Here is a 72,089-nt window from a genome sequence, read left to right as displayed (position 1 = left end):
AAACAGAGAATTCATGACAGAGGAATATTGAATGGCTGAGAAACACTTTTTAAAATGCTCAACGTCCTTAGTCATCAGAGAAATGTAAATCAAAACAACTCTGAGATTCCATCTTACACCCATCAGAATGGCTAAGATCAAAAACTCAAATGACAGCACATGCTGGTGAGGATGTGGAGAAAAGGAAACACTCCTTCATTGCTGGTGGGAATGCAAACTTGTACAACCACTTTGGAAATCAATTTCTTTCTCAGAAAATTGGGAATAGGGCTACCTCAAAACCCAGGTATTCCACTCCCTGAAACATACCCAAAAGTTGCTCCATCATACAACAAGGACATTTGCTCTATTATCATCATAGAAGCCTTATTCATAATAGCCAGAATCTGGAAACAGCCTCGATGTCCCTCAGCTGAAGAATGGATAAGGAAACAATGATACATTTACACTATGGAATACTACTCAGCTATTAAAAAACAAGGAAATCTTGAAATCTGCAGGCAAATGGATGGAACTAGAAATGATCATCCTGAGTGAGTTAACCTACACCCAGAAAGACACACATGGTATATACTCACTTATAATTGGATACTAGCCCAACATGGATGCCCTCTGAGAGCCTTCATCAGCGAGGGATCAGGACAGATGCTGGGACTCACTATTGGGGCTCCACGTGAGAGTAATATGAAAGAATGGGGAGAGAGAAGAACCCAGAAGGTCCGGGAACCCTATCAAGAAGGTCATCAAGGCTGGCAGATCTGGGCCCAGGGAGGCTTGCACAAACTGCTGTACCAACCAAGAACAATGCATGCAGTAAACCTAGAACCCCTATTCATATTTAGCCGATGAACAGCGCGTTTTCCGTGGTTGTGTGGAGAGCGGGGACTGCCTCTGACATAAACTCTAGTGGCCCCTATTTGACCACTCCCCTTTGGTGGGGAGGCCTGGTAGGACTCAGAGGAAGGGGAAGCAGGATATTTGGATGAGACCTGATAGGGTGTCATCATATGTTGGGGGAGGAGGGCCCCTTCTGATACAGGCCTAGGGGAGGGGACTAGGGAAGAGGGAGGGGGGAATGGGAAGATACAAGTGAGGGGATAACAATCCAGATATAATCTGAACAAATTATTTAAAGAAAAAAAAGGAGAAAAAAAAAGAAAGCTGTAACTGCATGGAGCATGAGAGTTAAGTCACCCATAGCAGAGACTGCTGCAAAGAAACAAAAACAAATTCCAATCTAACTGGAAGTGTAATAGTGAAAGAGAAAGACCATGGAGTAAAATAAATGGACACATTTGAATTTGTTCGCTTTGTATTTTCTCTTGGTGGTGGTGGTGGGGATGATACTTCATTATCTCCCCCAAATTAATTTACCTCACACTTGTAAAATGGAGATGCATTACCACCACCACCCTTTGCAGTTAATCACCTCGAAATGTCTCTGTCTTGTCTGAATTATTTCTTCTTGGAACCAGTTGCCTGTGTGCAAATGTAGAGATAAAGATGGAAAAATACAGGTTTCTCTTCTTTCATATACAAAATAAGAGTGAGTGGAAACTTCGAATTTATGAGCTGGGAGATTCAATGATCCAGCAGGCTTATTTGGCAGGGCTGTAATTATGGTGCATTAAGGGACAAAAAAGCCTTAGGCCTGGGTAAGTACCAGAAACCTCTCTTGTCTTTTTTATTATCTAGGTTTCCAAGGTGATGGGAGTGTAGGAAGAATTAGGAAGAGACTGGAAGAGGAAAATACAACGCTGTGGTTAATCATCTTTATAAAACTTTTTCAAGACATCTGACTTTTTCAGTGTCAGGGATTTCCCAGGCTTGACTGACGTGTTTCGTAAGTTATGCTAACGCTTTAGAAAATTGGAAAATCTGAAGCAGCTATGGAGGGAAGATCTGGAATCTTTTGTAAACTATAATAAAATAGTCTAATAATAGACTCCTTTAGAGGTACAGGTTTAAAAGGTTTCTATCTCAAATTCCAGCACTGGCTGTGGCACATGAGAGGGAAGGTAATATAAACTATTATTACCAAATGGATGGAAATAATCATAAGGCAAGCGTGTAATTGTTTTGTATGTATGTTTATATTTTATGCATTTGAGACCATAGCTTACTATATTTCCTTACTAGCCCACAACTTGTTATATGGGCCAGACTAGCCTGACGTTTTTAGAATTCATCTTCCCTGTGCCTCTTGGATTTGGGGATTATAGATATATACCACCATGGCCAAGCAAGGGTTTTTTTAAAAATGCATATAAACAGGTAAGTTTCCTTCTTTGTAATTCCAAAGCTAGCATTTTTTTTCTGTTTTCATCAACAACCAGGAAATATTATCAATCCCTCCAAATGAAATTTTTAAAAAAAGAGAAAGGAAGATGAAAACTGATGAGCTACAGAAGATGAGAGGAAGGAAAACCAAGAACCCGAGTTTGTTAAATATGGCTAAATGCACAGAGTGCCCATTAGAAGCAGTTAAATCTTTGAAAGTACATCCTCCTTAAAACCTCTACCACTTGGGACCGGAGACATGGCTCAGTGCTTGAAAGCTGTGAGTTCAGTTCCCAGCACCAGCATCAAGTGGCTCACACCCATAGCCCCAGCTCTGGCATGTCTCATGCCCTTTTCTGGTGTGTAATTACTCAAATGCAGACTCATGTATGAAAACAAAAATCAATCTTTTAAAAAAATCCTGAGACTTAAGTATTTGCAGAGAGCAATCAATCAATCCTAGAGTCAATGTTTATTTGAGAAACTTCACATGCATTTAGTATTCTGTTTATTTTCACCTCTACTTCTTTTTTTTTTTACTCCCTCCTACTCTTCTCATCCTTACTTCTTCTCTATGGGTACTGTATTTTATAATACAAAAAAATTGTGAGTCTCTTAGCAAAAGAAAGTAATAGGGAAAGAGTAATTCTCCACCCCCAGTTAGTATGCAGAGTCAATACTGCAACCATAAAGAAGGAAGTGTGGCTGACTCTGAATTCTATGCTGCACACTTAGTTGTGTGACTATGTCCCTATATATATGCAGAAGCCTATCCAGAGTTCTTTTGAGAACGCATTCACTGTTGCTTCCATCACTGAGAGTTTATTTTTATTAAGTTAAAACATTGTTCATCGAGGAGAACACAAACTCTATGGACCCAAGTAAAACTATCAGGAAGCATTCTCTTGCTCAGACTGTCAGGAAGAAGGTACAGCATTTGATTCTTTAAAATGCCCTAGAGCCATAGAGACACCGTGACAACCAGTGAGCTAAAATCCAGACACAGTATCTATGGAAACCCTGATGTGTGGTCCAAGCCAAAACTTCCTGAGCAGTCATGCCATTCACGGGGTATGAAATGGTGTATGGGCTGCAGTGTGATGGTGTCACATACCCGTGTGTAACAGTCATTTTGTCTGTCCTGTCTGGCTAGGGCGTGCTTCTGAGATCAGATGGGAAAGCAGGGCCAAATGCAATTCTCTACGCTTTAAGTCATATGTTGAGAAGGAATTTCCTGTGTTTCCATCCATCAGATTAGTCCCATCTCAAAGCAAATTCTGGGGCAAGTTGTATGACTAAAGTTTATTCTGAGTGGCTGTTTGTTGGAAAATATGTTGGGTACAACTGAGATTCCATCAAGACTCACTTTGTACTTCAAAAGTCATGGGTGTAGAGGAAAATTAATTATGTACAGATATGAAACAGATGTGCCAGTTTTTTTATTCATTGCCATGTGTTTTATGTAGGAAGAAGACTTCGTGACCTTGAATAACGTTCTTGCCTAAATGAGCAGTAAAGCCAGACAGTGCCAACTACTGAAAATGGAATGTTATTGTTGTTCCCGTGCTTAGGTCCAACCATCCGAGCCGGCACCATTTGTGCCTTACGTTTACTTCTCGGATGCCTAAACAAGAGTGACAGGTCTAATTTTATTATCCCTATCCTAGCAAAATGCCCACTGTCATCTGTAAGGACAATATGATCAAGTCTCTTGGCTTAAGAATGCATTTCCTCAGCTGCAGTGTCCCCAAGGCTTCTAAATAAAATGGAAATTCAAACTTTACTTTTAGAAAAAAAATCACTATGTTGCATTTCTAAAAATAAGTTTTGTTCAGAAAAAGCTTTCTGTAATGCTAGAAGGGGACATTCTAGCTGCTGCTCACAGGCAGTGCCAATGGCCTGTCTTAATTGAGGCAGTCAACAGCTTGGCACTACAGTCTAGTCATGGGTACAATAAAGATACAGGACAGATGATGTGCAGCCCGGTGTGGATGACAGAGCCACTGTTACCAAAGGTCCCTAGAGTCACAGTGATAATCAAATACCTTCAGGACCTACATTAGCCAGGCACATGTGTAAGGCAGCAAAATAAGATGGGGAGTTTTGGGGGCATGCTACCATATTAAATACACATATCTAGAGTGCGCATTATCCTCACCAGTCTATGATTCTCTGCTTAAATTCCAAAGGAGAGACAAAGGGTCTCACTGATAGTATGATCTCCCCAAAAAACTGAGAGCTGGAAAAACTTGGTGACCTACTAAGCACCAACCCTGCAGTTGACTAAGGAAGAAGCCCTGACAGACCTCAGATCTGTCCCTGTCGACCAATCTCATGTTGCCTCTTTTCTGGATCTCTTCTGGACACCACCCCCCTTCTCTCTCCCTCTCACTCTCTCCCTCTCTTCCTCCTCCCACACCCTCCCTCCTCCTCCCCCTCTCTTTTACATAATATACACATGTAGACACACCACACACATTACATATATACACACACATACAGCACATACACCCAACACACTTCACAAATACACACACACACAGCACACTATGCATATACATATGGCACACAAATACAATCACGCCAAACGCATAACACATGCACACACCACACAACTGCATATACTACAAACCACACACACAAACACATAGAGACATATACAGATACAGACATATATATTCCTCTCTCTCCCTCTCTGTCTCAATCTCTCTCTCTCTCTCTCTCTCTCTCTCTCTCTCTCTCTCTCTCTCTCTCTCTCCACACACACACACACACACACACACACACACACACACACACACACACAGGAAACACATTCCTTGGGAAGAGTATTTCTACATAACCTTGGGAGAGTTGCTTCTTCTAACTGAACCTGCTTTTGTTTTGTTCTTCTTAGTAAAACAGGAACAGTGATAGCCTACAGGACCACTCTAACAAGATACATGCAAAGACGTCATTGTTACATGAAAAAAAAACTGGCAGCAAGAATCATTATTTTGCTTATAAATAAGAAAAATACAAAGATGATTTCTTAAAATTAAGTAAATTTTAATTTTAATCAACCTCTTCTTTAACTAGTATTTGGTTTAACATTATCTCCCTTTGTGATTCAACAAACACCATGTAACTGTGTTTCCAAAGTACATCCAAAAGGCTAGCAAGATGGTTGGTTGGTAAAGGTCCTTGTAAGAAGACTGGTGACAGAATTCCTGGGACTCACATGACGGAAGGAGATAATTGGCTCTCTCTTTTTGACCTTCACAACCATGCCACAGTGTGCACACACATGCCCCCTCACACACCTCGAAATACACGTATGTACACACACAACAAACAAACAAATGTAATTCAAAATTTTAAAGAGTCGGCATACCTAAGAAGATACATGTAAAAGCCAAAACTTATTTTTAGTCTAAGAATTCCTCCAGTTCATGGACAGTTACAGAAGTAAGGGGTTGTGCTCTGCTGTGATCTCTGAGTTGAGACTGGCAAAGGGTGAGATGTACCAAAGTCATCTATCAGAACAAAAGAACCGTGCTGTTCTTTGCCTAGAGAAATCATGTAAAAATGTTCTGGCAAAATGCTTTTATTTTTGAAGACAGTGTGTCTCTACGTAGCCTTGGCTATCCTCCACCTACTGGTGTCAACCATGTTGCCTCAAACTTGTAGTTGTCCTCCTGCCTCTGAATCCCAAATGCTGGGATTACAGGAATGCACCACTACTCTTGGCTCCTGGCCAAATACATACATACATATATACATACACACATACATACATACGTACATACATACATACACACACATACATACATACATACACACACACATGAGCTAATATGTACACATATATGAGGAATTCAATCTTAACTAACCAGAAATCATATTTCATAAACTATAAAGTCCTAATTGAAAGACCATTTCAGAGAGAAAGAAAATAGCAGCGTGGAAGGATGTACACAATCTTCCGCTTTAAATCCATCAAAAATAGGATTTTTGTGTCGTTGACAGAATGCTTCCATCATGTCACCGAGAGAATGGCTACTGTGGAGGGAATAAGGCCACTCTGTCCTAATTGAGACATTTGAAAACAATGTCCCTTTTAGCCTCCTGCAACTCTGATAGCTGAGCTCCTCAGTGGAAATCATTTCTCCTTGCATTAGGGCCAAGAGAGGAAAGTTCTTTGTGATGTTTTACTTTCTGTATGGCTCCAGTCACAAGGCACATATGAATCGGGTTTGCTTATACCGTGTCTTGGGAAAACTTTAGAAGAATGCCACACACACACAGCCTAACAAGTGATTTGAAAATTAAGGCTCATTTTGTAGCGGCTGTGCTATCTAATGCCAGGGCCCCAAAATGTCTGTAATTATAACTTTATTTGCATAATTAATAAATGTATATTAAGCATCTACTATGTGTAAAAACTAGCACTGTATCGGAAACTATCCCTCTACCCTCTTGGGACTTTCAACCTAGTAAAACAAACAAAAGGACATTAGCAGGTATTTAGCCTAATAGGTGGTGATGGGTGCTACCCAGGCACCATGATGCAGCAGCTGAGGAGCTGGTTCAGAATGCTGATGAGTGTAGGCAGAAAAGGCCTCTATTTTTTGTTTTGGTTTGTTTGTTTGTTTTAGATTTGTTTCCATTCCTCCCTCCAAATTTTTCCATAGAACTCTTCCTACTCTCCTTCACATTCATGGTCTTTTCCCTGTGTGTGTGTGTGTGTGTGTGTGTGTGTGTGTGTGTACATATATATTCCTAAATGTAACCTGTTCAGTCTGTATAATGTTAGTTGTATGTATGTTTTCAGGGCTGACCATTTGCTACTGGATAACCAATTGGTGTGTCCCTCCCTGGTGAGGACCACCCCTCCCCAGTTTTTCTGCTCCCAGTTTTCAGTTGCCAGTAGTTCTTTGTGTGGGGTTGAGGCCTTGTGGGCTTTTTCCCTTCCACTTTGGCATGACCATCGGTGTTGTCCTTATTAAGTTCATGTTTGGGCAATGATGGTGCTGAGATTTTCTGAGTGTAGCTTCTGATGTTCCTAGGAGACAGAAAGTCACAGTGCACTCCCTGATCCTCTGCCTCTTTCAGCCTTGCTGTCCCCTCTTCTGCAACATTCTCTGAGCTTTAGCTATGGGAGCATTTTGAGAGATCTAAGCTCTGCAACTCCATGTTTTGATTGGTTGTTGCTTTTCTGTAGCTGTCTACATCTACTGCAAAGAAAATGTTCTTTTTTAAAATATATTTTATTAATTTATTCATATTACATCTCAATTGTTAGGCCATCCCTTGTATCCTCCCATTCCTCCCTCCCTCCCATTTTCCCCTTACTCCCCTCCCCTATGACTCTGACTGAGGCGGACCTCCTCCCCCTGTATATGCTCATAGGGTATTAAGTCTCAAGAAAATGTTCTTAATAAGACGTGAAGACTTATCTGTGAGTATAAGGACAAATATTTGTTGATTTTTGTCTGATATTTGCTGCTTTAATAAGTTAGTGGTTGTAGATTCTCCATTGACCTTCACTAACACTGAGTGGTTAGCGAGGTGTTCAGTATCAGGCATGCTTTCCCTCTTTTTGAACATGTCTCAAGTCCAGTTAGAGAGATTATGGTTACTGCTAAGGTATCTGTGCCACCACTGCATCCTCAGGGATATCTGCCATGCTGGTTGCTCCTGTAGCTTACAGGCATCATAGCTGGGTAGGACTTTTGGTTTCCTCTGACTTTTGGAAGTTTGCATGCTTCCTTCAGGTACTATAAGAGATCATCCTGTGGAATGGGGTCATTCAGGTCAGTCCCAGATTATAGGTCTCTGAACTTTGTTTCTGAAGTTCATGGTGTCATCAGCAATAGGCTGGATGCTTTGTGCATCTTTTGGGCAGCCCAGAACAGCATCTCCAAGGTCATTTTTAATGGATCAGTTGTTTCTTTGACTCTTTCATGGGTTCTTTGTACATTCTGGATATTAAGTGCCTGTCAGATAGACCTGGCAAAACTTCTCTCTTGTTCTTTGTGTTCCCCTCTTCACTGAGATGATTATTTCATTAGCTGTGCAGAAGCTTTTTAGTTTCACAAAATCCTATTTGTCAAATATTGGCCTTAAGTTTTTGGCAAATGGAACCCTATTTAGGCAGTGATTTCCTACACTTATATTACGCATTTTTTGCCTATGTTTTCTTTTAGCAGTTTTAGTGTTTCAGGTTTCAGGTTTAGGTCTTTGGCCCATTTGGAGGTACTTTTTGTCTTCATCTGTCTCTTTCTTTAGATATTTAAATGTTTCATTATAGGGGTCCTCTGCCACCTTGTTTAGGTTTACTCCTAGATATTTCACTTTTTTGAGGCTATTGTAAATAGGAGTGTGTCCATGATCTCCTGGAGAAGACCTTTCTTGTAAGACAACATTGAAATTGAATTGGAATAAGTGGAGGAGCCACTCAGAAGAGTGTTTTGGGCAAAAGAAATAGTAATTCATGTTATTAAATCTCAGGAGATAGAAGTGATCATTCTGTGATTGATGAAAACAGAAGGCCACTGTAAACAAAGAAATGGTGACAGACTTTGTTGCATTGGGTTGGTCTTGTAGTCACTCCAAAGTTAAAATGGTAACTATATCTTAATACAAGATGAGTAAAAGCTACTACAGCATCCTCTTTATTTTTTACTTACTGTGTGAGTGTGATGTCCATGCCTACATTTCTGTGTGTGTGTGTGTGTGGGTGCACACGTGTGCATGGAGGTCACAGCAGAGCATAAGCTGTCATCCTCTATCACCTTCCATCTTGGTCACTTGAGGCAGAGCCTCTGTCTAAACCCATTACTTGCAGTTTTGGCTAGGTTGGCAGCCAGAAAACCTCAGCAATCCTCCTGCCTCTGCTCCCCACTAGAATACAGATGTGTATGAGGCCACATTTGTATTGCAGTAGGATTAAAACTCAGGGCTTTATGCTTGTGCAGCAAATACTCTTTGCTACGAAGCCATTTCCTCACCCCAAGTACCACAGCATTTAAATGAGAAGACTCCTATGACTTTGTTCCTAGTTGGAAATCAACACCTTAGAAGTCATGTGTGAAGTAAACCATAGGAGTGTGAGCAGCCAGGTGAGATAACAGGTTCTTTCTGGTAAGAAAAGATGGCAGTTGAATGAGTTAGGCTGGAAAGATGGAAGGGCAACAGGAAGGCCAAGCTGTGAAGCTTTACTGATGCTTAGAGCTACAAAGGGTACAGAGATGGGATACAGGCAAAATGGGTGCTAATCCTGAATTGGAGTAATTCTGAATTCTAAATTTCAAGTACTAACTTTGATAAGCCTTCTGCACATGTGAATTTTGAGTAGACAGTTAAATATAGAACCTCGCAGGGCTGGCCACTAGGTTTTGAGGCGGATGCTTCATTCAGGATTTTGATGAAAGCACTTTGAAGGAAGAGGTAAGAAAATGACTCACTGGAGTAGAATCTATAGACTATTACCCCCACCATAAAATAAATCACAGCAACAAAAAGCCAAAACAAACAGACAAAACAAGACTCAGGTGTAACAATCGCATTTAAACAAGCAAAGGAGCAAAACAACAGAAGCAGACAACAGGCAGGTGACAGCAGTTTTTAAGGCATTAAATTTGAGTGAAGAATATAATCTCCAAGAAAATGCAAACAAGCAGATGAGCACTACAGACCTGCAGCAGCACAGAGACAGTAAAACCAGGCAGATCCTGCGGGGAAGGTAATCTCCTTACGCTTGTTTGCCTAGAGCTGTCCAGGCTTAAAAGCAAGGGTCCTGCGTCCCACAGTCCCTAAATCCTCACATAGTGGAATAAGGAGACAGATGGTCTTTGTATCTGAAGAACTTGGAGTGGAAGCGTCTTACCACTCAGCTACCATCCACAGCAGAGATTAGGGAACAAAGGCACAAAGACCTTGAGAGACCCTGAGGAAGGTGCTGTGGTCTCTGCATCTGAGTGTGGATTAGAGTGTGCGTGTGCAGAATAGTGAGTGTGAGGCTGGGAAAGGAGCAATTGAAACAAACACCAGAAGGGAATGTTTCCGGAGGGCCAGCAGCCCTGCAGGACCCTAGTCGGGCTAGGGACACGCTGTCCTTGTGCTTGTGGGTCTCTGGAAGTGCCTTGCCTCAGTAGCGAGGAATATTTGATCCTACAAGTCCTAAAAGGAGGACCTGGAAAGACCAGTAAATGCCAACTGTATCCCAGAATAAAACTAAACATTTAGGACAATGGAAATACAAAAGTGCCCAATGAAATGAAATCCAAAGTAGATGCCCTCCAATCAAAATGTACCATACATGAAAAACCAGCATAGAAGTGAAACCTATTAGGAGAAAATGGCGAAATACATTCAGGGTTGATACAAGTACTGGAATTAGCAACCGAGAATGTTAGACAGGTGCAATAACTGCACTCTAAGTGCTCAAACAAGTTAAGAAGGCGCACGGAAGGCGCGCAAAGGTGCATCTTAAACAGACACATGGAAATAATACTGGATATGAGGGGGAAAGACATTAAAAGAGTTCACAGAAGGGAAGATCAGTGACAGACCAGAATGAGCTATCAGATAGCAAATACAGAAGGAGAACAGGAATTTGAAATCTTAAAAAGGGATTATTCCAGGGCCTGAGATGGCTCAGCAGTGAGGACCCTTGTTGCCAAGCTGATGACCCGAGTTCAGTCCCTGAGTGCACGCAGTGAAAAGAAAGAACCAACGCCTGCAAGTTGTACATACACACACACACACACACACACACACACACACACACACACGTCTTGTCACACATAAACAAACAAATATATGTTTTAAAAAAAGAGATTTCCATTTTCTACTTAAACTATTTTAGCTCTGATATGGATTTCTGACATCCATAGTAGAGAGAAGGGCACTTATTCATCTTGAGCGACAGGACAGGCAGGTTCCAGTGAAGAAGAGTCACATATTTGCTTGGTAGGCTCATATTCGTGAGACCAAGTCCTAGATTAGAGGTTAAAATGAATGGAAGCCCTAAATAAACGTGGGCAGTTCATTTTTAGGAACTGCAAAGAGCAACTTTCTATTTTACTTTTGCACTTCATTATTTATTTAGATGTCTGAGCCCTCCCACTGGGCTTTTATAGGCTGGAGGACACTGACAAATGCTCAGGCAGAATAAGTAAGTTGTTGAACTAGCATCAGTGTGCATCACATTTTGTTAGTTTATGAAATGAAACAGATAGCATTACATACCCCAAAAGGCATATAAAATATTAAGTGTTCATTATTAGCAGAAACAAAGGAAAATATCATTTCAAAATGTGTATAGTTGATAAAGAGCAGCCATAGAAAAGTGACAATATTTTCAATACTGACTAAAAATTATTTTAGGGATAAGCTATGTTCACATTTTAAAAAATTCATTGTGGAATCGAAGGGCACACTTCACATGGTTTGTACAAAATAAAGGCAAGATTTTATTTAAAATATTTACTGACCCCTCTCATTTTTTTCAGTTAAGCCTTATAAAGCTGTATCCCAAAGTGCCCATTTTAAATGAGTTGTGTGGATTTTTTTGCTATTAAGTTGTGGAGGTTTATTTTATATTTTAATATGAGCCCCTCATTAGCAACTCAGTTTGGAAACAAAGTTTAATGGTGCATATTTATGAAGATCCTACATAAATGCATTGCTTTTTATTCTAATTTAAAATGTTTATTTTTGAATTAAAAAATAAAAATGACAATTTCTCCATTTAATCCACTACCTTTGTATTCACTTGCTTGCTTTCTTTGCAATATGGTTTTATGAATCCCTCCCCAAAATCACTTACATGTACTTTTGCTTTTATCCGCTGTGTGTCACATCCAAGAAATCATTGTCAAGACCCATCTCAAGATGGTAAGACCTGAAGCTATGAGGCTGCTAGAAGGAAGTATCGAGAATGGGTCCGCTCAGCTTTGGGACAGGGGCAGATATGCTGGCTGTGAGCCCATCATAGAGATTACAGTCATGTGAAGCATTTCATGTCATGAAACTGTCTCTCAAGACTCTTGTAGACACTTCTGGCCATATTAGACAAATTCTGCTGTGTCTCAACCTCCACCTCCAAGGTAAATAGTATCAAGCTCCATCTCACTGACCACAGTATTTTTTCCTAGGGCCACTAGCATCCTGAAAGTGCAGCTGCACTTTAAACTGACACCTCTCCAGATAGAAAAGGTGTTAGTCATTTCATTTTATGAACTGCACTGCACCTCCATATTTCATCCTATCTTCACTTAATGCTGTAACCGTCATTGATGCTCTACAAAGACCGACAATGTGACAGCAGCAAAACAACCAGGTTCTCCATAAAACATATTTTTTTTCCAGAGCAGCATCAATCTTATTGAATGGGAGGTGACCATGATCCAAGAGGCTACCGTACCAGGACAGTACCTCAACTTCTTCATACGTTTTCCCAGCATGGTCACTCTGTGCTTCTTATACTCCTCTGTAGTTATACTGAGGGCACAGGAAAGTAGATCTCCTTCAAACCAGTTACTCTAGAACAAGAGAAAGGAAGCAGGCCAAGGACCCCTCTCTATGTTGGAGCTCTTGTGAAGTGGTCTGCAAATTTCAATAATACCATCCAGATTGGCCACACTTGTATGAGTGTCTCATGGCTCACTTACAGATTTCAGTGGTTCTTTGCAGTCAAAGCCTGGTGAATGCTATGCCTGGCAGGTATCTCCAGTGCTGCTCCAAAACTCTGGAAAGGTAGCCAAGACCAGCCCAGACAGCAATATTCAATTACTCACTGACAACCATGGTCTAATGTCACAGCTGATCCCTGTCAACCAAGAACAGAGGCAGTAAAGGCCTCCAGACTCTGCAGTGAGCAATACTGCACATCGTAAGAATCAACTTGCGTGTTGAAGTTCAAAGCTGTTTTCAGGAGAATAGATTTAGGTAGTGGTAAGTGGCTGTGTGCTTCGCAATGATATGTGTAAGGATGCTCATTGTGTTGGATGGCCGTGTCTTATTACAGGTCTTTCAGGTTTACCATAATATCTGTATCTGTAAGCAAAAGACCTGAACATCCTGTCTAAAAGGTCATCACATGAACTCTGGTGCCCCATATTTGGCCATGTCCCTGGATGGGGGGGCCTGGTGAAACTCAGAGCAAGGATAGCAGGTTACCAAGAAGAGACTTGATACCCTATGAGCATATACAGAGGGAGGAGGTCCCCCTCAGTCAGAGTCATAGGGGAGGGGAGTAAGGGGAAAATGGGAGGGTGGGAGGAATGGGAGGATGCAAGGGATGGTCTAACAATTGAGATGTAATATAAATAAATTAATAAAATATATTTAAAAAATAATGTGTTATCATGGCATACATGGTCTAGTTTCTGCACATCCACATCATCATCTGTCACACATTCTAGCCTCATTTCCTTTGTGCATTTGCAATTCTCGTTCCTTAGTATGATTCCCAGGTGTAGAATTCTCCACCTCTGACCCTTTAATATAAGGGGTTGGTAAGATATACAACCTGTGTTCTTACTCTGATTCTAGCTTTTCCCAACATATGCAGATTCCCTCTTGTGAATGGGAATATGCTTATGTTTCATAGCTTGTTTTCAAGGCCATCCTGATTGTAAAACACACACACACACACACACACACACACACACACACACACCAACACCACCACCACCACCACCACCATCATCATCACCACTGGAAATAAAGTCAGCATTTGCCTTTACCTTTGGAGCCATCTGCCCCACTTAAGAGACTCCCAAAAGAGGAAGTCAGCATGCTTGTGTCATTGTGTGGCCTTTCCATTCATGGGTTATCGAGCTCTTGCTGGGGACTTCTGTTCCAAAGACTGTCTGTCAGCAACGTTGAGGGCTCTAGTCGATGGAAACTTTATTTTTAGAAACACTGCATTTTTCTCCGTTCTAAAAATAGTCCCCAACAGTTCCATCCTCTATAAGCATCTTGGTTAAACTCACACAGGTGTGTATCTTTGCATTACAGGCTGTAACTAAGAAAATTTGCCAGAGCTGTGCAATCCATCCCAGTGATGGAAAACAAACGACACACCAGGTCTGATATTTTGATATCTGTGGTCTAAACATTCATGCATGCCCAAAGCCTAGTAGGATAATATTTTTTAAAGTGAAGAAAATGAAAATTGGGGCCGTAAAGACTATCCATCCAGTAGAAATGCACACCCACACAATAGTAGCACAAGTAATAACAATTTTCCTATCAATGGACCTGTGACAAAAGGAGTTAAGATGTCAGTTGGCTCTATAGCATGAGGAACAGAGTTAAATCTGAAAAAGCCACATAAATGCCTTGAAGATGTGATGTCTGCAGTGACAGGGGATCCCCAAAGAAGCTAGCTAGTGAGACCAGCTGTAGTCGTGAACTTTGGGTTCAAATTGAGAGACACAACTCAATGAACAAAATGGAGAGTCATTGTAAATTTCCTAATATCAACTCAGGCCTCCACATGCATATGTATGCTCCTGCAGTCACATACACACCCACACACACTAGCCAACATGAGTTCATGTATGCCTGTAGAAAGAAGGGCTTTGTAGTTCTGAAAAGACAGAAAAGCATGTCTTTTTTCTCTGTATGCTAAGGGAGTAGTAGTTTTGTAAGCCAGGAAGGTTGTGAAAAGGTTGAAGGGACCCCTTTTCTGTGGCAAACCCACCTTATTCTTCCTTCCTCTTTGATCTTCATCATCTTCATTAAGATAACATTTAGATTCACTGCCTATAGTGGACTGGCTGGGGACCCTGAGCCTACAGTGGCAGGAAGCAACAAATTTGCTTTCTTTTACTATTTTTTTTTTAATTTGAGAGATTATTTACATGATAATAACAAAAAGGAAGAGAAAGACAGAAAAATGCTGACTAGATAGGATTTTTAATTTACTTTTTATTTTACTTTTTACTTTTTGGTGTTTTTGAGACAGGATTTCTCCACGTAGTCTTGGTTGTCCTGGACCAGAATGGCCTTCAATTTACAGAGATCTGCCTGTCTCTGTCTCCCAGAGTGCTGGGATTACAAACGTGCACCACCATGCTTGGTGATGTAACCTTTTTTAAATGCTTGAAGTTGGTAGCAGATGACTTTGTGGGTTTAGACATGGGTGGGAACATCCTATCAAGCAAGTACCCAAACCAGTTTTTCACCTTTGTTTCTTTAGCCATGGACCAGCCAACGCCTTATGATGCTGATCCCTGTTCACAGTCAGGCAAATCATTGCTCCAAACTCAGGGTTCAGGCATAATTACATCTACTGAGGAAATACAAGGCTGATATGCATCTGAAAGTCAATTTGGCTCAAGAAGCATTCTCTCTCTCTCTCTCTCTCTCTCTCTCTCTCTCTCTCTCTCTCTCTCTCTCTCTTCTTTGTAAGTTTAAAAATATAGTTACTAGAATAAAAGGTTTCGTAAGAACTGTATTGGAAAGGCCTTGATTGGTCTCCACGTTGAGCTGATTTTTGACTCCAGCACCTACGACTGCTTTTGGGACTCCCCCTGGGACTTCAGAGTGAACATCTACTCCTTACCAACATTTGCCTTCCTCACCATCCGCATCCTTCTCCCTGCACACCTGCGATTCAGGTGTTCTGTTTCAGGATTCACTCTTTAGACCAGAAGAGGAAGAAGAGCTTGGTAACTACACTACACGAAGTCAGAAGGTCAAGCTCCGTTTCTGGCCTCTTATTGTCGTTCTTTCTTTCACAGCTGCTTCTTTAACTCTACTCCAAATATTCTGTTTGTTTTGCAACAGACAAAGAAGGAGGAGAGCAATCTGGAAATAACCCTTTTTCGACACGACTTCACACCTAACAACTGCCATACCCACGGTCGTTGACCTCTCACCCCTGGTTGTACCTCACACTATTGCCCTTGACACTTTCAAGTCTCATCCGGTAGCTTGCCTTCACAGGCTTGTCTACAATAGAGCCTATTTTTCCTCATGGAAATGGGCCAACAGCATCTGATAGAAACTGTTGAATGAGTATACTACATTATATTGACCAGAAGGGCTCCACTTGCTTCCAAGAAGAGAATGTGGCTAGCTCCCAACCCCAACTTTCTCTTCTAGTCTAAGAATCCATTTGGTATCTGTCTGTTTTTCTGTGGAGGAGTAGGTATATTGACAAGGCATTATTTGGCATTACTGAAAATTTGGAGGCTCTGGTTTTCAAATATGACAACTAAACTTTACTATTAGTCCAGTTCCTTTAATACCTCCATGCCCTAAACTTTTATCCTTCTTAAAAAGTTAGCTTTACACAACCTACTTCTGAAAGCCTGTTCCTCACTTTCCAGGGTGTCAGGTCTGGTGTTCTTGAAATTCAGGACACTTCTATTGGGATCTTGCTTGTAAATATTTTACAATATTTTTCACCATAAACTTGTAAGTTTCAGTCTCTGAGAACTTGAAACCTTGGAGCCACACATTAACATTTTCAAATGAGGAACTCAGAAAGGATTTCACCAAATGTTTGCACAAGGAAGAATGTGATTACAAATCTTGTGTTTTGCCTATTTCTACAGAAAATATGGAAAGAACTTAGAGCATTACCTTGAAAAAAAAGTAGAGAGAAAGCCCACTAGATTTCTAATAAGATAAATATGAAAACATGAACCGAATTTTCTAATTTATAACCTAGTTAAAATATTACAGATTAATTGATGTTCCCTTAATCAAATTGTCATGATTTTGTTTTAGTGAGCAATAAATAGTAGGAAAAATCTTATTTTATTCAAGCCAGTTCTGGTTGTTTCTTACCATGTGATAAATCACTGCTATATTTGGTGGCTTAAAACATCACTAATCACACTGCAGCAGCTGATTATTTGAGCGAGGGGACATTTGAAGAGGACCAGAGTGAGCTGTATTGACTTAGGGCCTTTCATGACATGACTATCAGACAATGTTTGGTTTTTTTATAGTGGAAATTTGAAATATCTAGGGGCTAGCCAAATAAGCCTGTCTCTCCCATCCCCTCTCCACCTTCATATACCCCTTCCTCTCTCATCATATAGTCCCAAAAGAGCTCCACTTTCTCCAAGTACATAAATTAATGCGGTCTTTCTCTGAACTATAGTGACCTCAGAATAGCACCATTGATTAATGTCAGCTCAGAGTTCCAGCATGAGTGTACGGTGAAGAGGGTCGAGGCTTTTCCAGAACTAACACAGGTGGTCACATGGTTTCCAGTGTGTTAGGGAAGAGGATGTGGACGCCGCCGCTCACCCGGGGTTGAGGGGCCAGTGGTTTGGTGCTGTGTGTAAAAGCCTGTGCATTACAGAAGTTATTTGAGTTATTCCCACATTCAAAATGCAGCTACTCTTCTCTAATAGGCACCACAAGTTTGAGCTCATTACTTTATCAGGATCAAGCCTGAGACTCAGGATCTCATTAGAGGTGTGCACAAAGTTCCCCAGCTTGGTTTCCTTGGATACATCTCCTTAGGTACAGTTATGCTCCATTTTAAGATGTGAGAATCAGACTAAAGAATTTTTACCTCCTCATGTCATGCCACTTTACAGTATATACATGGCTCCAAACATCACATTTTATATATATTTTCTCTTCAATTAAAAAAAGTGTTTAAAGTTATTGTGATACACACCACAGACAAGACTCTAAAATGGGAGACGTGGGAGAGTCAAGGGTTTCTGAAACAAGGTAACTTTGAACCATAGCTGGACAGTTTGTTAGAAGACACTGTTCCTGGGCTGGTACCCCAGGGTCCTTAGCTCCACCTGCAGCATCCTGGGTTTATTATTTTACACAAATGTATTGTTCCCCACAGCAGCAAGAATATTGTGTGATCATCTGGGTCACTTATTGTCTGTTTTATCCCTATAGAAAATTGAGAGTGGATGTGGTTTTGCATTTTATATACTCTTTGTCCCCATTTGTTCACACTGGTGTGATTATTTTTTTAAAAATGTGTGGCTTATGGTGGCAAGGATGTGGAGAGAGAGGAACACTCCTTCATTGCTGGTGGGAATGCAAACTAGTTCAGCCACTTTGGAAATCTATCTGGTGCTATCTCAGAAAACTGGGAATAGGGTTTCCTCAAGACCCAGCTATTCCACCCCTTGGAATATACCCAGAAGATGCTCCAGCACACATATGCTCAACCATGTTCATAGCGGCCTTATTCATAATAGCCAGAACATGGAAACAGCCTAAGTGTCCCTCAGTAGAAGAATAGATAAAGAAACTGTGGTACATTTACACTATGGAATAATACTCAGTTATTAAAAACAAGGAATTTTCAAAATGTGTAGACAAATGGATTGAACTAGAAATGATCAAAATGAGTGCATTAACCCAGAAGCAGAAAGACTCAAATGGTATATACTCACTTATATCTGGACACTAGCCCAAGAGGCATGTCCCATGAAAGTCTTCACTTACCAGGAAAGTGGGACAGAGGGGAGGACACCTATTGGGCTCTAGGTGAGATAAGCATGGGAGAATGGGGGAAATAGAAGGATCTAGAGGGTCCTAGAAACCTACAAGAAGAACAGTATGATGGGCATATCTGGGCCCAGGGGTCCTGCTCAAACCTATACCCAGATCTAGCCAACAGACAGGACATTCTCCATCGCTGAGTGGAGAGTGGGGTCTGTCTTTTACACGAACTCTGGTGCCCCATATTTGACCACGTCCCCTGGATGGGGAGGCCTGGTGGCACTCAGTGGAAGGATAGCAGGCTACCAAGAAGAGACTTGATACCTTATGAGCATATACAGGGGGAGGAAGTCCCCCTCAGTCACAGTCATAGGGGAGAGGAGTAAGGGGAAAATGGGAGGGAGGGAGGAATGGGAGGATACAAGGGATGTGATAACAATTGAGATGTAATATGAATAAATTAATAAAGTATATTTTAAAATGTGTGGCTTTTATATTCCCATTTATTTATCCCATCAGACAGGGACAAAATGCACAAATATGTTCGAGATAAATAATTTTTTTTTTTGGGGATCCACTCACATGAGTTTCATAGATCCCATTCTTCAGTAGGGAAAGACTTACCATTTTCCAATAGGAAAGGCATGTTGTTAATCTTTATTTCAAAGGATCAACATGATATATTAAATGCATTTTTTTGAGAAAAATGAAATTTACAGGACCACTCTGGATTTGTTCTTTCCCCTAAAACCATTTCTTAATTTGAGCAATATCCCTTATAATTTGTGTCATCTAGGGAAACAAGGGATGAGTTCAAAAATTCAGTCACAAGACCCTTTACTGTTCTTCAAATTTTGCTTAAAATCTTAATAGTTCTTTTTATATTTTTCATCTAGTCATGTCAGTATCTTCAATGTACAGATGCAAAACTTTAGCTAGAGATACCAGTTCCCGAGATGCGCTTTCTATTTTCAATACTGCCACAAGAGCTTTGTGAAGCTGTTTGCCAACATTCGAAATGTGTCGTCTTTCCTTCAACTTCCAAGTTTTTTTTTTCCTCTACCTTCCTTAAGTTGGTATGAGGAGTACCCATTTCCTCCATGGCGATCCATCATCCAATGATAGTGGCCTCAGGGCCACACCTCTGCTTACCCTGGAACCTTGGCTAACACCAACGGTCTTAAGTGTGTAATTATAGACACACTCCACTTCCCATCATGAAATTTTGCTCTGATTGTCTGTTATTACACAGACACACACACACACACACACACACACACACACACACACACACACACTTGGCACTTAGTGAATAATGTAAGGTTGAATTTTTATTATGGCATAAAATTTATGTGGTTCAGTAACTTCTGAAGGACACAGCTGTATTTATACACATACGTGCTTGCAAATATTATTGAAAACAATTAAGGAAGATAGTAGAGAGAGAGAGAGAGATGTGTCGGGGTGTGTATGTTTTGCAAGCTCCTTTAATCTTTTTAAATCAATACTTGCTCTGTAAGCTAACCTCATTCAAGGTTTAACTTATGAAATTTAAAAACAGCCTTGTCTCCCAGATTTTCTCTAGAATTTTCTAGAAAACAAACAATAACCAAAGTTTGTCTGATCTCTCATTAGTCCCAAAAGAAAGAAGTCAAATAGTTGTGCTTTTTAAGTGTAGGTACTTTCCACATGGCACCTGATTTTCTATTAGTTTGAATGATGAATGAAAAAATGAATGAAATTATGGGCTCAAGATAGGAATTGCTCCTAACTTTGTGGAGGAACAGAGTAACTATCAACCATCTGCTAGACTCCTTATTTTCCAAACAGAAACTTTCTTTCTTTTCACATATTTGTTTTAGTGTGCCTACTGTGCACTTTGGGTACAGACTAGAAACAACTGAGTAAATGGGTGTTCTGGCTAACAACGGCAGGCTGGAAGAAGATAGTAATAGCAATGTGTTTTTTAACTTCTGTGTAAATAAACTAGGATGATTCACAGGGCTATTTACACTACTATATGGTCAGAGGCCAGACTATATGGCACTGTGAGCTGGAGCTGTGTGAGCTGGGGAAGGTGGGAAGTAGGGCCGAAGACTTCATTTTACATGCAGATAATCTTTTGATAAGTATATTTCAAAATCTAGTTCCTATGACTGAGAGTTTTCATATTTAAAAACATTGAAGAGAAGGGCCATGGAAGATACCAGTGACCCCTGAAAGCCAGAGTGTCCATGCATCTGTTTGTCATCACCCACATTAGGCTATCAACAGGAAATTGAATATGTGTTCATTAAGAGAAGTCAAGACAAGAGTCATTTAAGCCCATGCTCTGTGAGCCCACTGAGGTGTCACAGGTGCTCACGATGAGCAATGGCCAGTGAAATTAGCTGCAGTGTTCATGCAACCCAAATGCTGTCTGCAGTAGAGTGCTATATAAAGACCCACCTTAAGAAAGAAGCAGTATTTTAAGTACTTCACATATTTGTTTTACATAAAAGCCTGAAATTTTCAGGGGCTTTTAAAATAAAAATGAGGAGAACATAAAATAAAAATGTGTCCTTGATAGTCTACTGTCACAAATGTTTGTATTGGGGTGCTGATTGGAGGCATTTCCTTAGGCCAAAATAAAGATTATGAAAAAGTCTATATTCATCAAAATTGCATTTACTGTCCATTAATATTAAGTAGCCACAGTTTCTCCTTTGATCTGATATAATGAACACATATTCCAATGAGATATTTGTGTCCAGTGATATAAGAAAATGTCTTGAATTTCAGGTCCTTTATGAGGACAAAAATCCAATTGGGTAATAGAAGAAGTCTGGAGAGCAGAAGGTCAGAATTGCCTATTTAAGTCATAACGTTTAGTGTAATTGACCTTAAATAGCTCGTGTTTTTAATAGGTAATAGTCATAAATGAGGATAATCCAGAGATAAGATTTCATATGTAAGTAAATTGCATCATTAAGGTCTGTTCCAAACTTTTGCAAGAAAGCAGAGAGGCCAAGATCCACTAGTGTCATCTGATAAGGCTACCGACATCATTACTGTAGCTCTTTGTTCATGCAAGGTAAGAATTGAATATATACATGCCAATTTATAAAATTTGCAGAATTCCACAGAGGCTCTTGGTTACAAAATAAAGACTTTATTAAGATATAATGGTTCAAATAAGACAACGTTGTAGAGGCAACTTGAACACACCACTTAAAGGTAGGTAAGTAGGTTTTAGGTTTTATACCTCCTCCCCTTGTATTTGATTTGATGCAAATCTACATGACTTCTAGAGTAGGGCCATAAAAGGAAATAAAGCCAGCCCTTTGTCCACTCTGGACCATTATATAAGATTCCTAAGGTTGCCATACTTGGAGGAATACCTAACTATCTAGTGTAAAAGGTTTATATAGACAAGCCCAGAATCTCCGTGTAAAGAGAAGCCTCAAAAGCCATCCATCAGTTGCTTCATGTGAAACTTTATTAAAGACAGCAGGAAAAACAGTGCAGCCATGCCTTCTTAAAATTACTGAGCCACACAAACTCCCTAAGGAATTTGTTTTGAAACATTAAAATTAACTTGTGAAATTATGTATACTTCCAGATAAAGACAGGTTAGCTTTCTGTGGTTGTGAGAAATAATCAGAGATAAACAAGTTGGAGTAAGAAAGGGGTTTCATTTTTGCATTATCATGTGTGGTTTTTGTTCTGTTGTGGCTCACCTTCGGGTGCAAGCCGAGAAGCAGAGAGGGAGGAAAACGGGAGGTTGAGCCAGCACTGGAAAGGAAGAGTGTAACAGAGAGACCCATGCACACAAAAACAAGGGCCCAAGACAAAGTATACCCTTCAAGGGCACAGTCCACAGGGGTCTACTTCCTCCAAATATTTCATACACCCTGTCATTCCTGGCATCTCCCTAGATAGTCTATAATATAATCAATCCATCAGACCCCCAATGAGCAATCCTTTCCTTAAAACTCACCAACATTCAATCAAGCCTTTGGCATATGGCCTTAAGGAGGACAGTTTGGAACCACATCATAACAAAAGGCAGGCTCATTAATATACAGTAATTATATGCAAAAAATCTATACACAGATGTCGGTTCATAAATACAGAAATTCAATCTTTCATGTATATTTTACATATTTTTCAAATCTTTCAGCATAAGACTTATTTCTAGACCTCAGAAACAAATTAGTAAAAATATAAAGTGTGTACCCTTATTTTGGAAACTGAGAACTCTTAAATTTACTCAGTTAGAAAGCATATAATCAGCCAGGCATCATGACATATGCCTGTAGTCCCAGCAATCGGGGAGGAAGAGACAGGTGGATCTCTGTGAGTTTGAGGTGAGCCTGGTCTACAAAGCAAGTCCAGGACCCAAGGCTACACAGAGAAATCTTGTCTCAAAAACAAAAAACAAAACAAAACACAAAACAAAACAAGAAAAATCAACCAAAACAAAACAGAAAAAAGGAAAAGGAAAGAAAGCATATAATCCAGGTAATAACATGGAAGTAGAAATGCTACAAGTGATGAAGAATACTTTTTATAGGAGTTGGATCTTGATGTGACTTTAAAAGCTATTAGAAAGTTGTGTAAGCTGTTCCTTCCAGATGTGTTATTTGACCTGACACATCAGCCAGGTCACAGGTTGGAAGGAAAAACTAGATGAACATGAACATCATGAATAACAAGCAGCTACACAGACACCTGAAGATTCACGGAGCACCTGGACCCTATAGATCAAACTGTAGATTTATCTGGCTCTTAACACATCCAGCCTCAATGTCATAATCACTGTGCTTAGCTGTTCTAGGCTTCCCAAGAGAGATGATGCTTTACCCTGCAGTTGAATATGAAACTATACATAGCTAAATTGTATGGTGCCTGTACCAACCATCACTACTGCTTAATTCCCATTTTCTAAATCCTATACAAAACATCTTCCATGGCCTATGAAAATAAAAAACCTTACAATGAAAAATGTTATTAAAATGCAATTTACTTTGAATGACTTAATAAAGAGCCAGCAAAAACTATTAGGCAGAGGTTCTCAATCTGTGTGTCATGACTCCTTTTGGAAGGGGGTCATATATCACATATCCTGTATATCAGATATTTACATTATAATTAATAACAGTAGAAAATTACAGTTATGAAGTAGAAAAAATAATTTTATGGTCATCCAAACATGAGTAACTGTATTAAAGGGTTGGAGCATTAGGAAGGTTGAGAGTCACTGCTATAAGGATTTCCTTGAATGAATCATGAGCTGATATTAAGCATTTGCAAAAGAGGAGGAAACAAAGCCCAGAGGATGCACACACACACACACACACACACACACACACACACACACAGAGAGAGAGAGAGAGAGAGAGAGAGAGAGAGAGAGAGAGAGGGAGAGAATGTACTTATAGTGTGATGGCTTCTGCCATGTTTGCTTAAAGCCAGCCACCATTGCTTAACAAGTAGGAAGAGTTCTGTTGTTTAGTTTATCCACATAGTGGATTTCAATTGAAATATTAACCTTCCCTCTTACTTTTGATAGCATCCATAATTAATGTTTTTGTTTCAATCAACTATTCACTTTAGACACTTTTACTAAGTAAATACAATCTTGAACACAGCCATAAAGACGGGATTAACCATTAACTTGTCATTATCTGCTTCACTTCAGTGAATGAATTAATTATGTCTCCATGCTGAGCCCCTGGACCCCTGACCATATGAAAAGCTAGCACCAAGCCAGAAAAAGGGTAGAAATAAATACTCAGGTACATTTATGCTTGATTTTGCTAATTAGCATGACAGTACATGACAAATTAATTCTTAGGAAAATAATGCATTTTAATTTTTCTTTTGGTGATTTATAAGACAATGAATTTTCTGTTTCTTCCTTTTTTCTTTTTTTAACCTTCCAATTATTTGGACTCTGAACCTGAGGAATCATAGCCAATGTGAAAGGCATAAAGGCCAGTGCTGACTTGCTTCATCACTCTAAGGCTAGAGAAGCCACACAAAGCAGTGAGTCATAGGAAAACACAAGAATACAGGGTCATGTGAGTCTCCCAAAAGAGTCTAATGGGATAAAAAAGGAAGTATCTGGGTTTTAGTAACAACAAAATACAGAAGGATTAGAGCACACAAAGAAAGAGTGATGGGAACTGAAGAGATGATTTGTCAGTTAAGAGCACTGGCTGTTCTTGCAGAGGACCTGGGTTTGGTTCTCATCACCCTCCTGACTGCTCACAACTATTTATTATTCTACTTCCAGGGGGGATCTGATACCCTCTTCTGGCCTCTACAGCACCAGGCGTGCCCTCACTGCACATACATATATGTGGGCAAAGGACACACACAATAAAATTAAGAAAGCAATTCTGAACATCTACACTCCCAATACAAGGGTATCCACATTTATAAAAAAATATTAACAAAGCATACACCACCCTTTGACCCCCACACATTAATAGTGGGAGACTTCAATACCCCACTTTCACCAAAGGATAGGTCAATGAAACAGAAACTAAATTGAGAAATAATGACACTAACCAATATCATGAATCAAATGGATCTAACAGATATCTACGGAACTTTTCACCCAAACACAAAAGATTACACCTTCTTCTCAGCACCTTATGGAACTGTCTCCAAAAGTGATCATATAGTAGGTCACAAAACAAGCCTCAATAGATACAAGAAGATTGAAATAATAACTTGTGTCCTATCAGATCACCATGGACTAAATCTGGACTTCAACAACAACAGAAACAACAAAAATCCTATACACACAGGGGAACTAAACAACTCTCTACTTAATGACAACTGGGTCAGGGAAATCAAGGACTTCCTAAAATTCAATGAAAATGAAGGAGCAACATACCCAAATTTATGGGACACATTGAAAGCAGTGGTAGGAAGAAAATATATAGCACTAAGTACCTTCATAAAGAAATTGGAAACATCTCATATAGGCAACTTAATGACACATCTGGAAGCCCTAGAAAAAAAAAAGAAGCAGAACACCCAAGAAGAGTAGATGGCTGGAATAATCAAACTTGGGGCTGAAATCAATATATTAGAAACAAAGAGAATTATTCAAAGAATCAACAAAACTAGGAGCTGGTTTTTATTTTTTTTGAGAAAATCAACAAAATAGATAAACCATTAGCCAAACTAACTAAAAGGCAGAGAGACACTATCCAAATCAACAAAATCATAAATGAAAAGGGAGACATAACAACAGACACTAAAGAAATACAAAGAACCATAAGGTCCTACGTCAAAGGCTTATATGCCACAAAATTTGAAAGGGAAATGGACAATTTCCTTGATTGTTTCCACTTGTGAACATTGAATCCAGATCAGATAAATATATTAAATAGCCATATTTCTCCTACAGAAATAGAAGCTATCATTAAAAGTCTCTCTCTCAAAAAAAAAAAAGCCCAGCACCATATGGTTTCAGCACAGAATTCTATTAGACCTTCAAAGAAGAGCTAATACTGATACTCTTCAAGCTACTTCACAAAATAGAAATGTATGGAACATTACCAAGCTACTTTTACAGTTACCTTGATACCAATCCTCACAAAGACCCAACAAAGAAATAGAATTTCAGACCAATTTTCTTATGAACATTGATGCAAAAATACTCAATAAAATACTCACAAACTGAATTCCAGAACACATCAAAGATATCATTCACCATGAGCAAGTAGGCTTCATTCCAGACACACAGGGATGGTTCAATCTAAGGAAATCCATCAATGTAATCCATCATTCAAACAAACTGAAAGAAAAAACACATGCTTATCTCTTTAGATGCAGAAAAAGCATTTGACAAAATCCAACACCCATTCATTTTTAAAGTTTTGGAGAGATCTAGGATATAAGGTACATACCTAAACATAATAAAGGCTATATACATCAAGCCAATAGCCAACATCAAATTAAATGGAGAGAAATTCCTCTAAAATCAGGGACCAGACAAGGCTGCCCACTTTCTCCATATCTCTTCAAAATAGTTCTTGAACTTCTAGCCAGAGCAATAAGACAACAAAAGGAGATAAGGGGAGTCAAATGGGAAGGAGGAAGTAAAATTATTCCTATTCACAGATGATATGATAGTGTACATAAGTGACCCCCAAAATTCCACCTGACAAACACCTTCAACAAAGTGGCTGGATAAAAAATTAAATAAAAAAAAGTCAGTAGCCTTCCTGTATACAAATGACAATTGTGATAAGAAAGAAATTAGGGAAACTACACCCTTCACAATAACCACAAGCAATATAAAGTATCTAGGAATAACTCTAACCAAGCAAGTGAAAGACTTGTATGAAAAAAAACCTTCAGGTCTCTGAAGAAGAAGATTGAAGATGACATTAGAAGATGGAAAATTCTCCCTTGTTCATGGATCGGAAGAATGAACATAGTAAAAAATGGGCATTTAACCAAAAGCAGTTTACAGATTCAATGCAATCCCTATCAAAATACCTACACAATTTTTTAAAGACATTGAAAGATCAATTCTCAATTTCATATGGAAAAACAAAAACACAGGATAGCTAAAAACAATCCTGTACAATAAAAGATCCCCCAGATGAATCTCCTTACCCGATCTCAAGTTGTACTATAGAGCAACAGTAATTAAAACAGCATGATACTCGCATAGAAACAGGCTGGTTGACAAAAGGAATCTAATTGAAGACCCAGAAATAAATCCACACACATATGGTCACTTGATTTTTGACAAAGACACCAAATCTATTCAATGGAAAAGGGATAGCATCTTCAATAAATGCAGCTGGTCTAACTGGATGTCTACTTCTAAAAAGATACAAGTAGATCCATATTTATCACCATGCACAAAACTCAAGTCCAAATGGATTAAAGACCTCAACATAAAACCAGAGACACTAAATCAGTTAGAAGAAAAGGTGGAGAAGAACTTGGAACTCATTGGCACAGGAGACAACTTCCTGAAGAGAACTCCAACATCCCAGGCTTTAAAGTCAACAATTAATAAATGGGCCTTGAAGCTTCTATAAGGCAGACAACACTGTCAACAGAACAAAGCAACAGCCTCCAGACTGGGAAAAGATCTTCACCAACCCTACATCTGGCAAAGGACTAATATCCAAAATATATAAAGAGCTCAAGAAATTAAACACCACCAAACCAAATAACCAAATTAAGAAATGAGCCTCAGAACTAAACAGAGAATTTTCAACAGAGGAATATTGAATGGCTGAGAAACACTTAAAGAAATGCTCAATGGCCTTAGTCATCAGAGAAATGCAAATCAAAACCGCTCTGAGATTCCATCTTACACCCATCAGAATGGCTAAGATAAAAATATATTCAAGTGACAGCATATGCTGGTGGGGAAGTGGAGAAAGGGGAACACTCATTCATTGCTGGTGAGAGTGTAAACTTGGACAATCATTTTGGAAATCAATCTAGTGCTTTCTCAGAAAACTTGGAATATGGTTACCTCAAGACCCAGGTATTCCACTCCTTGGAATATACCCAAGAGATGTTTCACTACACAACAAGGACATATCCTCAACCATGTTTATAGCAGGCTTATTCATAATAGCCAGAACCTGGAAACAATCTAGATGTCCCTCAGTCAAAGAGTTGATAAAGAAACTGTGGTACATTTTACACTACGAAATACAACTCAGCTATTAAAAACAAGGAAATCCTGAAATTTTCAGTCAAATGGATGGAACTAGATATGATCATCCTGAGTGAGTTAACCCAGACCCAGAAAGATGCACATGGCATATAGGCACTTATAATTGGACACTAGTCCAACAGAGAAGTCCCTTGAAAGTCTTCACTTAGCTGCAGATTGGGATAGATACTTGGACTTCCTATTGGGACTCTAGGTTGGAAAGGTAAGGAAGAATGGGGAAATAGAAGGATCCAGAGGGTCCTAGAAACCTACAAGAAGACTATAAAGGCTGGCGGATCTGAACCCAGACTGGTTAGCTCAAACTACTGTACCAACCAAGATCAATGCATGCAGTAAACCTAGAACCCATATCCAAATCTAGCCAATGGACACCACCTTCTGCACAATTGTGTAGAGAGCAGGGACTGACTTGGACCTGAACTCTGGTGCCCCCTGTTTGACCACTTCCCCTTGATGGGGAGACCTGGTGACACTCAGAGGAAGAGTAAGCAGGATACCTGGAAGAGACCTGATAGGCTGTGATCTTATATTAGGGGGCAAGGTTCACTTCTGTCACAGACCTAGGAGAGGGCAATAGGATGAAAGAGGGAGGTAGGAGGAACTGGAAGATACAAGTAAGAGGATAGCAAATTAGATGTAATCTGAATAAATTACTTAAATAAAAATTGAAAAAAAATTAAAAAACAGACTTACACTGCTCAAAAATTTAATAAATTAATTTCCAATTTAATAAAAAGAAATAAGAGGGCTAGAGAGATGGCTCAGTGGTTAAGAGCACTGCCTGCTCTTCCAAAGGACCCAGGTTCAATTCCCAGTTCCCACATGGCAGCTCATAACTGTCTGTAATTCCAGTTCCAAGGGATCTGATGCCCTCACACTAATGCACATGAAATAAAATTAAATAAAAAATTAAAAGATAGAAATAGGAATAAAGGCATAAAGGAAGAACTCACCTTCAACCTTCCTAGCAGACTTCAGTTTTGAATATGGACAAGGAAGTTCCTTTTGCCATGAAATTATGGAAAAGCATATTAGTCCTCTGGGAAGAAATGAGATGAAATAGAAAGTCCGAGTACTATATCAAATACAATTGGTGACAACACTATACAGAACCTAGAATTTTCAGTATGATGAGTGAGAAGCAGTATATAAAGATAGATAAACAGCCGATGACTTGTTGTAGATCTTCTGGCATGCACTTTAGCCTTCATACCCACGCCAGAGTTGTCAACCATGACCAAGGATACACCATCCTATATCCAAAATTATCTTAAAATAATAAAAGTCCTACTCAGCCCAGGCATATGACAGTTTCCTTTCCCTTTCTTTCACCATGCTGTTTCATAAGAGGACAAAGAGGAAGGCTGCTATAGGAAAAAACTTTCCTGGCCAGCACCATTGACCAGTGAGGTATAGAAGATACTAGGATGAATGAGTTTGTCACCTGAGCCTGCCACTGAAAATATAGCTGCTCTTACAACAATAGCTGCTGCTTTTTCTGTCTCTGAAAAAAAACAAAACAAAACAAACAAAAACATGGCTGTCACAAGAAAGCACCACAATACTGTCTAATGGCCTCTCTGGAGTCCCATTCAAATTCAGAGCACACAGGAAAAACAGTATAATATTAGGTAAAAAAAAAAAAATTCCAAAGAAAGAAAAGGAGTAAACTTTACTCTGCTATAACCCCTGGGCGCCATAAGAAGCACACCTTATTCATTACTGTTAGCATTCACGCATGATGGAACTGTCCATTTACAAGGTGAGAGAAAATGTGAGAGAACAGACCCTGGAGAATGATGGATGCTGCTGTGAGAATTCCTCCTAGTGGAGCCATAAAGAGCAACTACCCCTCCTCAGAGGGTCCCAATGACAAACCTAAATTGGATCCCACCAGAATTCACCCTAGAGAACCAGGGAGTTTATTTGGCTTACTTAGAAAGCCCAATAAGGACAAAAAATTTGTGGGCAATACTTACAGAGGATGGATGAAAGATTATGGACAAGAACAAGGTCACTCTAAAGCAGCCTACCTGGAAAGTCTGCACCCTGAAACCTCCTGCCTGGATACCTACATTGTGTTTCCACTTCTTTTTGCTTTATCCCACTTATGCACTCCATCCAGCACATGCCAGAGATCTCCCAAGGCCACATGCAATTACATGGGAACTTCATGTGAGGGAGGAGTGCATTTACAATTTCAAGGAAGATCCAATGGTACTCCTTATATCTTTCTTTCCATTCCATAAACAGGTAGTTCTTAGACTTTTCTTAACATGAGCTGAAGAAAGATGACACAAATGATCATGCCCCCACCTTCCTCAGTGTTCCTCGAGCCTTTGGTATAGATATGTTCTGTAGAAATATCTGGGATCCACTACTCTGCACTTTGATTAGCTGTGGCTTTATGTAGTGGTCTCCATCTGTTGCAAAGTGAAGTTTAAGAAAAGTCTCTCTGTGTCCCTTTCTGTCCCTCACTTCTTTCCATATTTTCTTCTCTCTTTATACCCTTCCTTTTCAAAACAGAAAGTAGCATGACTGATATCTTATCAGCATGTAAAATGTGAGGGTGAGTTTGGATGCAGTCATTTGTGTGATATGGACAGTGACCTCAGTCTTCCAGTCTATTAGACTGTTACAAATTTTAAACTCATAACTTAAGAAGCAGCAAACTGTTCAAAAGGAAACACACATTACAAGCTATAGTAAAAACAAAATCAGTCAGAAGTTATCTTCATATGCCATCTATAATATGGATTTGTTGTAGGAAATTCTACTTTAAGTAGGTCCAAATGACTAACTTTGTTATACATTAAGAAACACACAGTCTTTTGTGTAGAAGTTTCTCCTTATGCTTAATTTAAGATGACTCTTGATAAGCCAAGGGCTTAAAAGATGAAATACAAAGGTAATGTTAGACTTCAAAAGGGGGGAGCAGAGACACTACCTGCATTAGTATTTTGGAAGAACAATGGTCCCAAGATGAGAGCATCTAAGACTCTAAAACACCTGCTTTTGTTTGAGTTTCTTCTCCAGTACAAGCTGAGGATCAAATCAGAAATCTGTATACAAGACATGTACTCTGTAGCATTGGAGGAAATGCTAAGGGCTCAGGCCATGTTTGTTATGTTTCCACTCATGGAATGAAGGATCTTTCCCATTTTCATCTCTTTCAACTCTTCTATATTATTCAGACTTCTGCCTTGTACAGTTTTCTATCAATTTCCTTGTATGTAAACTCATAATAAGCTAAAATTATATGAGTTTGCTATTGACACAAAATGTTAGTAACTTTGTATAATGATGATTTTTAACTTGAAAAATTCTTTATCATAGCCTAATAAGTCCTCTAATAAACATAAAATTCCCATAAAACAAGAAAAAGAGACTTTTAAACAAATGATAGTTGATGATGTCATAGACCATAGACATGCTCGCTTTTTCCAGAAATGAAATTCACCTTATAGTTACTTTTTTAAAGGTTTTGTTGGTACTAAAAAGTTTCTAGCACAAAACATCTAGGAAATTTGGGACACTGTGGAAAAAACATAAGAATAATAAGAATAGAAGGAGAAGATTCTCAGCTCAAAGACCTAGAAAATATCTTCAACAAAATCATAAAGAAAGAGATGCCTATAAGCATACAAAAAAGCTTACAGAATACCAAATAGATTGGATAAAAAAAGAACATTCTCCTGCCAAATAGTGATCAAAACACTAAATGTATGGAACAAAGAAAAAATATAAAAACCCTCAAAAGATAAGGGTCAGTAACATATAAAGGTAGCCTTATTAGAATTACACCAGACTTCTCAAAAGAGACTTTAAAAGCCAGAAGGGCCTGGGCAAATATCATACAGACCCTAAGAGACTACAAATGCCAGATGAAATGACTGTATCCATGATAGATGGATTTGATAAGATATTCCACAACAAAACCAAATTTAAACAATATTAAACAACATTAAACAAATTAAACAAAATTAAACAAAATTAAACAACATTAGCCCAGCCTACAGAAAGTGCTAGAAAGAACACTCAAACACAAGGAGGTTATACCTAAGACAACCCAGGAAATAAATAATTTCACACAAACAAAACCAAAAGAAGGAATCGCACAGAGAAGCACACACACACTACCACCACCACCATCAAAATTATAGGAATCAACAACCATTTATCATTGGTATCTCTCAACATCAGTGAACTCAATTCCCCACCCACCCCAAAAAAGCCCACAGGCTAACAGAGTGGATGTGAAAACCAGATCCATCTTTCTGATGCATACAAGAAACACACCTTAGCAACAAAGATAGATATTACCTCAAAGTAAAGGGCTGGAAAAAGGTTTTCCAAGCAACTGCCTCAAGAAACAAGCAGGAGTAGATATTCTAATATCTAATAAAATAGACTTTCAATGAACAGTAATCAAAGTAGGGAAGGATACTTCATACTCATCAAAGGGAAAATAATCTACCAAGATGACATCTCAATTCTGAACATCTACACCCTAGATGCAAGGGCACCTACATTTGTAAAAGAAACTTGACTAAAGCTTAAATGACACATTGAACCCCACACTTTAATAATAAGAGACTTTGTGGTATATTTACACTATGAAATACTATTCAGCTATTAAAAACAGGGAAATCCTGAAATTTTTAGGCAAATGGATGTAACTAGAGATGATTATCCTCAGTGAGTTAACCCAGACCCAGGAAAATACACATGGCATATAGGCATTTATAATTGGACACTAGCTCAACAGAGATGTTCCCTGAAAGTCTTGCTTAGTTAGAAATTGGGATAGATACTGGGACTTCCTATTGGGATGCTAGGTGAGAGAGGTAAGGAAGAATGGGAAAATAGAAGGATCCAGAGGGTCCTAGGAACCTACAAGAAGACCATTAAGGCTGGTGGATCTGGACTGACTTTGACATGAGCTCTGATGCTCCATATTTGACCACCTCCCCTTGGTGGGGAGCATGGTGACACTCAAAGAAAGAATAAGGCAGGCTACCAACATGAGACTTGATAGCCTATAACCATAAAATGGGGGAGGAGATCCCCTTTGGTCATTGACCTAGGGGAGGGAGATAGGGTGAAAGTGGGAGGGAGGGAGGAATGGGAGGATACAAGTGACAGGATAACAATTGAGTTATAATCTGAATAAATTAATAAAATTAAAATTAAAAAGAAGTCTCCCAACAAAAACAGCTCAGGGTGTTCATGGATAAAGAGGGAGCAGAAAGTGAGGGAATGGCCAACCAATGACTGGCCCAACTTGAGTTCCATGACATGAGAGAGAGCTTACCCCTGATATTTAATAATATTATGCTATATTGAAGACAGGAGGGTAGCATAATTGTCATCTGACTGGCTTCACTCAGCAACTGATAAAAACAGATGCAGAGACCTGCAGCCAAACATTAGGTAGAGCTTGGGGAGTCTAGTGGAAGAGTTGGGAAAAAGATAGAAACACCAGGAGGGGACAAGAACTATACAAAAAGACCAACAGAATCAACTAATGGAGGACCAGAAGGGTCTCACAAAGACTGAACCACCAACCAAATAGCGTGCATTGAGTGGACCTAGGTCCCTTACACATATGTAGCTGATGGGCAGCTTGGTCTTCATGAGTGTCCCCTAGCAATTAGAGCAACGCCTCTCTCTGACATGGACTCTGTTGCTTGATTTTTGGATCACTGTCTCCTAGCTGGGCAGCATTGTTGGGCCTCAGTGGAAGAGAATGTCTTTAGTTCTGAAGCAACTTGGTGCCTGGGCAGGTTGTGTATGGAGGGGGCTCCCCTTTTCTGAGGAGAAAGGGAGGAGGGAAAGGGGAAAGAGGGCTGGAGGGCAAGACCAGGAGGAGGGTGCAGTCTGTGATAGTAAGGTGAATTTTAAAAATCAGAAAAAAATATATCTAATAAGCATGTTAGAGATGCTTTAAAACTAAAATGAAGGGTTTTGTCTCTCTTAAATCCCCCCCCAAGTCTCCTAATTATATTTGGGCCCAGGTGTGAGTGTTGAATACAACATCAAGCAATCCTGCCTGAGCACTTCTGGAATTCAGTTGGAAATCACTCTAAAGAACACATACTGGATATATACCATTTGAGTCTTTCTGCTTCTGAGTTAACTCACTCATTATGATCATTTCTAGCTCAATCCATTTATCCACGGGCATGTCCCACGAAAGCCTTCACTTACCAGGAAACAGAGACAGAGGAGAGGACATTCTAGTGGGACTCTAGATGTGAGATTCATGAGAGAAAGGCAAAGTAGAAGGACCCAGAGGGTCCTAGGAGCCGACAAGTAGAACATTATGATAGGCAGATTTGGGCACAGGGGTCCCACTCAAACTAGGCACCAGACAAGGACAATACAGGCGGTAAACCTTAAACCCCTACCCAGATCTAGCCAATGGACAGAACACTCTCCACAGTAGAGTGGAGAGTGGGATATTACTTTCTCACATACTCTGGTGCCTCACCTCTGACCATGTCCCCTGGATGGGGAGACCTGGTGGCACTCAGAGGAAGGACAGCAGGTTACCAAGAAGAGACTTGATACCCTATGATCATATAGAGGGGGAGGTAATCCCCCTCAGGAACTGTCATAGGGGAGGGGAATAAGGGGAAAATGGGAGGGAGGGAAGAATGGGAGGATACAAGGGATGGGATAACCATTGAGATGTAACAAGAATAAATTAATAATAATAAAAAAATGGAAAAAGAAAAAAAAAGAAATTATACAATAAATTTATAATATTTCCTATGGGAAAAAAAAAAAAGAACACATACTGGCTTCTTACCCATCTCTTATTTTTTTCTCAAAGGATGATGTTCAAGTTATTTCCTGTTTTTATTTTTTTCCACTTGAAGGAACAGAGATGAAGAATAAGCTCTGAAGGAAGTTCCTCCCACACTCCAGGCCACGCTTATATCACTCCCTCTGTGGCTAGACTTACGTAAAAGCATCCTGTGTCGAGTGGTAAGACTTGACTGTGAGCTCAGCATTCCATTATACAAAGCTGAAGAAAGCCTGAGAATAAGCACAGGGTTTGTAACCTATCCTTCTGATCCTTAGAGCTTTACGGCAGGTGTAAGTGTGGTTTACTGTGCTATGTGATCTCTACCGTAGTGTTCCAACGCTGTGCCACAGCTTTTGTACATGTCAATGTGTGATAACTTGAAACCAAGCTATTTGAAACCAGAGACCTATCACCCCACTGACTGTTGAGTTTGAATATCTATCTAGGGATAAACATGGTTTTGCTGCCCAGGCAACTTCCTTTTGTAGCTATTTTCCTTACCTGAAACCTAGAACCCAGCACTTAGCTCATTTCCTGGTATCTAAAGCACACCAGGAAGAGGAAGATCCCTTGAGTGCAGCATCTCCTACCCAGACAAGAAGAGAGATTGCCTTTATTCATGTCAAAAACAAAGTCATTAGAGATCATTGCTGAGGTTCCTGGCAGGTGAAGGGAGCACTGGTTTTAGAACAAGGAAATCTGGCTTCTATGTTTTGTTCTATGCCTCCAGCATTTTCTAGAAAAAAAAAAGTCTTGGGGCTGGAATACAATCTTCGTGCGAAATCTGTGACCTAGTTAATGTCATTCTGTAGATATGGGCTATATCAGGAGAAGTTAACTTTTTGTATACTGGTAGAATATACTTTATTCTTAAATATATGACTATATAAAAATATAAAACATATTTAAGCATGTACTCAAATTTATATTTCTGAAATTCCTCAAGACAATAGCACTTTAAGCCCATAGCACTGCAATAAGCTCACATGCAAATATTTCATATATTACAGAATTGACTCTCTCCAAAGCAATAAAATAATAATAGTAGTAATAATAACAACAACAACAACAACAACAGCAACTAAGCTTTGATGTAATTTTTATTACTCATGATTTATGAGAGGACTGTGATTGGGCATGCTAGGTCTCATGTAACAGTTATAAGGAGTTGTAACAATTTCTATTTCAGTTATGAGCAATATAGTACTTGTATAGTTCAAGTTAAGCTCATCCTTATAAGAACTGCATATTTCAAGAGAGCATAGAATTGTCGGGAACTGCCACTTTTAATGGGAACATGATAGAAAAGTTTTGGTTTTGTTTCTCTTAATGCAGTGTTGTTGCCATTAATGAACCCTGGCTCTGTGTAAGAACAAACACAAAGCAAAACAAAGATCACACAGGGACAGCTTATGTCTCTCTCGGCTCTCCACAAGTACCATCGGAGAGAGACTTTAGCAGGCACACACTCCAAGAGTAAAATGTTCTCTGTGTGCTATTATTTCACACTGCTGCTGGTATCTACTCAAGTTTTTTATTGGCACTAGAGAGAAATGTACATGGCCAAAACAGCAAAGGGCACCATCTAAAAATAAAGCCTCTAAGGATTGGGAGCTGGCTTAGTCAGTACAGTAGCTGCCATGGAAAGGAATATGATTTCACATAACTAGCAATCTCATAAGCACAGGCTTGTTGGTGCACATCTGTTGCCCTTATGCTGTGGTGGGGTTTGGGGGGCCCAGTTGGGAGGCTCATTGCTTGCCACTGACCAGTTAGTGTGGCCCATCAGTGAACTCTTATGCTTTGTGAGAAATCCTGTCTCAAAAGATAACATGGAGAGTAAAAATGGAAGACATTTAACTAGCCTACACACACACACACACACACACACACACACACACACACACACACACTCACTCACTCACACATACACACACTCACAGAAACACATACACACAGTATTCACACATGTACACACAAAGCTTCTTAATATGCCACTGTCTTCATAGTGTATTTTTGTTGGCTTATTTGGTTTCTGTTTGCTTGGTTTCAGGGGGCTACTTGGAATTATCATAATAAATTTTTACAATGTCCCCAAGTACTAGTAAAATCTGTTGAATTGTGTTTTGAGGGGAGAGAGGTCAGCGTGCTGGTTCATGATAATTGGAAATAGATCTTTTAAGAGATTCTGAAAATTCTCATTCTCAAATGCTCCTTGGAAGATCATCTGATCTACCTCATAACTCCACGTTCTCTGTTCCCCATCTCTACATAAGCTAGACAGTGGATATTCCAATACGGTCCTCGTTATCCCAGTAAAATCCCAAGATTTTATATCTTGGAACCATTTCACTCAGTCAAGAATCCAGGATTAGGAAATTTCCTTTTGTTTAAAGTGATTGTTCAGTATAATAAATAGAAAAACGCCTTAGTTTGAGTGGGACCCCTGGGCCCAAATCTGCCTATCATAATGTTCTACTTGTAGGTTTCTAGGACCCTCTGGATCCTTCTACTTTGCTATTCTCCCATGCTTCTCTCATCTAGAGTCCCAATAGGATGTCCTCCCCTCTGTCTCAGTTTCCTGGTAAGTGAAGGCTTTCATGGGACATGCCCCTTGGGCTAGTATGCAGATATAAGTGAGTATATACCATTTGAGTCTTTCTGCTTCTCAGTTAACTCACCCATTATGATCATTTCTAGCTCAATCCATTTATCCACAAATTTTGGGAATTTCTTGTTTTTAATAGCTGAATAGTATTCCTTAGTGTATATGTACCACAGTTTCTTTATCCATTCTTCTACTGATGGACACTTAGGCTGTTTCCATGGTCTGGCTATTATACAGGCCATAAAACTTTAAACCCCTACCCAGATCTAGCCAATGGTCAGAACATTCTCTGGGATATGACTTTCTCACATACTCTGGTGCCTCACCTTTGACCATGTCCCCTGGAGAGGGAGACCTGGTGGCACTCAGAGGAAGGACAGCAGGTTACCAAGAAGAGACATGATATCCTATGAGCATATACAGGGGGAGGTAATCCCCCTCAGGAACAGTCATAGGGGAGGGGAATAAGGGGGAAATGGGAGGGAGGGAAGAATGGGAGGATACAGGGGATGGGATAACCATTGAAATGTAACAAGAATAAATTAATTTTAAAAAAGTCAAAATAAATAAATAAATAAATAAATAAATAGAAAAACGCACAGAGTGAAGAGTATTGTCTGCCATCTGTAAATGAACACGATGAACACGAATGACAGTGGCTCTGGGGAAAATGCCCCTGAGACCAAAGCACTCACTCTCCTCGATGCCACAAGCCTTTCACACTCTTTGTTTTCCTGCTTGAACCATTGAGCACCATCAGTGATGAAACAGCCACCGTCTGTGGTCTAATTGACTGAGAGCCATCTCTAGCCAGACCAGGATGCAAATCCTTATCTAGCTTAGCCACACCCTTTCAGTACTATGACATGGTCCTGCATACTTTTGCCAGAATCACGTGCTTTGTTATGTTTTCCCATTATCAAAATTAATAGCAGGGTTTGTTTGCTTGTTTGCCTTAGGCTTCATTCCACCAGCCTACAGAGAATATTCCAATATATTGTTCATTTTAAATTCTCCATTTCAAAATTTCTTCACAGTTCTTTTTTCCTTTGAAATCAAATTTGCATACATTGAAATGCACAAATCTTAAGTATACAGATGTAGGCATTTTGAAAACAGCATGCACTTCTGAAACTCATATCCCATCAAACAAAGAGCAGTTTCAGTCTTCTCATGCTGTTCCATCTGAATTTTCAACACCAAAAAAAAATATTTTTTTCATTTTATTTTATCACAGTAAGCTTAGATTGCCATAAGATTTTATACATATGTGAAATTTCACACACACACACACACACACACACACACACACACACACACATGCACACATGCTTTCACAGATCATATGTAACCCAGGGTGTAATCGTTGTGTCTGATTCCTTTCGCTTCCTGTAATTGTAATGTATTCCTTCATGTTGATACATTTTTTCTTATTGAAGAACATACCATATTTTGAGTGCACAGAAATTTAGTACTTTCTCAGTCGATAGAAAGTTAGATGGTTTCCAGTTTATTTATTTGGTGCTATGAATAGAGGTGTGCTAAGCATCCCTACTCAAGTGTTTACGTGGTTATTGTTTCTTATTTTTCTATGGTAAATGTCTTGAAACAAAATTTATGGATTATATATGCATATATTTAACCCTACAAGCTGTCAGGATATTTTCCTTAATTCCTTCCCTTTTTTGTCTCTTGAGCCTAACATATGAGAACTGCATTTGTTCTCGCCAAAACTGGTACCAAATACCTTTTCAACTTTAGCTTCTCTATTAGATTTGAAGTCACATCTCATCAGAGTTTGATATTTGATTTCTGACAGCATCATGACTGTTTACCTACTACTGTACCATGTTTCCCACAAGTCTACCTATTTGATAAATAAAATCGGTGCAATACATATTATCTAAATATCTGCATGTGTAATTTTCTTTAAATTGTATTTTGATGACAGGAAGTTTAACTTTGAGTTAAGCACGCTTTATCATTTTCCTCTTTCCTTCCTCTTTTCCATGTTCTGTCTAAGGCATCCTTGCCCAACTGTGGTCCGAAGACCACTTGCTTCCTCAAGAGGCTATATAACATTTGGTTTTATTTTCGGATCCATATTTTCTCTTGAAATTTTGTGTAGATTGGCAAACAAGGTTTGAGGCATATTTTGTTTTCTTATGTAAATTCACATACACAGAAAGTGCTGGGCGAAAGCGGCTCCATTTCCATTGAATTGCTGTTCTAAACTGCTTTGATAGCTTCATAGAAATCAGTTCACACATGGGAATAAGAAGGTGGACAGTCTAAGGATCTGTGCACTAGGGGTGAGGGGCCACTCGAGTTCTTCTTGTGTCTGGCTATTGTGGAAAATGCTGGGATGAGCGCGAGAGCACAGATTTCTTGCTGACATTTTTAAATTCATTTTCTCAGGATGTATACTCAGTAGTGGAACTGCTGAATCCTGGACTGTCATAGTTTTTAATTCTGCAGGGAATCTTCCTACTGCTATCTGTAATGGCTCTAGCTAATGCTCCCACCTACAGGGCAGCAAGAGGTCCTTTCTTCACATTATCAGACATGCTGCCTTTTGTCACTTGGATCCTGGCCATTCTAATAGGAGAAAGGTGACACTCATTATGGTTTTAACTCTCATTATGTGGTGATTAGGCATAGTATGCATTTCTACATATACTTTTCCACCATTTGTGTGTATTTTTTCAACAGATGTTTGCTTAAGGAATAGAGACATGGCTTAGCATTCAAGCATGCTTGCCACACAATCCTGAGAATCACATCACTGACTGATAGCTTCCTGCACATGCCTGGAACTCTAGCTCAAAGAGACCCAGTGCCTTCTACTGAGCTCCATACATATAAAGATGAACATAGCCTGGTGCATAGACATACACTCACATGCACACACATACAAAAAAAATAAATCTCTTCAAAGGTTTTGGCAGAATGAGTGTCTATTTAAGATGTTTGCATATTTTAAGACAGTGATTTGTTCGTTTCCAGTTGTAATCTACCAGATGATGACTTGCAGCTATTTTCCTACTGTTTTGTCACATGTCTCTTCAGTCTTTCACCTGTTTTTTCTGCTATGCAGAAACATTTCAGTGTGGTTTGTTTCCCGTGCCTGTGGATGTGTATCTCCCAGTTCACCGTGCGGACATGGCGGGCATGAAGATACTCACCTCTTTTGTTTTTGTTTTGTTTTTTTAAGAGTCTCATAGCTGTGTGTCTAATCTTTCAAACTTTAATCCATTTCAACTTGATGTATCTGATGTGAGAAAGGGTCTATTCTCATTCTTGTGCATTTCCCTGATGACTAAAGACGTTGAGCATCTCTTTAAATGTTTCTCAGCCACTCGATATTCCTCTGTTGAGAATTACCCGTTTAGTTCTGAGCCCCATTTCTTTTAAGCTTATTATTGAAAGGTAAGAATAGTTTTCATCTTTTTCTTTTCTACATTTCTTGGTTCCTTTCTTCCTTATCTGCTCTTTTCCTTTAACGTTAAATTCTGTCTCCCTCCTTCCCCTATCCTGTCTCTTCCTCTCTCCCCATGGTCTTACTAAGTAACTCAGGCTGGTCTCAAATTCATGGTTTTTTTTTTTTTTGCCTGCTTGGATTGCCTGTTTAGTGCTTGGATTACAAATGTGGGATATTGCACCCAGCTAGTTTTTTATTTAATGGCATGTTTTTGATCTTCATTTTGTTTTTGTTTTTGGTCTGTGTGTCTGTTACATTTTGTACTCTTTCATTACTGTGTAGCTTTTTAAAAGTTCCTACAATTAAGAGAGTGTATTTTAAGCTAATTAACAGTTTTAAATGTGATTGCATAAAGAAAAGCCTCTAGCATTCCAATCCTTATCACATTTTGAATTTAGAATATTAAAATTTACATTGCTTAATATTGTATATCTGGATATTAATAAAAATATTATGGCTATTAATATTTTAATAATTTTGTCTTTTTGCCTTAATAATAAAGATGGTTACTTTTGCAGCACTATTGCACAACACTGGGGCCATGGATTTGCCTGTGCATGGCAACCGATGAGTTATGAGATTTCAGGTTACAAATGATCATCCTCTCCCTTTAGCTTGGAGAATTTCCTTCCTCATTTTTTTCCAAGCCAAGTCTAGTGGTGAAGACCCTAAGGTTGGCTTTTCTCTTCTTTCCTTTTTCCTCCTTTTGGTCTGGAAAAGCCTTCCTTGCTCCTGGTTTCTAGAAGACAGCTTTCCAGGGAAAAGTTTTCTTGCTTGACAGCTCTTTTTGTTGTCCTTCAGCACTCTGGTTATTTTCCCCATGACCCTTTGGGGCGTGTTTCATGGTGGGAACTCTGCTGCTTGGAATATTCAGACTCTCTACTATAGCATTTGCTTCTCTTCTTGATCTGTTTGCAGGAGCCTCTTCCGATCTTTGTCTTCTGATGGTTGAACTTGGGCCAGTTGGCTTGCTGCTAGGTAGGTTTCCAACTTTTCACTTCTGGGTGCTAGATGTGTGTGATGCTTGAGTACGTCTCATGAGGCTTCAAACGCTAGCCTTAAATCCTCATTGTGAATTGTTAGGAGTAGTAAAGCTTCGTCTTCCTAAGGGGCTTAGAGGTAGAGTTTTGGATTGGTGATCAAAATTGGATAAAGTCACTGGGGTGAAGAAAGGCAGAAAGACAAGCCTGCATGTTCCCTGTCTCTAGATGATGTCCTGCGTCGCCTCAGAACTGTCTTTGGGACGCCTCGCATCAAAGCGATACTTCTTTCAATACCATAAGCCAAAACAAATCTCTTTTCTTTCTTAAAAGATTTATTTTTAGACATTATCATACAACTACACCTTCCCCACCCCCTTCCCTTCCTCTCACCCTCTCACTTGACCCTTCTTGTTCTCTTTCAAATTTATGACCTGTCTTTATTTTCATTAATTATTGGTGTGTGTGTGTGTGTGTGTGTGTGTGTGTGTGTGTGTGTGTGTATTCCAAAATATAACCTACTTAGTCTGTATACTGTTACTTTTATATCTTTCCAGCTCTCCTTAATCCTTAGCTGCCTATAGTTCTCTGTCTAGGGTTGAGGCCTCACAGTGTTGTGTTATTAGCCAGAGAAAATGACCAAATACACCTGAATGTCTACATATTTTCTTCAAGTTTGGAATATTTTCTGCTAGTAATTCTATCCCTCTGTTTTCAAGACAGAATTTTGCTAGGTAGCCCTTCATAGTCCCGAACTTGCAGGGATCCTCCTGTATCTACCTCCCAACTAAAGGGATGACAGAGAGAGCTGCCATGCCAGCTGCTGCCCACTGCGACTAATTCCTTACATAAGGTCTTTGTGCTCTGTCTTTCCCTGTCTGGATTCTTGTGAATGGAGTGTTTGCCCTCTCACAATGCTAACTCATAAACCCCATAATCCCTTTCATTCCTCTTCATTCTCTTTTTCTGCTTTAAATGCTCATTCTTCCCAGACACCTTCTGCTCTTGATGCTCTAACATAACACTCCCCCCACCTTTCCATCATTTCATCTACTGTACTTGTAGCTGAAATTTGGTTTGATGTTTATTTTTCTCTATTACATCTTTCATCATGACTCTCCCTCACCTAATGGAATCAAGTTCACTGACCTTCCTTAAACCGTCTAGTTTCATCTTTTTCAGTTGGCTCATAACCTGCTCTCAGCTCATGCGGCTTTTTTGTGTCTGGTGATGCCACGCTTATCTGGTTGCTCTTGATCCTTGTGGGCACACAACAGGGTGTGAGCATTTGAAGAAGTAGGTGTCTCTTGATTCTTCACAAGTGGAAAGGCCTTGCAGCAAGCATGCCACTCTGGCATTCTAGAAACCATGTGGCTGCTGTCTTTCTACCAAAAGCCTGTGGTTTAATATCACAAATACCATGTTGTGATGGGCCAGAAGCCCAGGGAAGATCTCTTCTGTACTGCTCCCCATTACGCTTGACACAGTGGCTGCTGAGTTCTGACCAAGCATTTTGTTGCTGGTGTCTGGAATGTCGCAGTGGTGCATGCCAGAGACTGACCTTGTCATACAAGCCTGGGGCTGTATGGTATCACCTGGCCCTGGGCTGACTTACTAGCATGGAAAGGTAGAGCCATGTAGTCAGCCCAGTGCTGTTTTTTTTTTTTTTTTTACAAAGAAAAGCCTCTTGGTGAGATCCTGGACAAAATCCTGTGCTCACTTCCTCCTTTCTCCCAAGCAGATGTTATTCCTCTCTGTGCTGTGATAGGAGAAAGGTGACAGGGATAATGCAAAGCTGTCCATCATACCTTCTTTACTGGGTCTTATCCTACTATATGCTATAGCCAAGTGTTCACTGGAGACACTGATTCTGCCACCTTGCTCTCCCTTTCCCTACACCACAAGCTATTTAATGTCCCTATTTGCCATTTCTGGATTCCGTTTACCAAAGTATCTTTTCAAGACATTTTTTTTTTCATTTGAAAGTTCCTTGCTCTTCACTGTGAATTTGGGTTTTATGTATAAATTATTTATATATTTTAGAAACATATATCTTCTTGGATATATGATTTGTAAACTTTATTTTCTGTTTGAAGGTTGTCTTTTTATACTCTTAGCAATGTACTTACTTCACAGTCTAGAAGTTTTTTTAATTGTTTTGAAGTCAATCTGTGAGCTTTATTCTTTTATAGACTCTTCTTTTAATATCACATCCAAGAACAGTTGGACTAAGTGAAACTTTCTCTTCTAACTTTCATTATAACTTTGTGCTTTACTTTTCAGTTTAGAAATATTTTTCTTTTATAAATGAGGAAGTCAGAACCAAGATCAATTTTGTTGTATATAGATTGTGGTGGTTTGAATAAGAATGGTCCCCATAGGCTCATAGGTTTAAGTGATTAGTCACCTCACCGGAGAGTGGAACTCTTTGGTAGGATGAGAAGGATTAGGGGGTGTGGCCTTGTTGAAGGAAGTGTATCATTGGGGGTGGGCTTTAAGGTTTCGCAAACCCATACCAGGCCCAGACTCTCCTTTTCCCTGCAGATGTAGCTCTAAACTGCCTCTCCAGCACCATGGCTGAATGCTTCTTACTTTAGTTATAATGGACTAAGCCTCTAAAATTGTAAGCAAGCCCCAGGAAAAAGTTGCCGTGGTCATGGTGTCTCTTCACAGCAATAGGACAGTGACTAAGACAGAAATCAGCGCCAGGGAGTGGTGTACTGTTGTGACTATGATGTTTGTTGGAGAAATAGAAAGACTTTGGGGCTTTGGAGTAGCGAAGTGCTTGGACACGTTAAGTGGAGCTTACAGGGCCATCCTAGGAAACACAGAAGACAGTGCTGCTGAGGGCACTATTAACTGTGGGGGTCCAGCTCAAGAACTTTCAGATGGGAATAATATTAGAAAGTGGCCTAGAGACTGTTCTTGTGATATGTTGTCAAATAATGTGGCAGGGTTTTTTGGCCCTTGTCCTAAACATCTGCCTGAAGCTAAACTGAAGCATTTTGGGTTAATAGCATTAACAGAGGAGATTTCAAAAGAGTCTAGTATTGACTGTGTCATGTGGTTATTAGTAATCAGTCTTACATGGATCTGCAATGAAAGAGAGCTGAACAAAGAAAACACAAAATGTACAGTTTGAAGAGAAAAGGAACACCGGAAAGTATGATGGAGCTAAGTCCAGTGCTCAGGTAGATAAAAATTTCAGTGAAATGCCTGGCGCAAGGAGGAGTAGAAGTAGTGACAAGCTAAGGGCAAAAGTCCCACCCACCTAAGCCTTCAACCTGTGAAAAGGAATTAAAGAAAAGCTTAAGCTGTGAAGGAAACCAACAGACAGAAAAAAACTGAATCAAATGTAACAGGATGAGGGGGCGGGGCGTGTTCCAGCCCCAGCATGCAGCAGAACTTGACACTTCACTGGTTCTAGATCTGGCTTTAGGCATGGAGACCTAAAAAGGTCATTGAGTGAAACTTTGAAGGTGAAGCCTGGATTTCATTGGAAATGCTGAGATGTTTGAGACGCTGGAGTGATGGGATACCTGCCAAGGAGCGCTGCAGACTGAGTATGGATGGCACCAGCCCAAGAGAGAGAAGTATGTTGCAGTCGACAAAACTGAATGGAATTGGAGATATGAAGATCACTTTGATATCATATATGGAGATGCAGAGTTTGGAGCTTGTCCAGCTAATTTTTTGGTCATGCAATACTATAATAAGTCATATATTTCAGCATCTTAGTGTTTAAATCAATGTGTATATTTGTGTCAACTTGGTATCCTATAACATATACAAATATTAATTCTATGAATATTTTAATAGAATTTAGGGGATTTCCACATAGATAATTAATAGATACAGGTAGACACACACACACACACACACACACACACACTTCTTAGCCAATTATTGTTGCTCATATCTCCACATGCAACTGACTGGCAATAAAAATCCAGCATCCATTTCAGGTCAATGTATGGTTTCAGAATCATCATTGATTCTTCTTCCTTTTCATCTTACTATCCTATAACAAGTGAATGTTTCCTAATGAATTACTCTCTTGCTTAAAAGAGCCATCTGAGAACTCTCCATGCCATAGGATAAACAGCCTCTCTCTGATCACATCACTAACCAGTGATCTTCGTTTCTCTGAAAGTCTGGGTAAGGATAATTGCTAAGATGCGAGTATTTGCTACTTCCAAAACACATGCTAAAATTTAACCCCCCTTGAAGAAGGTGTTAGAAATTATGGGATTTAGAAGGTCAATATTGGGTCCAGTGGGTGAATCCTCATGAAAGGCATTCGTTTTCCTATAGAAGAGGCCATCCCTTCATGTGACAGGTTTTACTGCCTAGAAAGCAGGAAGCAGGCTCTCAATGAAACATCAAAATCTGCTGTGACCTTGAAGTTCTTAGATTACAAAAATGTCAAGAAATAGATGTCTGTTGCTAAAAGCCATTGCATTCATGATATTTTTACATTGGCAGCTAGAATGTGCTAAAATGACATTCAAAATTAATCAGCCAAGGGTGTTGTTCAGAGCTGGAGGCCAAGGGGTGTTGCACGATCTTTGTGAGAACTCACTGAAAGCAGAGCTGGTTCCCATGGCTTTCTCTGCTGCATTTACTAGGTTGACCTTGTCTTTCCTTCCACCCTTGGAATTTCTTCAAGCTACAGTATCAATTTCCAGGATTAATAGAAGTATTTTAAAAGTTCATAGCTGTTTAATTGATTCCCTGTAGCCCCCATGATCCTTACTGTTTTCAGTTGCCATTTCAACAAGTTGAAAGTGGTATGTTTAGCTAACAAATTATACTGGTTAATTTATTGATCATTGATTTTCTTTTTAAACTGTAATACTATTTGATAGTAAATGAATATTCCTATTAGACAGTTTCAGTGAAAGCTATATTTTATCACTATAAAATATATTTCTTCATATTTCTTGCCTTGAATTTAGCTTTATAAGCATTATTTGTTTTTCCTCTGTTCATACTGGCTTTGCCTGGTGTATATTTCCTCTTCTTTATGTTTCCTGTGCCTACAATGCCAGTTGCTATGCAATGTACTTGTTTAAAGTATTCACAAGTCTGGAGGAACTTACAGACCAACAGCTCAGAGAAAAACTTTAGAAGAGCTCCTGCTCCCATCAAAACTCTCTTAACTATAAGTACCCTGATGTATCCATTATACAAATCATAGATTATTCATCTATCCATTTAATTGTTTGATATCTGGTATTTTATGAATTCCTCTGTGGTTAAGGATGCAGAGGTGGGGAAATTACAGAAAACAATTCTCTCAGAGAACTTAAACAATGAGACACATGGATAACAAATAGAAAGCAGATGAGTATAATTTTCTAACATATAAAGCAGAAGTAATAGAATTAAGGTAAAGGTGTTACTCATATGGGAGACTTTTACATCAGTCACTTCTTTGAACATACAATTGCAGAGCAGACATTCACAGGCAGCCAGGGCTCCATCCACGTGAAGGAACTGAGAATAGCATTGCAAGGAGAAGAAGTGCTTTATTAAAATATTTTAAAATAAAATGAAGATTGACAAATTTTTATTAAAAAGTTCTCATACAATACATTTTTGTCTATGGTGACACTTTTTAAAAACAGAAAATCCCATATAATCAGAATAGTGAAATAAAGGAGGCAAATAAATGAGGCAGGAACTCAGGTGCTTGGTGCCTTTTCAGCAACATGGTGCTGATGCACCTGGGGCCCATAGGCAGACTTTTAGGCACTGAAGTGATTCAATAGATTAAAATTTTCGATAGTCACTGACTTCTGTAAGCAATAATATAGATAGAAGGTATAATATATAGAGAAAGTATACTAATGATAATGAGAAAATATATATACCAGGCGACAAACAGGTCCCTTTATTTTTTTCTCATTACATTCTTATTAGTTTAATACAATAGTTGAAAGAATTATCATCCCCACTCTAGACATTAATATGAAGAAACCAAAGCTAACTAAATGGTTTGATGTCAAATCTCTAAGAAGTTACAGATCTGGCCTTTCCATGCACGAGTGGCTTCAAATGCTATGCCTGTCCTCATTTGCTTTCTGTTCTGACCCAAGTTGCCTTGTTGACAATTACTCAAAGATTGCCATTCATGTCCATTCTGCATTTATGTATATTTTCATTTACTATAATATTCAGTTAGGCACCCTGTTTCTTCACTGGTTTTCTCCTAAATGAAGAAGACTTACCTAACCACAATTTGTGCTTTGTGGCTATTTGATATCTTAACTATTTGCTGAGATAAAAGAGGTCAAGTGCATAATCCTTAATTAGAGAAGACTGGTACTGCATTCTTCTGAATTTGTGTGGTATATAACAAAGAACTTAATAACATCAATGTGGGGAAGACATACGTAAATTCTGGAGTTGGCATCACAAATCAGCAAGACATAAAATACTAGCTTCTGAGATCTCAGTGTGTAGCTTATCTACGTTAGTGATTAAAACCAGGCAGGGTGTCTATGTATGTGTGGGCATGCATGAAAATGAGGACAAGTGATTCCGTATTTGTCTTTGAAGAGCAAAATGCACCATTATAACAAAAAGCAAAAATTAGCATTCTTCTTGTCATATTCCAAAAATGATCCCATTTACATGAAGAAGCTGTAAATACACAAGATGTGAAAGCATTGGACTGGCAAGACCAGTCCTGGACCCTGGTACATAGCTGAGAATGACTCTTACTTAACAGTCTTTTCTGAAATACTTGCCCTTATTTGTTCAAAGATTTTTTAGTGTCCTCAAGCAATCAATCAACAGTAGGAATAAGAAATTCAGTTATAGAAGGAGCGTTTCATGCTTCAAGAATTATGTGGTGAAAAAGACAACATGGCAGTCTCAATCTTGCAGGCTTCTAGGTTTGGATAAACATGGCTCTCAAATATCCTTGATATATAACTATGGCCTATGGCTACTTGCATAACACAGGACACAGTCTACACTCTATTTAGAAACCTGTCTCAAAAGTAGAATGAACGGTCTTATAACAACTATTATGTGATGGTGCGAATGTATATGATGTGGTATTTCATCTATGTTTTGAGCATAAATAAAACACCAGAATTAGATTTGTAACACAGATAATATGAATCTAAGTGTTATAAAATTCTATAGAAAGAGAAAATTTGGATTATGTCCTTTTGGCCTATCCAGTGGCATACTTTCATAACAATAGCTATAAGAAAAAAATGGAAAATATTCATACCTAAAGTCATCAAAGAGAGTAAGTAACAACAATACCAAGAATCAACGAAGATTTAGGGGAATTAGGGGATAAATTAGGAACAATTATAAGACATATTAAAGAAAACATCAAAGAATTATTTGTAGGAAAACTTGAATTGCACCTAACATGGAAAGCATTAGTTTATTCATTTTTTATTTCTTTTTTGAAGTAATAGTATAATACATCGCTCTTCCCTTCCCTTTTGTCTCTTCCAAAATCCCAGAAATCCCACTCTATTCTCTTTATATTTCTAAATGTAACTTGTCCAATCTGTATAATGTTAGCTGCACACATGTTTTTTGGGATGAGCACTTGGTCTTGGATAAGCAGTCTATGTGTTCTTCCCCGAGGAAGACAAATTCACTCCCACTCAGCATTTCTTAGCTGCCTGTAGTTCTGCGTATAGTGATGAAGCCTCGTGGTCTTTCCCTGTCCACATTGGCATGTCTCTTATTGCTGCCCTTGTTTGGCTTCCGTTTTGGTGGCCATGTTGGTGCAGCTTTATGTGTGTAGCTACTGACGCTGCTAGGGGACACAATATCACAGCACACTCTCTGATCCTAAGACACAGGTGGACCTGTTCATCTTTTGTGCAAAACTGAATAGTGGAAAACTATGAGAATGAACCTGAACTTTGTGCATTGTGTTTAATCGGGCATGCTTTGGGAAGGAATTCATGCTGTGAGAGATGGAAAAATCTCAAACTCTACAAACATTAGGTTGGGAACAACTCAAGAAGTAGTTGGCAGTAAATGGACCCTAATAATATAAGTTTTATTAATATGAATGCTACTGAAAGCTGTGAGCAGAACTTATGTGACCATATAGCATGAGTGTTACAACTGTAATTTCTTTTGAAAGTAAAAATGCCAGAGCAGGTGGATAACTTCGAAAGTTAAGTTCACTTCAGATACTGTTGTCTTGTCATATTTAATTTCCTTTATTTTTAGTGCTTTTCCTGATGCTTTTCCTTTAGTTATAAAAAAATCATTCACTTCCCTTTGATTTTTATTATCTATATCAGATGAAAAATTTATCTCTATAATAGTGTCTGTCATTACCCATTTACTGTAGGAAAAATTTATGATGAAGGAAACACAACTAGAGAAAACTGAATGCTTTTTCAGCATACCATCTCATTAAATGAACTTGTATCAGAAGTTTCATGCCAATAGTACGTTTTCATTTTTATTATCAAATTAAATATGCTCATTGTAAAAACTAGGAAGATTCAAATAAAATGATGTAATTGATCAAGAAAGAGAAATATTTTTCAACTTCACTTTCCTAAAAAAAACTTAGATTTGTAAGTTATATTCTAGAATACTTGATAGTCTATATGCCATAGAAGTGAGAATCACTGTTGGGCTCAACAACTGCATTTTATTGGTTATATTTTTCTGCAGTGGTCTCCATCTCTAGCAAAGAAAAGTTTCTTTTTGTGGGTAAGGACTACAATGACCTGTGACCATAAGGACAAATATTTAGGATGTAGTTGGTAATTTTGCTGGTTTAGTAAAATGATGACTATGGGTTCTCCTCCAAAATAAAATAAAATAAAATATTAAAAACTAGACATTGTTTTCTTCCTCTTCACCTTTCCCCTGAAGCTGCAATTGTCATCAGATCTGGTTCTTCACGGAGGCTCAATGGTCCCTTCTCCCTTCTATTTTTGTTATAAGAACCTATGTGGTCCTGTTAACCACAAAATAAGGCAGGCACTTTCAGAGGGAATCTTGTGTTAATGCCCCTTTATAATAGTCTCCATTTTCAGCTAAAATGTTGCAGTGCATGCACAGCATATCCAGAGACATTTCTGTCTTTCACTTTAATCTCCATGACCTTACACTGGGCGTGCCATGTACAGGCTTCCTAAATAACCCCCTGTGTTCTTATTGCTCTAGGTGGGTAGTGCCTAGGAAACGACTTCCATTCTCTCTCAACCTGTTGTAGTCATTGGCTGTTCCTTTACATCTCAACTGAGCTTAGCTTAGCTTTGCCCTCAACAAAATATGAACTGATGACATCCAGCTGGAGTCCTGTGACACAGTTTGAGCATAGAGAAAAAGGGTAGTACTATGGGAACTGAGTTAAAACCAATCTTTTAGACCTCTAGCCTAGATCTAGCCTACTAGGACTTCAGGCACAACCAGAAAAAGTTAAATAGTATATTCTCCTATTCTTTAGGAAAAATTAGCTGAAAGATGGGCCAGGAATCTGATATAATTTGATTATAGGTTAAATATTACATAGACACCCTGTAATCCCATCCTGTTTACAAAAGCTCCCTTGACTTAGAGATAATCACTAGGTCACTTGTTCAAATACCTTTCTTCTAAGGCATGTACTCTGGTATATTTTGCTGTTATTGTTAATGTAATCATCCAAAGCATACAATATCATGATAATTATTTATAACTTGTAAATCATTTTCCATGGCATCAACTATGCCACATGGCATTATTTTAAGTTGTTTTGTGCCTTATATAACTTTGTGCAGCTGTAGTAGACATTGCTGGTAATTGCATACCAGCTATTCCTTCTCCTTTAACTCATAACATGACCCTGATTTATGGTATTGCATATCCCCTAGGACATGTTTCATGTGTATTCCAGTTTTATCAGGGAACCTCTGCCTGTGTTTTGAGGTTCACACTTTGCTAGTCTCCTTGCAAATAGTAGTGTCATGTGGCCTACTTCTGATACAGAAGATAAGGCTGAGGCAGAAAGGAGAGTGACACCTCTTCCCCACGGTGGTGGATAGAGACTGACATCCACAGTCTACTTTTATTTTTTTGCCATGTGACTTAGATCAGTGACTGATGCTATGTGGCCAAGAGAAATAAGAGACAACACCATCAAATGCAGATGGCAGAGAAGGAACACAGAATGGAGCTGGCTCCTCTGTGGGATCACAAAGGTCCTGAAGCAAACCATGAATGGATAGACACTCTGGAGACTCCCCAGAGGCTGTTGTGTGCTTCAGCCAAACCCAACCTATAATGTTTCAAAACTTTCCATTCCTAGAAGCAGAGCTTTGGTAAGCATTTCTAAAGCTAAGTCTTACAGATGAAATAAAAAAATATGTTATCATTAATTCATGGATGATGAAAAATGCTAAAGCGTTTTGTCAAACTGCCTCCAGATATGATACTAACATTTTATCATTAGAAACAAAAGTAATAAAAACTCTTAAAAGTGAAGTTGCATTTGTGTTTATTTCCCTAAAAGCCTACATTTCTGTAGCTTCTTAGGGAAAAAAAGTGATCTTATTGTCACTTTTTTTCAGGAGTTGTGAGCAAATGTTTGTTCATCCCAGCTGGGTATAAGAGTGAAGAAAATATTTCATCCAATCCCACTCCAACTCGGTGGGTGAGCCAACGAGTTTATTGGAGCTGTAAGTATGGATGACATAAAGCAAATGTATCAAGGCCAAGTCCCACCCAGCATGAAAGATGACCTCATGAGAGTATCAATGGAGTTCTACCTTCAGTTAACTTTCTGTTCTTATATATTTTAGCACTGCTATGACCAGGCATATTTAGAGGTTAGAGGGTATAATGGCTAGACCCTAAAGTAAAGATACAGTGACCCATCCCTTCTCCTACTAGGAAGTGTTACGGCCCCATTACTGTTACAGATCATAACACTATTATTTTGAATACTTTCTTGCTGTAGTTTAGGAGTAAATCCTTCTGTAAACTCTGCTCCATGTTGACTGGTGACCAAGCCAGACTGAGAGAAGATCACTTATAATAACACCCTGAAAATTTCCAAGAAGATGCAAAGTGTCAATAAAGTCTGAAGAACATAAATTTCAAGTAGGTTATAAATGACATCTTCTACTTGAAAATGCATAAACACACACACACACACACACACACACACACACACACACACAGAGAGAGAGAGAGAGAGAACTGCCTCTGTTTACAGACTAACTGACATGTGGAAGAAACAGTGGGTTGTAAAGAACTTTAGTAAATAATAAATAATATGATGTGTGAGAACAATTAAAAATAAGATATAGAAACAATTTATTTTAATTTGAAATGTGTATTACTGTGAGATATTATGAGTTTGTTTCATATGTGAACATGTATATACATAAAATGTATATTTAAAGTATAAGCATCTGCTACAAATATATATGGTATGTCCATATACCTGTGAAAACAGATTATTGATTCAGGAATGAATGAATCTTGGTGATGTTCTCTAGCCACCAGTGACTTTGGTGACTTCAGATCTAACTAAATGTTCTTACAATGCATAAACTTTTCTAGCCTATTGGAGAAGCAGTTTCCTTACAGACAAAAGGCAAAATTCTTTTTTTTTTTTTAATGCAAAGTGGGCTGCCATTTTTATTGCTTGCTCTACGTTCCCACTCACTGAATCCTGAGAGAAATAAATCAAAGTGACAGAGAGCTGGAATGGAAATCAGGGTTTGCTAGCATTTTCATTGATAGAAGAATTCCTCAAGAAGATGAAAATGGAAGGAAAAAATGAAAGTCATTCTTACTGCTAATGAAATGTTTCCTTGCTGTCAGGCAGTGTGTGGCTAGAAGAAAAATGACTTGGACTTAACCAGAAACTCAGGCCGCAGAGTATTTTCAACCAGGTAATTAGGCTGATAGGAGATGTCACAAGTGGTGATTGTTACAAAGGGCTGCCTTTGAGATGCTCGCTTGGAATTAAAGGGGTCCTAGATGGCCAGGCTACCACTTGTGATGCTGGTCCAATGACAGTGTTTAGGTGTTCAGGAGGACATTCTTACATCTGGGGAAATGCTGGTCCTCTCCCGCCCCCCACCTATAGACCTAATTTTAAGGTTAAAAGATGATGGCTGTGAGCAAATGAAGCCACTCTTTAGTGAGCAGCTGCCATGAGGGATAAAAAAAGTAGTTCTGGAAATCAGTCTTTTTTTTTCTCTCCTTTATTAATTTATTCTTGTTACATCTCAATGGTTATCCCATCCCTTGTATCCTCCCATTCTTCCCTCCCTCCCATTTTCCCCTTATTCCCCTCCCCTATGACTGTTCCTGAGGGGGATTACCTCCCCCTGTATATGCTCATAGGGTATCAAGTCTCTTCTTGGTAACCTGCTGTCCTTCCTTTGAGTGCCACCAGGTCTCCCCCTCCAGGGGACATGGTCAAAGGTGAGGCACCAGAGTATGTGAGAAAGTAATATCCCACTCTCCACTCTACTGTGGAGAGTGTTCTGTCCATTGTCTAGATCTGGGTAGAGGTTTAAGGTTTATCGCCTGTATTGTCCTTGGCTGGTGCCTTAGTTTGAGCGGGACCCCTGGGCCCAAACCTGCCTATCATAATGTTCTACTTGTAGGCTTCTAGGACCCTCTGGATCCTTCTACTTTGCCATTCTCCCATGCTTCTCTCATCTAGAGTCCCCCTATAATGTCCTCCCCTCTGTCTCAGTTTCCTGGTAAGTGAAGGCTTTCGTGGGACATGCCCCTTGGGCTAATAGGCAGATATAAGTGAGTATATACCATTTGAGTCTTTCTGCTTCTGGGTTAACTCACTCATTATGATCATTTCTAGTTCAATTCATTTATCCACAAATTTCGGGAATTCCTTGTTTTTAATAGCTGAATAGTATTCCATAGTGTATATGTACCACAGTTTCTTTATCCATTCTTCTATTGAGGGACACTTAGGCTGTTTCCATGTTCTGGCTATGATGAATAAGGCTGCTATGAACATGGTTGAGCAATTTTTTTTTGTTGTGTGCTGAAGCATCTTCTGGGTATATTCCAAGGAGTGGAATAGCTGGGTCTTGAGGAAGCCCTATTCCCATTTTTCTGAGATAGCACCAGATAGATTTCCAAAGTGGTTGTACTATTTTGCATTCCCACCAGCAATGAAGGAGTGTTCCTCTCTCCCCACAATCTCGCCAGCATGTGGTGTCGCTTGAATTTTTGATCTTAGCCATTCTGATGGGTGTAAAATGGAATCTCAGAGTTGTTTTGATTTGCATTGGAAATCAGTCTTATAGAATTTTGTTAGTCAGCTAAGAAGAGAGTGCCTTCTTCTGGAATTAGGCCTGACAACTTTCCTGTTAACTTGTGTTTGGACCCCCCCCCACCACACACACACATTTAAAAAATAATTAAATGACCTCTGTGCTTATATCGACACATGACATTTTCAATAGATATTTTTGAACAATTCCTAAAGTACTAGTAACAGTGCCAGCATGCACTTGAAAAGAATTTCACAGATAAGGTAGTTTGGGGTATATCTTAATCAAAGTGGGTTTTAATTCAGCATTTGCCTTTTCTGTAGGCTGGTAAATAGATTGTTGTTATCAACTGCATCACTCACTGCTATTGTTCAGGGTTAGAAGTCTCTTCACAAGTAACATTTTATCATTTCTAAAACAATTTAGATGGTAGGTAGACAGGTAGAGAAATGATAGACAGACAGACAGACAGACAGACAAATGATAGAAACTTGGCTTTATAAATATATATACTTGGTGAAAGTATGCTATAGGCACAAGAGACATACAGTCCATCTTTGGAAACTAGGAAACCATCTAAGAGAATCAGCTGAACCAGTATCCAGAAGACATTGGGAAATCTAGGTAGATAGTTCATAGGCTCTGCAGATGCAGGCTCAGAGCCCAGAAGACTTGGGAGTAACAGTAGTGTCACTGTTTGGGGTGAGCAAGAGTTAAAAGTGGAGCATCTCCAAGTGAGGTAATATGAAATTCATTTCTGCAAAAAAAAATCTTGGAAATATTAGCAATGCTTAACAGTAAGAAGTGGCAGTTACAGCAAATCCTTAGAAGGTAATTCAGTGGCCCCTCTGGGGACAGAGAGCAGGTGAAAGGTTATAACAGGTGGACAACCTAGTATCATAACTGACAAGAAACAGAGGTGACAATGCATATTAGTGCAGTGGCAACAGAGATAGGAGCACCGCTGTTGATGGTTAGTGGTTTGTGACTAGCTGATGGCTGCAGATGCTGATCAATAGTGGAGGTGGTGATCTGAGTATCCTGTACATTAAATTTATGAGCTTGGGTGTTACATGTGGATGGAGGTACAAGGAAAGAAATTGGAGTCATTGGGAGAGAGAGAGAGAACCTGGGGAGATGCCGCACTTAAAATCTGGTTTCACTGTGAAGCCATCAAGGATCCGGAACATCAGGAGGCAGCAACTCCTGTCAATTGTGGTCCAGAATGGGAGACAGCTGGCTAGATGGATGATAAAACTCACATGGTCCCTGGTGATAAAAAGCACCAGAAAAGCATATTTAGATCACCATGTTAGTGAAACCCAAACAATAGTACATTAAGGAGGAAAGGACCAAGAAAGGAAGGTAAATGAACAGATATGACTTTCCAGAGCATTGGGCATTTAGGATCAGGGAGCACTGAGTAGAATTCAACTGAAAGCGGCAAATCTCAGTAGTAGGAACCTGTGAGTCAGGAAATATGGCTGAAACTAGCTTAGAATAGAGAACCTAGAAACACATGGCTGTCATTGATTGACAGCATGATTTGCCCTGGCAAAGCAAAAATGATGTTTAAAACAGCCAATTTTGAGGACAGCCGGTAAAGGTGTTGATGATTCCAGGTCTCAGTCCAGTCAGGAGGAGGCGAAAAGCAGAGGCAATGAAGCAGAATGGACAGAGGTAGAGCCTCAGAGGTTGGTACCATTTAAAACGGTGCCTCAAGAAGCTGGGAGTGGGGGAGACACTTGATACCTCTTGGAACCTGCCACGTCTACCAAGCTGAATGGAGCATGCGCACACAGACATACATTTTACATGTATGTGGGTAAGGGTCTACAACTCATTAAACTTTAAGGTGTCTTTTCTTGTTCTTCAGAAAGGAGATTGCATTAAATATCTTCAAGGTAGCCAAATCAAGTTACTACAGCAAGAAATTAGTTAAATTGACAAAAACGAATATTAATGCCTGAAAATAACAACTTAGCATTCCATTCGTGCATAATTGCCAAAAGGCATTACATGCTGGCTGACCTCCTCTGAGCCCGGTAGTGTAGCCTCGGACATCACTCAGGCAGGAATCATTCTCCTGACATGTTGCTGAAGAAGCCTGCTTGACAAGATCCCTTGTTGAAGTCTTGGCCCAGAAAAATTTTCTTCTGCAGTTCATACATCACAGTTTCTTTCTGGTCTGATAAAAGCTTTAAAGAATATTTCAAGGTGGAATTTAACTAGATGGAAGAAATGTATTTTCAGTGCTAAAGGTCGAATTTGTATTTGCAAGATCTGTATATTAACTTACTGCTTACAAAGAGTTTGTTAAAATAAAACTTGTGTTTTCCATTAGGTGGTCCTTGTGAACTCTGATACAGTGTTCCATTGCAAGAACATTACTGTTTTCTATTTACAGCTTTCTCAAAAAGAGGAACTACGGATGACTAGAAGGAATAGGTTGGACTGAAGAAAGAATAAAGCAGGCTTTGGAGGCATTACAGGGGGGAAAGAAACAGAATTTTGGTAGTATTAATTATTTAATTGAAATTTGTAGTTCATATTTTTTTCTTTTAGAACAGAGTCTCACTATATAACCCTGGCTGGCCCAGAACTCGATGTATACTGGGCTGACCTCGGACTCCCAGAGATCTAACCTTCCGCTGCTTCCTGAGCGCTGGGATGCGGTTCATATATGTAGGACACTTTTTCCATTAGTTAGGTACTGGAGACATCAGCAATACAGAAGTGTGTTAGTCACTTGGTACATGTTTTTATGTGGGGTTCAATGCTTTCAGTCCTACGTGGTCAACTCAATGAAAACAAAGCAAAACAAAAAAAAAAACTTTAAAGGCTTGAAGTGGTGGCTCTGTGGACTTGTGGTGCAAGCATGAGGATCTGAGTTTAAGTCCCTGACACACACACACACAAACACACACACACACACACACACACACACACACACACACACACACACACACACGTTTCAGTGCTCAGAAGATGGAGATACTAGGAAATACCTGGCTCGTTAGACTACCCTAGTCAGTGGACTGTGATTCAAGTGAGAGACTCTGCCTCAAAATACAGGCTGGAGGGCAAGCAAGGAGGATATCTAACATTAAACTGTTGCCTTCACATGTGTGTGCACATATACATGCAAATGCACACACACACACACACACACACACACACACACACACACACACACACACACACTCAGCAACTTTTACTCAGGAAATTGGTTGGTCGATGCTCTAGAGTTCAACAGTCTGAACAACTGAAGCACTTGCCTGCTGGTCTATGGCTGTTGCACTTAGTCATTTTGTCCAAGTGAAGGACGAGCGGCTTTTTAAAAATGTTCTCCCATGTATTCTGTCTTATTGTAGAGAAGCCGACTTGTCATCGGCGAGGCAGCAATGAAAACTGCCTTCTCTTAGGGCAGCTGTTACAGTTATTAACCTGCCGCCGTTTCATCAGTGGCTCCCCGTGGAGGAACCAACGTCAAGGGACAGAGTCTTATGCCTCTCACCTGACATTTATTTTTTATCAGATTATTTAGGATCTGACAAATGGCGGGGCCAGGAGCATCAGTGCTTTCTGCACTTACAAGGGGCCCATTTTCTAAAGCTGACTCTTCGCTCATATTCTGTCTGAAGCATGCAGTTTAAGATTCTTGTATTATTTCAGAGGTTACGCTGAGAGCTTCCTTGGGTAATTGGGGTCACCTTTATGTGGACAGGAGTACAGCTGGAGCAATTTCATTTCTTTTTTTTTTTTTTTTTAATTTTTTCCCTTTCTCTGAAGTTGTATTCAGACATGCCATGGAACTCAGAAGCAAATATTCTGTTTCTCTGCTGCTGTTGATCACATGCATATTGGCTTTGAAGTTTATTGTATTGTGCATGTCTATAAAATTATGTATATCTTCATGAGAATTAATTTCAATCATTTTTTAAAATATCATTAAGTATGTGTTAGATGTGATAGGGTTTTCAAAAGTAACACCTCCCTCACACCATTCCCTTTGTAAGTGTGAATCCACCTCCCTCACACCATTCCCTTTGTAAGTGTGAGTCCACCATTGAATTAAAAACTGGCTTGGAAAGCTAACTCCTTTCAAGGCTCAAGACTGAAGAGCTAGGTGGCAGAAGAATATCTTCTTTATAACATAAACTACAGAGGGCATTTTATGAAATTTTATTTCACACCTTATACATTATCTCTCTTGAAACAAATTGAAGACCTTACCTTTGAAATACTGCCAAGCTGTGGTGCTGCAGAAATCGGCTACTCAACTTAGGGAGACTTAACACTCAACCTTTCAAAGCGAATTTGATTGATAATCAAAAGGGAAAACACTGGTGTGTCTTCTTCTTTATCCCAACTGTCTATTAGGCCACCATCTCTTTAAAGCATAGGAACTTGTCAAAAATGACAATTTTCTCAGCAGATCTCTAATACTATCTTTCAGGAGCAAGGAGACCAAATAACAATGGAACAATAGAGGTGTATGAGAGAGGAAAAGAAGGGCATGCCCCAAAGTGAAAGAGTTTTGTGCCTGCCCACTTAGAACACACACACATCTGTTGATGCCTACAGCCTTCCACACTGGAGGAGAGAGTCCACTGAGCAGAGCCACTGTGGGAAAGGAGCAGATTGTGGCAATGTCTTCACAAGATATAAATGATTAGGATGAGGATCATGATTAAGTAACATAAGAATGGACCTAGCAGAGGGAAGGGAAACACCAACCCACCCACAAAACTTGGACTCAAAGGTCTAGGGTCCAAGTCTTCAAATGTAAGAGCCAGTGCAGACCCTTCAGAGCATTCTTTCCTCAGCTCTGCTCTCCATGCCCTCTCCTCCAAGTGTAGGCATTCCTTTAAGTATGCCTAGAGCTCAGGCTTGGTGATGTCATCCCTTCATGTTTCTTCCTGTTACTGGCTTCTCCAGGATCAAACTGGGACACATACATATAAAAATAATAACTGTATATTTATATTTATCTGTAAATCTGCACATTATAGCTATTAAGTGCACTCCAGTGTGTTTACATAGTTGTTTGGGGTGGGTTATTCATTTGTTTGTTTGCACAGTGCATCAGTTTTCTGTAGTACATATGCTACCTTCTGGAAAACACGTGTAAACATTGATAGACATTTTAAAAAATCATATTGTGAAACTGACTTAAGTTGCCCCAAAGACAAAAGTCTTGCTTACAGCAGGTCCTCAGTTTTAAAGCTCTGTATTCCATGCTACTATAGATGGCCTAGGCCATTATTTTAGACAGACAAAGAGATACTAAAAAAGAAATGTATTCACAAAGTGAGTCAATGGAGAAGCCAGAAATTTTGCATCCTAAAAATGAATTTCTCTCTTCTCTCTTCTTACCTTTTAAGTCAAAAATATAACTACGGACTTCTGAAAGCTTGTTAATGTATTATTCATGAAAGGAGACCCAAGACAGGGTTGTGTGGTGCCTTCAGGTACATATCCTTACATCTCAGAAACAGGGTTGCAAGTATAAATCTTGTCAACAAACTCAGGACGACAAGTCATTATCAGATTGAGAGTTCAATTTTCCTGGGAAAGTACAAACATATCTTTCTAAAAGAGCTAGTCCAATAAAGCTAATGGAGGAGCAATTTTCATTTGATCACAAATTCAAAAATTCAGGATGATGACAAAATAATGTATGGATTTATTAGGAGTTATTCTAGGCAGTTGTTTTCACTATGTGATATAAATGCATTGAATTAAAACAATTATAAAGACTCTATGTATAAATAAGTTCCTTTAGCTGCACAAATAAATTTGTGCCTTGAAAAAAAAAACATCTCTAGGACCTTAACATTTTAAGAACTGGAAAAACAGAAATTGAGCTTTGTTCAAATTTATAACTAGTACCTGAAATTAATATCACTGCCCTTCAGTGAATACAAGCTGTGGATTTGTGTTGTGAAAGTCTTCAGGTGCCAGGGAACACTTTTGTGCCCCCTTTGCACAAGGTGTTTTAATGTGGCTACCATATACCACAGGTGACTCATACAGTGCAGCAGAGTTTTCATCTGCCATGTTGCTCTAAGTGGAGAAATTTTTTCCCTGACACATACTCCAACTTTAATTTTCTACTAATATTGACTCTTATAAGGTGATTGTGCTATCTCATAAGCTGGACCAATAGCACCTTGCCCGCCAGTCAAATGTTCAAGTATGAAGTTGAAAGAATATTTCAATAAAAAACATATACCTAATGGAATTCCTAAAAATCATTACATACTATATTTTATTCTATATCTTCCCAGCTATTTACCCCCGCAACTGCTACTGAAGCCATCTAAGCTTTGCTGTATCTCAGTGTGTTCTGAGCACCGGTACCATCACCCCACAACACTTCAGAGCGCACGTAGTAACTTAGCTTCTATTTTTCACATTTCTTTCCCCTTTGAGATATAATTTACATACAGGGAGAAAGATGCTTGTAAGTGTTCTGTCTGTATTTTCTAAATAGATTGCCCACCCTTTAACCCACCTTAAATTAGCTAGACCTCATAAAGCTTGACTGTGTTCCTCCTCAGCCCACCCTGGTTCCCACAAGCTAGTTCAACTCCAGTTCCAGCAATTATTTATTTTCTCTGTTTTACAACTTCAAAAAAATTTAATTGTATGATGCATGCTTGTACAGAAACTCTGCACACAAGACTATGACTCATCCATAGCTTGCATGAATCAATGGTGAGTCTCTTTTGTTGCTAGACAGTGCCTGATGAGTGACTATATCCGTTTGTCTTCTTCTGCGTCTTGGCTGTTAATAATTGGATATGCTCTGGTATTGCAACCTGCAGAGCTAACTCTAAATGTAAGAGCATATGCTTTGCTTTATACTGTTCTGGTGAGTACATGACGGCTTGTTATGTTACCTTCACTCTGCTGATGTGAGCTGAGAACGTCTTTAGTCATCATAGAAATGCAAATCAAAACAACTCTGAGATTTCATCTTACACCCATCAGAATGGCTAAGATCAAAAATTCATGCTGGCAAGGATGTGGAGAAAGAGGAACACTTCTTCATTGCTGGTGGGAATGCAAACTAGTACAACCAATTTGGAAATCTATCTGGCATTATCTCAGAAAACTGGGAATAGGGCTTCCTCAAGACCCAGCTATTTCACTCCTTGGAATATACCCAGAAGATGCGCCAGCACACAAGGACCATGTTCATAGCAGCCTTATTCATAATAGCCAGAACATGGAAACAGCCTAAGTGTCCCTCGGTAGAAGAATGGATAAAGAAACTGTGGTACATTTACACTATGGAATACTACACAGCTATTAAAAACAAGGAATTTCCAAAACTTGTGGACAAATGGATTAAACTAGAAATGATCATAATGAGTGAGTTAACCCAGAAGCAGAAAGACTCAAATGGTATATACTCACTTATAACTAGACACTAGCCCAAGAGACATGTCCCATGAAAGTCTTCACCTACCAGGAAAGTGGGATATATGTGAGGACTATACGTCAGAGAAGTATGGGAGAATGGGGAAATAGAAGTATCCAGAGGGTCCTAGAAACCTACAAATAGAACATTATGACAGGCAGATCAGGGCCCAGGGGTTCTGCTCAAAGTAGGGCACCAACCAAGGACAATACATGCGTAAACATTGAATCCTTAACCAGATGTAGTCAAGGGACAGGTCATTCTCTACAAATGAGTGAAGAGTGGGGACTGACTTTTACACGAACTCTGGTACCCCATATTTGACCATGTCCCCTTGATGGGGAGACCCAGTGGCACTCAGTGGAAGGACAGCAGGCTACCAAGAAGACACTTTATACCCTATGATTACATACAGGGGGAAGAGGTCCCCCTCAGTCACAGTCATAGGGGAGGGGAATAGGGTGAAATTGGGAGGAAGGGAGGAATGGGAGAATACAAGGGATGGGATAACAATTGAGATGTAATATTAATTAATTAATTAATTAATTAAAAAAGAACATCGGACATATCCTCATGCAAATGACTTTTGTTGGAGTGTGTTTAAAAGATAGCCAATGTTTGATGTTTATTTTTGTGACAAATTGCTGGACATCTTTATATAGCTTGGATATCAGTATAGTTTTCAGATATATCTCACACACATTTTCTTGCAACCTGTGACCTGTGTATCTTCTTTAACAGTATATTGAATAGTTGCAAGTTTTAAATTTTGACTGAGTTCCACTTATTGCTATTATTATGCAGTCAATGTCATTTCTTCAAATTCTTTGATATTTCCTAGGACAGAAGAATATTGTCCTATTATTTTTTCTAAATATATATATATATATATATATATATATATATATAATCCTAAACTGAAATCTATGATCCATTTTCAGTTAACTTCTGTATTTATTCCTTATTATTTACTTACTGTTTTATTATTGTTATTATTAGTACATTTGAATATTTATTTCTTCCAACTATGGGATGAAAAGACCACTCTTTCTCCATTGACTTATTTTGTCAAAATTCAATTGATCACATGTGCCAAGGTCTATATCTGGCCTTATTTATCCATCAACGTAGGCTTTTGTCTCCTTATATATTATAGATTTATATATTAAATCTTAAAAAGTAAAACTATATGATCTACACAATGTTCTTCTTTTTCAATTTAGTTTTAACTATTCCAGAGCAATTCTTCTCATATGTAAAGGTTAAATAGTTGGTGATATTGGTCCTTTTGTAAATACAGTACCTGAAATTAACTTGGGAAGAGTTAGTGCTTATTTAAGTACCAATTCTTCCAATCTGCACATTCCACATGCTGTTATCACTTAGTCTACTTTGAGATGTTGTCATATAGATCTTACATTTGTTTTACTAGATTTAAATACATGTTATATCTCTGAAGGACTCTTTCAAATGGCCATGTTTTTAATTTTGGGTGATTAGTAGTTCATCAGCAACTTATGAAATATGATTAATTTTGTGTTGATTTTATATACTTTGACTTGACTAAATATCATAATATTTCAAACAGCCATATAATCTAAAATCCAGATACAATTGAGTTCTTTCATTACATCCTATTTTCTTCCCTTATTTGCTTTTCTGCAGCAGTCAGGGCTTCCAGATCCATGAAGATTAGAATTAACAGAAAGTGCTCATCCTGCCAGTCTGCCATCTTTAAATATGTTAGATGTAGTATATTTGTTCAGAGTTTCTTTATTGGTTTGAAGGAGTTATTGTCTCAGTTTGCAGAGGATTTCATTTTAATTATTTACATATTTATCTGTGTTTAATGATATGGTCATCAGTTATTTTTTTCTCGGCATGTTAAGGTATAAATTGCACTGATTGACATTTCAACACTGAATCAACTTCTCATTTCCAATAACTGGTTTTAAGCATATTTTTCTTTGCTTCTATCTTTTATTTGCTAAGTTTGTCTAGGTGTTTTGTGACAGTCTTCATGACAGATATTGGATTATAATTTCCTTTATTGCACTGTCTCTGTCTGCCTTAGCTGTGAATGATGGAATCATAAAATTTGTTGTGAAGTATTTACTATTTTCTGGAAATATTGATGTAGAATTGGAATTATATATTGTTGAAATGTTGACAAAAATTCATCATATACATCAGTAAAACCATCTAGTCAGGTGACTTCTCTTTAGGATGAGTATAGCTACTCAATAACTGTGCATGTCTATCTAGAGCTACAGTTCAATGGCAGATCACTGTCTTATGTGGAAAACACTACATTCAATTTCCAGCATTACAAAAAATAGAAATAAAAATATCCTCAAAACTATCTATATTTTCCTCTTCAATTTGAATTTATTTTAATTGTTTGCAACTTTTGAGGAATTCCACACAATTCAAAGTTACACATGTAGTCATATGTACCTCACCATTCCCTTATCCTTATAACATAGTTGGAACATGTAGCCACCCTGCCTATTGCATTCTTGACAGTAAAAGTCTATATACGTTCTCCTCTCCCCGTGTGGCCCTATCTTATTTTCCTTGCTGGTTTTGAAAGAAGATAGTACATCTTACTGATGTTTCAGAGGTACCAGCTTTTATGTTGAGGGATTATTTTTCTCTATTTCCATCTCAAAACCTGATCTTATACTTTGCATTTCTTTCTGTTTCTTGGTTCTTGAAAGGAAGCTTTAGAAACTTTTATGCAGTTTGCATGCCAATTGCCCTTTATTCCTAAACAGATATTAAAATGATAAGAAAAAATTGACATTTTGTATGGATGAAGGAGCAAAAGACAATTGCCTTTTGACCTGTTATAGAAAATGTCTATAACACCTCAGATCAAATTACTTATGAGAATTGATTCTCTCCTTCCACCTGGCAGAGACAGCGCTTAGGTTGTGAGGCTTGGGGAAGGTGCTTTTGCCTGCTGAGCAAAAATGTGGCCCAGCTCACCTTGTTTTGAAACTCATCTTTCTTTACAGTGTAACTACTAGAGGCTATAAATGTTCTTCTTAGCACCGACTCAGCAGCACTTCTATGGTTTCTATAAATTCAGCTTCATATTAATTGTTTTCAATACAAGTCATAATTTCTCTTGAGGTATCTATTACCTGTGGGTGATTTAAAGATTCATTGTTTAAATTGTAAAAAAAAAAAAATCCCCTGTTGTCTCTTGTTGCAACAAAACTATTTTTTATTACATTAAGATCAAAAGATATATGGTTTCTATGCTTTAAAAAGTTGATAGATTTCTAATTCAATGTCCACCCTGCAGGATGCTCCATCTCATGTACCTCAAGAGAATGTACAGGATGCTAGTCTATGTGGAACATCCTGACTTGCTTTTCTTCCTAATTGTAGACTGGTGTGTGGAAATTCAAGTACTCAGTCACCATTATGAATTTACAACCTCTACATTCAGCTTTGTTGCTTATTATGATGTACTGTGACCAATGGGTTTTTCTAAGTGTTTTATTGGGCCTGTGATCACTTGGGACCAGTCTGTCTTATTGGTGGTTTCACATGCTTAGCTATAACATTTGCCTTTGATCTAAAGTCCCCTGGTCTGATATTAACAAAGCCACAGATGTTTTCTTTTGATTAATATTTGTAATTAATTATTTTTAGCATTTTTCATCTGTAATGCCATACGCAATATAAACTTAATGGTTGATCAGATTAATATGTCGGAGAAAGTGAGACTTTTAAAGGAAATAATGTGCAGGAAGCTGGTTAAAAAGATAGATTTTAAAATAAATATATTGAAGCTTCAGTGGCATCTGAATGGCGGTCATAAATGTAAAGGTCTATAAAATAGAAGTCTCGAAAAATGGTGTGGAATAGTTGGAAGCACAGGCATTTGAGTGAAGTTCTGGGCAGCTTGTTATAAAAGCATCCTTTCCAACTAATGACTAAATGATAGTCAGGAAAGAAATGAGTGTTCTCAGCCTGAAGAACATCAAGTTACAAAAAGTATACAGTTAAAAACGTTCTACAGTGCAGGTTGTAGACCATTGCAACACAGTTTATAAAAGTTTATTATGTTAATTAGAAAAACATTAAGAACCCAAGAGTAAAATGTCTAGTAGGCAAAAAGTTGAAACATAATTCATACAAAAGGAAACATAGTTAATGCGTGTTTGAAGTAAATTCTATTTTATTAAACATTAAATAAGTATAAACTAATTTTAAAACCCCATGTCTAGTACGCTTAATTTTGTTTATTTGAGATTTCTAAAATATAATGTTTCTAAGATGGCATATGTCATGATGTTGACTCCCCTGTTTTAATGCAATGTTTTTGGAATACAATAAAAATACAAAGCCCTTAAATGTCTGCAATTTCTCTTCTAGGATAGCCCTAGGGAAACAACCAGAAAACCACAATAACCATAAAATTACTATTATAACTATGTAACCTTTAAAAATGGGAGAGAAACCCAAATACCTCACTTAATTAATGTATAATGCTTTGTGTTTAAATATTATCTGAGTTTCTGATGCTATTGACACATATTTTTGCAAAGAGTGTATATTTTCAGGTAATATTTATAGGATTTGTTACTAAATTATTCTAGTGCAAAGGTGAATTGGACAAACAATAATGTAGATGTGTTACTTATGTGTAATTGATATAAATAACAGGTATTCACTAATGCCTTCATGTATTGATTTGTGATGGCTATTAGTTTATGTTAATTGTACAGACACAAGGTTTCATTACAATTTTGTATGTTGAAATAATGCATTTGGGCATATTCATCCCTTCTGTTACTCCTCTTTATCTCTCCCTTTCTACACCTCTAGTGTTTCCTTTCCACTTCCATGTTCATTTTTCTGCAGAGTCCACATAAGAGAGACAAGGCAACTGTCTTTCTAAGTGTTGTTCATTTCACTTTAGCTTCCTTTGTTTTCTGACATCATTCATTTTTGTTACTGAGTAAAAAAACCTCACGGTGTGTTTATACTGCATTTTCTTTTTTCTTTTTTCATTTGTTTGTTCTTTGTTTTTTGCTTTTCTTGTTTTGGTTTGGTTTCTGGTTTTTGGTTTTTCGAGACATGGTTTCTTTGTGTAACAGCCCTGGCTGTCCTGGAACTCTCTTTGTAGACCGAGCTGGCCCCAAACTGACAGAGATCCACCTGCCTCCGCCTCCTGAGTGCTGGTATTAAAGGCTGCACCACCACGCCCTCTATTGGTGGATACATTGGCTCATTCCAAACTTGGAAACTATGTTTACATACTACCACAATGACCACGTGTGGGCAGGGAGGTATCACTGCGCTAAGCTACCTCTGATCCTTCAAGTTATGTACTAGATGTGGCAGGGCTCCCAGGGAACCTGCAGGTCACACTGGCCAGGGAATCCCCCAGCCTCATCCCCAGCCCTGTAGCAGACCACCTGCTGTGGCCTTCCTGGCCTCTCTGCCCCCATCCTCTATTAATTATTTTCATTTTATTTTATTATCATTCCCCAGGTGCATGTTTTGTTTACTAAGAAGAAACTGAAAGGGTTTGAATCCAGAAGGGAGGGGAGCAGAGGAGGAAACGGAATGAGTTGGGAGAGGGGAAACCATAACCCCTCCAAACCATAACCAGAACATATCGCTTAAAAATCTATTTTTAATTTTAAAAAGGGTCAGAACTGCATTATATAGGTATTCTGTTCTTAAATAAATAATTTTTTTAATTTTGAAGGATATTGTTAATTTAACAGTTCTTAAAAGAAAATCTATTAGTGCCATTAAGTGTAAGAAGGCAGTCAGCTTAATCTGTCAGCACAGGCATAACACAGGGAAACACAAGCTGAGACCACAGTGAAAAACCTGTGCGACACCACTCAAATGGTTTTATATAAACACCGTGAGTAAGGATGCTTGTGGAGTGTCTAGTACAGCCACTGTTGCGCCGTTATAAAGTAAGACGTTTAAGATCTTTTCATGTGCATGTGTGCATGTGTGCGTGTGTGCGTGTGTGCATGTGTGCGTGTGTGCGTGTGTGTGTGTGTGCATGTGTGCGTGTGTGCGTGTGTGCATGTGTGCGTGTGTGCATGTGTGCGCGCGCGCTCGCGCGCGCGCGCGCGTGTGTGTGTGTGTGTGTGTGTGTGATTTCAGGAGGCTTCTGCAGTACTCCTTTTTCATGAGGTCTTAACTGTTAGATGTCCCTCTGTCTGTCCTTTGACCCCTAGCCTGCTCTCTCACCCCTGCCCCATTTAACCCTTCCTGTTCCTTTATTTCAGTTTCTCCTTTACATCATTGGGCCCTTTCTTTCTTCCCTTGAAAGCACCACCACCACCCTGTGGTTCCTTACTAATTTCTTGAACTCCGTTGGTATTCAAAATTAGATGCACACACCTAAAGATGCAAAACTAACACCCACAAAGAAGGGATTAAATGACATTTGTCTTTCTGGATCTTGTTCACCTCACTCAGAACAGCCCCAGCTTCATCCGTTTATCAGTAAAATTTATAATACTATATTTCTTGCAAGATAAATAATATTTGCCTTCTAATCCTTTCAGGGTTACACTCTGGCAGTCCCTGGATACAGCTGCTTCATTCATTTTATTCAGTTTTTTTATCATTCAAAAAAATCTTCTAATCTGGTAGAGCTTTTTTTGTCACTGGGAATGCCGCTTTAGGTTTGATAACAAAATAAATTTATATTTGTAGGCTAAAGGTCTCCAACAAGATTCAGTCCAGGAAAATTATCTTATGTCATATGTAATCCAACTGTAAAAGATGAGGCTTTCTTTGTCTAGTAAACAGAGAAAGGAGGCAGAGTGCATGGCAGGGTCACACAGAAAGCTGCTCTAGTCATGGAGGATCTGCAGCCTCAGAGAAGACAAGGGCATCGCAAACTGAGGGGTGAAAACTGCCAGCCAAGAACACTGTAGTCAGCGAAGCTGGTCTTTGGAAAGGAAGACAGAGACTTCCCAGACAGACAGATGGACTTTATTAGCACCAAACATGTCCTGCAAGTCAAATAAAGGGGTTCCCGAAAGTTTAAAGAAAGTATGCTAATAAGCAATACAGAAACATCTTCAAAGAAGAGAAGCCTGGTGGCCCAGCATACTGGGTACCATCTCCTGTCTCAGGATGAGAGCACCAGTTCAGCCAAGCTGTGATGCAGAGCTGCAGCCCATGGCCATGAGATGGGCAAGCACCGTGCATCTGTGCTTCCCCATCCATCCTCACTCTTGTACTGTAAGAAAAACGAAGTTCTTCTTCCTAGTACCTTTGAAACCGTCTTTTCTCTTTGGGGGGATATCTACATTGAATGCCTTGTTTCCAACACTTTGTAGAAGCATGGGATAAAATAATATTTATTATCTTTCCATTTGTTGTCTTGCTTTTAGGTTCTTATAAAAATATTGACTAAACCATCATGATGCTTTCCTCGTGTGTGCTCTTGTAGTTTCATAGTTTTATGTCAAATATTTAAGTTCAAGGATAAAGGGCACTTCTACAAAGGCAGTTCCAGAGGAGGAAAGAAAGAAAGTAGATAATCTTGCCTCAGTAGTGGACCCTGAAGCGTTTCTGAGGCTCCGATGGCCTTTGAGAGAGGTGGCCTCAAAATCAGGCAACTGCACTGTAGCTCGTCTCTGTAGCTTTTCCTCTAAGTGGCTCCTGGGCAGACTCTATCCATAGCTGCGCCCTCATTTTCTACATTGTATGGACCACTTGGCTAAATATCTCTGTGTTAATATTTCAGACTGAAGGCAAGCTCTTTACGGTGGAAAATAACACGTATATATCTCCTCTCATTTTCTATGGCACTTAGTTTTGTGATCTGCCTAGAAACAGTAGGCAATCACCCAGTCCTGACTAATCTCATACTCACTGGGTAGAAAGGTACTAAAAAGCTACTGAAGCAAATGAATAAATTCTGTAAATTTACAGTATATAAAACCAGCATACAAAAAACTTGAACATTGTTCAGTATCAATTATCTGAAATGGAAATTGAGAAGTAATCTTGTTTTCAATACCTAAAAACATAAAAATAAAATGCCTAGAAGTAAGTCTAGCCAAAGTGGTAAATGGTCTTTGTGATTAAAATGACAAAACATTAAAGAAACAAATTAAAGACCACTCACTGAATAATAGAATGATTTTAGCTTGTTAATTTCTGAAACAATACTGTTTTTAAAAATATCCTATAGTACCCTAAGTGATCTACAAATTCCATCCAATTTCTTTAGAAATACTAGTAACATTCTTCATAGTTTTGAAAATGCAATTTGTAAGGAAGTTGTTATAAAAATATACCCATGGTACATACACACACATACACATGCACACATACACATACATATATACACACACAAAAAACAAACAAAACTAGTATCTCATTGCCAATGGTTTATAAAAATAACTCAACATTGATTAAAAGATAAGTTTAAAATCTGAAGCTGTGCAATTTCTAGACAAAAGTACAAAGAAAATACTTGGGATATTGGAATGAGCAAAGATTTGGCGTGGGGATAACTTCCCCTCAGAGCATGGAGAGAAAAATAAAAGATAGACAGGTGTGACTACTCATGTCTTCTTAGCTGGATGGAGGACAAGGCGTGTGAGAAATGGACCACAGGCTGGAAAACGTCATCTGTGAGCTCCACATGTGATGAGAGACTGGCACCCGGAGTGTGCAAGAAACTCCATAGGAGAAAGAGCAAAAACAAATAAACCAACTGAAAATTAGCATTAGACTAAGTGGACATTTATCAAAAAAAAAAAAAAAAGACAACAAATGGCCAACAAGCATCTGAAAAATGTTCAGTGTCACTAGTCACAGACACTCAAATCTACACTGGGTAATAGAGTGTATGCAGTAAGACTGGCTACTATCAAAAAGAGGAGGAAAATAGTGAGCACGGATGAGGATGTGGAGGAAGGGACCATTGATACACTATGTGAGGAGTAGAAATTACCACAGCCCTTAAGGATTCTTCAAATAAGTGAAAATGGAACTAGTGTAAGTTCCATCAATCTCACTTTTTGGTATGTGTCTAAAGGAAATGAAGTCACTGTGTCCAAAAGACATCTGCTGAGCTGTGGAAA

This window comes from Acomys minous, assembly GCF_964271855.1.
Source record: "Acomys minous genome assembly, chromosome: 8".
Taxonomy (NCBI): domain Eukaryota; kingdom Metazoa; phylum Chordata; class Mammalia; order Rodentia; family Muridae; genus Acomys; species Acomys minous.
Note: the sequence above shows the minus strand (reverse complement) of the source record.